At 36.7% G+C, this 71,190-nt stretch overlaps 6 protein-coding genes and 2 long non-coding RNA genes across 10 annotated transcripts in view; 4 read left to right on the top strand and 4 right to left on the bottom strand.

Moving 5' to 3' along the window:
• The window catches only part of LOC139188257 (uncharacterized), an 8,415-nt gene extending 7,787 nt beyond the window's left edge, over positions 1-628 (bottom strand). For 2 of the 3 annotated variants that reach the window (XR_011571578.1, XR_011571577.1), the window contains exon 1: positions 21-607. This is a non-coding gene — a long non-coding RNA (uncharacterized lncRNA). Of the gene's footprint in view, positions 1-20 lie in introns of all 3 variants that reach the window. The other variant, XR_011571576.1, reaches the window with a different exon arrangement.
• Positions 629-19,097: 18,469 nt separating this feature from the next.
• LOC103411543 (23 kDa jasmonate-induced protein-like) lies at positions 19,098-23,091 on the top strand. Its single transcript, XM_070805496.1, has 2 exons — positions 19,098-19,603; positions 22,469-23,091. The coding sequence occupies exons 1-2, from the start codon at positions 19,154-19,156 to the stop codon at positions 22,676-22,678; spliced, it is 660 nt and encodes a 219-aa protein (XP_070661597.1). The 5' UTR covers positions 19,098-19,153; the 3' UTR covers positions 22,679-23,091.
• Positions 23,092-30,485: 7,394 nt separating this feature from the next.
• On the top strand, positions 30,486-35,633 carry LOC103454411 (kelch repeat-containing protein At3g27220). Its single transcript, XM_008394006.4, has 7 exons — positions 30,486-30,876; positions 31,570-31,755; positions 32,853-33,082; positions 33,409-33,579; positions 34,161-34,266; positions 34,592-34,798; positions 35,197-35,633. Exons 1-7 carry the CDS (start codon positions 30,658-30,660, stop codon positions 35,365-35,367), a joined length of 1,290 nt encoding a protein of 429 aa, XP_008392228.3. The 5' UTR covers positions 30,486-30,657; the 3' UTR covers positions 35,368-35,633.
• An 878-nt stretch (positions 35,634-36,511) lies between these two features.
• Positions 36,512-39,870, bottom strand: LOC103415020 (F-box/kelch-repeat protein At1g51550-like). The gene is made up of 2 exons (XM_008353378.4): positions 39,142-39,870; positions 36,512-37,632 (listed from the first exon to the last, which is right to left on the bottom strand). The coding sequence occupies exons 1-2, from the start codon at positions 39,566-39,568 to the stop codon at positions 36,662-36,664; spliced, it is 1,398 nt and encodes a 465-aa protein (XP_008351600.3). The 5' UTR covers positions 39,569-39,870; the 3' UTR covers positions 36,512-36,661.
• Positions 39,871-41,762: 1,892 nt separating this feature from the next.
• Positions 41,763-46,521, bottom strand: LOC103415012 (uncharacterized). Its single transcript, XM_008353370.4, has 9 exons — positions 46,098-46,521; positions 44,531-44,740; positions 44,284-44,386; positions 43,927-44,006; positions 43,767-43,844; positions 43,366-43,457; positions 42,723-42,834; positions 42,309-42,434; positions 41,763-42,221 (listed from the first exon to the last, which is right to left on the bottom strand). The coding sequence occupies exons 1-9, from the start codon at positions 46,338-46,340 to the stop codon at positions 42,111-42,113; spliced, it is 1,155 nt and encodes a 384-aa protein (XP_008351592.1). The 5' UTR covers positions 46,341-46,521; the 3' UTR covers positions 41,763-42,110.
• A 1,760-nt stretch (positions 46,522-48,281) lies between these two features.
• LOC103415013 (beta-glucuronosyltransferase GlcAT14C-like) lies at positions 48,282-50,632 on the top strand. The gene is made up of 4 exons (XM_008353371.4): positions 48,282-49,157; positions 49,441-49,516; positions 49,651-49,760; positions 49,940-50,632. Exons 1-4 carry the CDS (start codon positions 48,617-48,619, stop codon positions 50,488-50,490), a joined length of 1,278 nt encoding a protein of 425 aa, XP_008351593.3. The 5' UTR covers positions 48,282-48,616; the 3' UTR covers positions 50,491-50,632.
• Positions 50,633-55,430: 4,798 nt separating this feature from the next.
• Positions 55,431-56,030, top strand: LOC139188176 (uncharacterized). The gene is made up of 2 exons (XR_011571440.1): positions 55,431-55,522; positions 55,704-56,030. It is a non-coding gene; the product is annotated as an uncharacterized lncRNA (long non-coding RNA).
• Positions 56,031-57,533: 1,503 nt separating this feature from the next.
• LOC114826982 (B-box zinc finger protein 32) lies at positions 57,534-59,024 on the bottom strand. Its single transcript, XM_029108204.2, has one exon. The coding sequence runs from the start codon at positions 58,567-58,569 to the stop codon at positions 57,754-57,756; it is 816 nt and encodes a 271-aa protein (XP_028964037.2). The 5' UTR covers positions 58,570-59,024; the 3' UTR covers positions 57,534-57,753.
• Between the last annotated feature and the right edge of the window lie 12,166 nt (positions 59,025-71,190).

The following is a 71,190-nucleotide window of genomic DNA, read 5'->3' as shown; positions in this document are numbered from 1 at the left end:
AAGAAAAATGAGATATTTACCTTGGTGTGCACTGGGACATTGATTCGACGGATTAGAGCTTCGATTTGCAGAGACATGGAGATTTGGGAAAAAATGATAGAAATCCAGCTGTAGAGGCACGGCTGGGTATTTGTTTTGGGTTCGACAAATCCAGGACCATTGGAATATTTTGAAAGGCTAGAGAGCTAGGTAGAGATGGTTTTGGTTTTTGGTTACAGAGAAATGAGAGACATGAGAACTGCGGCTCCATATTCTTTGAGACAAGCGGCGGAGAGTTTCCAAGCTTAAAACGAGAAATGGGAAATGAAATAGGTTTTTTATGGTGCACTTGCAGCCAAAGCCCGTTGGGTTGATCTATCTTTCCTTAGATTGGGCTCACTCATGGCCCACTACATTACCTCAGATTGTTAAGCACCATGTCGAACCTAGGGTGCTGGATTTCTGAGGTTCGAAGGCTGCGAGATGATGAAGGAGGACATTGCAGAAGAGTGGTAGATGCACTTGGATGGTCCTGGTTCAGAGATTAAGTTTGGAGGTATAATGCGGCTCTGTGGTATGGTTTTGGATTTTGAGAGAGACATGGCTCGCTTTGAGAGAGAAATGAGAAATGGGAGCACGGCACTAGGGTATTCTAAATAGCTAAATGAGCATCCGAGTAAGACAAGCTGGCTGGGACGTTTTGGATTTGAGCTTGTTAATCACATGGGTTGTTTCATCTTTTGCTGGAATAAGCCACATCATGGCCCCCAGTCATTCAGCCTCACATTTAGGCCACATTTGCTCCTAGTCCAGACGTGCAACAACTTCATTTTCCAGCACAAGTAATATCTTTCTTTTTCTTTGGTTTTGTTAATCATTTTCACTTTTATAATTATTATATTTTACTTTAAGTTTATTTCATTTTTGTTCCTTTTCGTTTATTTTATTTTTTACACCTTGAGGACAATATGTGATTTAAGTTTGGGGGTGGGAAATAGAATTTTAGATTTTTAATTTTTGAGTCAATAAAAAAAATTTCATTATTTTTAAGTTAATATCCATAGATTATTTTAAATGTTAGAACAATTAGACATGGTGAAGGTTAATCCCATAGTAGCGTCTTTTCTATTTATCGTTGCTTAGACACTAATTCATGAGTTATACTTTGTAAATTTGCACATTCACACCAACATGGTTTGTAGGGAGTGAGATTGAAACACTTACTCTTAGTCTAAAGTGTAGTTTAATTTTTTTTCTTAGTTAAGTAAAGTTTAGTATGTGTTACAAATAAAGTAATAATTGTTCCACCCGAGGCTTTACCTAGTAACTGGGCCAGTCATGCCTGATTAACAATGATTCTCACATCAAACAGTATAGTCTTGGCATGGGGCAGAGGTGGTTAGTTGGTTTCGTAGCCTTTTCAGCTCGAGTTAGTAAGTCCTTATGGGTGTTCTACACCTAGTGCCCTAAAGCCTTTGTTGTTTGGGAGTCATTAACCTAAAGCTTGTTACATGGGTTGGATCGAAAGCTTAAGGGAATTGACATTGCACGACCACTATTGTTACTGAAAAAATGTGTGAAAAAGAAAAAAAAAAGAAAAAAAAATATGATAGTTATGTTTCAAGTTAGTTTGTGTGAAGTGTTGAATAAAAAGGACGAGAAGTAGAGGTTTTAGTCGAGTCTCCTTAACAATGTTGGTTCACTTTACGCCAAAGGAAGTTCATGAATTCTTTTCTAATTGATTCTAAATGACTTTAGACTTTGTGGTGGGATTAGTTGGAACTTTTGAAAAGATGTTCTGATTTTTAATGTTTTCTATGGATTGCAACTTGGAGATGAAAATTTTGTCTTGGTTGAGTTTTAATAAAGTTTTTAAGTTTGCTAGTTTTTATCTTTGTTTTTTGAGTTTTGTTTTTCTTGAGGACAAGCAAAAAGCTAAGTTTGGGGTATTTGATGAGTCCATATTATACCATATATTTTACCATATTCTTAGTATTAATTTATTGGTTATTTTGGTAGATTTTTTATACTTTGTTATATATTTCCAATGTAGGACATTCGACTTGCTCTGGAGCAAAAAGTTACCAAACGGATGAATTTTGGAGTGATTCCAATTGGAGGATGTTCGTGAGTTTTTCAAGATGATTGTATCAAAATTCCAGATTTTCCTACCAAGTCGTTTGACTGTGGCGATGAAAAGAAGGCCTAGCGTGCAACTTTCCTAGATTGACGTTTCTGGACACTTTGGGCATTTTGGAGGTCAAGATGGCATATTTTAAAGAAGATTCATTTTGAGGATTTGTACGGGACGTCTTCGGCTTTCAAAAGAGACCATTTAGGACCAAATCGGAGTTGATTTGGTTGGTCAAAAGTGTGATTTTCTGAGAAGTCCGAATTTTAGTTTAAATAGAAAACCTTTTATTTTCTGTTTTATTATTTTATTATGTTTCCTAGTTTTATTCTAAGACATTTTCTAGGAAGGATTTTATTTTGTAGTAGTATAAATAAGGCTTTTTAGCCATTAGGTTTAAGGGGAGAGAACACATGCATTTTGGCTTTAGAGAGCTTTTGACGATCCAAGTTTATTTTCAAGGTGTTTTCTATTCATATTTTTAATAATATTTTGTTTTATGATTGTTCATAACTAGTTTCGTTTGCTAGGGCAAGGCCACAAGCCTTAGCAAGAATATGTAGTTTCTTTTCAATTTGCTGATGATATTATGCATGCATGTTTTGAATTATTAATCATTGTGCTTTAAATTATCTATTTGTCTTAGTGATTCGCGACCATTAGGATATTTAGAAAAGTAATTTGATGCAATTTTGGCTGAGGGTTGTCCCTGGAATTGGCGCTGACTTCTTGTGGTTAATATGTGTAGCTACTTAGGATGGACGACACGTCTTAAGAGTTATATGGTTTTTCAAAAGGTTTTCACAAAACTTAATGAGTTTGGCATGTTCACATTCAATCTGGATGTCATGGACGGGTTGCACATTAGATATACGTTCTATGTTGGAGGTTCCAAGTAGGACATACTTTAGGAAAACCTAACCTTCAAAATATGCATATGTAATTCATAAATAATTGGAAGAACTACGTAGGATTGTTAATGTGATGGCGGAACCCTAGTGCTCAAATTTATTTTCAAAACTATTTTCTTTTGTTTTATTTACATTTCTAATTTATTTAATTATTTTTAATTAAATTCGTTTTTAATATTTTAGGTCATAAAATCACCTTGTTCCAAACTTTGTTTTCAAATAATTAATTAAGATTTGGTTTTAACATAAATTATTCATTCAATTCCTATGGAAAACGACCTTATTTGAGCTGCTATACTACAACAACCTTGTACTCTTGTAAGCATTTTTAAGTGTTTTTATCCCTACTTTTACAGGTGGTAAAATCCATATCACACACTACCGAGTATTTTATGCACTTACTTTTTAGATTTCGCCTAATAATATTTCAACACATGTTTTATTGTTTTAAAAACAAAAAACATGTGTCATCTTTTAATTAGGCCAAATCAACAAATGAGAATATGTAGTCCTGACTAGGGACTTTCTAAGTACTATGTTTATTTGTGCATTTGTAATACTTAACTTTCTGGTATGTGTGGGGCCCTTCAATTAACATGGGATGTATAATAAAATGGTGTCAACCAAGTACTATCCCATGTTAATTCTATTACAATAATAGGCCTGTAGTTTGAATTTGAATCTTATTGATGCACAAAACCGGATGGTCTTGGTACAACGTAAATCCGACCGTGAATCTGCATGTAATGTAAATAACACAAGATGTATCGTGGTTCACCCCAAGGTTTGGGCTACGTCCACACTGATTGTATTATATTTCTCTGAGAAGTGAGGGAGAGAAAGAGCTCTATAAGTGAGAGCTTTGAGAGGGGTGAGGAGAAACTTAGGAATTGGCCTCTGAGGATGAGATCTGAGGGTGAGAATGAGCCTCCTCTAGAATGAGGGGAGGAGTCCCCTTTTATAGAATAAGGGGCTCCTCCTCTTTTACAAAGTATGGGCTTTAGTGTGAGGCCCAAATACAAGGCCCAAGGCCCAAATATACGAGGCCCTAAATATGGTATAAACAGTAGTCCCCCAAGTCTTCAGTCAAGAGAGTCTTTTGGCTGGAGACTTGAAATTCAGTCCATGTGTGGGCCGAAGTAACTGATGCTCGATATGAGGCGGTGCCCAATCTGAAATGATGCTCAACTAGAAGTAGCACATGTTGTGAGGCCGCTTTGCTTGTAGCTTATGTTGCCTTGGTTGGCTTGGCTTGTGGCGTTTGAAGGTGAGGGAGTCCCTTTTATAGAATAAGGGCTCTCTCCTCAATACATAAGTGATGGGTTAGAGTTGATGCTCGCAGTGAGACGGTTGCTCAGTAGGCGGCGATGCTCTCTAATGGTGGTGAGGGAGTCCCTTTTATAGAATAAGGGATCGCTCCTCAATACATAAATCATGGGTGATCTTCAATGAAAGTGAGGGAGTCCCTTTTATAAAATAAGGGTTCGCTCCTTAATACATAAGTAATGGGTTAAGTCCCCCAAGTATTTTTCATGAGGCCCAGTTGAGGCCCAATATCCCAATATATGGTGTATAGTGTAGTCCCCCAAGTCTTCGGTCAATAGAGTCTGTTGGCTGGAGACTTCAAATTGAATCCATGTATGGGCCGAAGTGGCGGTTGTTCAGATGTGGTATTTGTATACCCTGCACTGAAGCTTTGTAGGTGAAGCTTTGTAGGTGAAGCTTTGCAAGTGAAGCTTTGAAGCTAGAGCTTTGTAAATGAAGCTTTTAAAGCTAGAGCTTTTGTAAATGAAGCTTTTGAATCTAGAGCTCTGTAAATGAAGTCTTTGAAGCTAGAGCTCTCGTAAATGAAGCTTTTGAAGCTAGAGCTCTGTAAATGAAGCTTTTAAAGCTAGAGCTTTGTAAATGAATCTTTTGAAGCTGTTTGACATGAGTGATGCTCATGAATGTTTATGTTGATTGACATGAGTGATGCTCATGGATGTTGTCATGAATGATGCTCATGAATGTTAACATGAGTGATGCTCATGAATGTTGACATGAATGATGGTCATGAATGTTTATGTATGATTGTCATGAGTGATGCTCATGAATGTTTATGTATGAATGACATGAGTAGTGCTCATGTATAATTTGGAGTACTGGGCGTACTTTTGATCGTCTGGTTGGAGCTATTTTGGGCTTATGGGTTTTCGCCCTCTACACAACATTCCAGCCCATTTACTTTGGGCTTGTCGTTGTTCTTTTTTTTTTTTTTTTTTTTTTTTTTTTACCCTCTGATGGGGTTTATACATATTACCCTCGGATGGGGTTTATACAGATGTGTCCGAAAGATAAGGAAAATAAATTACATCATTCTGGTGGGGTGTTTATTCCATGCTTTTGCAGTGTTTTTCTGCTGCACTCTCTGTCTCTTCATCTGACAGACATAAGAAATCATAATAATAGGAAGATTTTTTGCTTTTCTCTTTTCCTTTTCTACTTTTCCTTTTGCTTTTGTTTCTGTTTCACACTGCTTTTCTCTTTGCCTTCTTCTTTTCTGCTTTTGATATGTCGCTTGACGACATGATTAAGGGCACAACTATTTGGACAACCTCTTCGACCCCACCCACCTGCTTTTCTTGGACAGCCTGGTCGTGCCCATCCACTATCACCCCTCTTTTTTCTATTTCTGATGTTTAAACATAAGCTGGTGTACTCCAGCTGTAAAAAATCCCATCAAAGTACTTTTCTTTTCTGCTTTTGCTTTCGGCATGTTCCACCAAAAGCAAAAGAATCCCCAATTGTGCCCATGCTTCCTTGCTTGTCTAGCAGCTTGTTCATCTCGTTCCGCGTGAGCTCCGAGTTTACTACAAGCTCCTCTGACCAAAACCCAACAAAGCATGTTTTGAATTGGTGTAAGCGTGCAGAGGTATACCTTGCATTGGTCTTCGCATCGGCCTCGGCCACCGAGTTCGACTGAGTCGACTCGGAAGATTCGGCGGGAAGATCATCCATTCCTGATCAGCCTGTACTCGGGCTCGTACTTCTTTGCATTCTCAACAGAATCATAAATCAAACCAAAATCAGTGGATTTTCCTCTTCCAAACTGGGTGCGGAACTTGAAAACAAAGATGGCATTTGGATCCCTCACTTCATACAACCCTGCCAGTTTCTCCTTCAACTCCGCCTTGGAAACATTCGTCTCCGATGAAGGTCGGCTCTCAGCAGCCCTTGGCGACGTCAGAGTCGGTGGATAGCCCACTGAGAACAGCGCCTATCTTCTCTTCCACCTTCGGTGGATCTACGAGCTTGTCGGAAACAGCCTCCGCATTGGCCTATGATTTCCGACCTTGATCGGGGATGAGGGAGAGAAGGCAGAGCAGAAGCAGAACGGAAGGGATCGTCAACTTCCTCATCGTTGCGACTCCAAAACACTTCGAAGAAGAACAATTGCGCGACACGGGTCGGGTTTGTGGTGGATGGGGAGGCCTTCAAGTTTCTTGCTTTCGCCATGGAAATTACAGAGTGGTGCTTCTCTGTAATTGGGAAAGGCTCTCTTTTCTGTCAATTTTGGGTTTTGAGAGAGATAGGTTTTTCTAGGTATTTAGAGAGATATGGTACCTTTGGAGTTGAGTTTGAAGAGAGAGAGAGGTTGGGACTTTGGAGTTGGGGGATGTGAAGCTGCAAAAAGCCGAGAGAGTACAACCCGTGTTGGGTTTTTGCAGATTTTGTGATTTTGCAGATTCACGGCAGAGGTGAAAAAATGAAAAACAACCGACACAACTTTTCGTATCGTTTCCCACAGACGGCGCCAAATATTGATGCACAAAACCGGATGGTCTTGGTACAACGTAAATCCGACCGTGAATCTGCATGTAATGTAAATAACACAAGATGTATCGTGGTTCACCCCAAGGTTTGGGCTACGTCCACACTGATTGTATTATATTTCTCTGAGAAGTGAGGGAGAGAAAGAGCTCTATAAGTGAGAGCTTTGAGAGGGGTGAGGAGAAACTTAGGAATTGGCCTCTGAGGATGAGATCTGAGGGTGAGAATGAGCCTCCTCTAGAATGAGGGGAGGAGTCCCCTTTTATAGAATAAGGGGCTCCTCCTCTTTTACAAAGTATGGGCTTTAGTGTGAGGCCCAAATACAAGGCCTAAGGCCCAAATATACGAGGCCCTAAATATGGTATAAACAAATCTTATGCATGATACTAAGCTTAATATTGTAATATTTCAGAATAACAAAATGGATTCCGAGTCTCTATATTTACAATTTGTGTAATTACGTGTATTTAGACAAATTTTAATCATTTGATTAATCTAATGCAATTTAATTCATCCACATCAAATTTAGTTTGAGATCGCCTTTGCACCATATCACTTTGCCTCGCTGTCATTCTATGCCGAGAAGGAATGGTCCAGGGAAGACATTGCCAAGAAGGCGAAAAACTTCTTGAACTATAGCACCCTCATCGCCAACTTCGCTGGGAAAGACAACGAACCTGTTTGGCGGGGTGAACAATAGGCCTTCCTGTTTTACTAGTACAGTAAATTCATCTTCTGTTCTCGGACGAACAAATATTTGATCGAGAACATGTCTGTTGGCGAAGCTCTTGTCAGCGGCCAGCTCTTGTCAGCGGCCAGCTCTTGTCAGCGGCCAGCTATTGGCCCTAAGGCCCTGTATCCTGGCTAACCTCTACCGATGTTTGCATGACATTGTGACCGGTGGAATAGATCTTAACCAAAACGATCCTCTCTGGGTATGCCAATTGTGGCCTTAGGCGTAATTCACACCCCACTGAGGCCTGATTGTATACCCTTGAGAGACACCGAGGCTATGGGCCTCCAACTGGCCCCCGTGCCGTTCCATCGACATCTAGTACTTCTTTGGTTTTAAGAGCTTGACCGAACTGAGATGAAGCAACAGAGGCTAAAATCTGGCTGATTTGGGGGTCGTTCTTGCTTATCCGCGACATGCCATTCGGCTGTGAATCTCGCTTAGCGGGTTTCGAAGTTTACCATCCAAACTTCTTTGCTCGCCAGCTAAGCTTTTACCCAGGCTTTTCTTGGTTGCTTTGAAGACTTCGTTCTCTCAGCTTGACAGGACAAGGGAAGATGGCGTCTCAGAGCAGGACTGTGATGCCGCCAAAAATAAACATGTTGAACAGTGTACCCAGTTTCAATTTCGGCCATACACTGTCGTGACATCCCATTCATGGTCTCCTTCTCGAGTATTTTTAGGACTTTGAGTAATGCTTAGCTTATCCCATTTTCCAATAGGTAGTTCACCATGAGAGCATTTGTCCAAATTGAACCTTTTCGCAACCCTATCAAAGTACTACTCTCACGTGTGATAATCTCACATAGAGCACATGTGATACTCTCACGTTAGGCATCACAAGCAAGACAAGCTGCTTTGATACTTGAGATTCTAACATAAAACCAATTGACAATTTACAGACTTAACTTTTTATGTATGTTGTTTCGGCAATATGTTTGTCCCCTCTATTTTTAATTATTATTATTATTATTATTATTATTATTATTATTATTAAGATTTATCATCATCGATTTTGGCGATGCTGGTACGAGTAAATAAGTTGTGTTCGCAACAAAGTAAGATGTGGGCAGATGCAGATCCAATTATGGACCTGAGACCACTGGAAGTCGAAAGAAACGCTTGTGAGGATCTCCGAGGACCACCCAACGGTTTGTGTAGATGGTTGAAGAGGGAAAACCACGATGAATGTGTAGATGTTGTGCAACAGAAGGTTTGCCAAGAAGAAATATCTAATTTCAGACGAAAAGGATAACAGAGAAGACCACAAAGGCTTTGCTATTCTTGGACCGTGGTTCCAATGAAGAAGAAACACTTTCTTTATCAATTTCCCACGTGACCAACTCCCTATTTTTCTTTTTCTTTTTTTTTAATTATTATCTAATCGGGTTGTGCCACCTAGCATTTTAATTAATAAAGGAATAGTGTATTATTCAACCAATACATTTTATATTATATGTTTGACACTGTTATTTCTTTTTAAAATTCACTATAAATTCATACGACCTCTGAAAAATATTTTGTAAAAATCAACGAAGTCGTAATCACTTGAACTTTCACCTCATACCATCAAATTCACTAAAATACTAAAGCATAAATTATGATATTTGTGTATGTTAAAATAATAATTCTAATTAGAATAATAAAACTCAAACTCTCAATACAAGTATAGTGTTTTAAGTGTAAATATGCAAGTATTTATTTGATATATAATAAATTTATTCAAATCCGTCTAGGTTCCGTCTAGGCACATGGGTGATAGCCACAACCCACCGCCTGACTAGTGCCTAACATACCTTGATTAGGACCACTTAATGTTAGAATTCCGGATTGGGCAGGTGGCTGTGTTTTTTTTTTCTTTTAACATGGTGTATAGTTTTTCCAGGTTTTGTTTCCCTTTAATTGTTTTCATTCTATGGTTTGAAAGCTTTTGTAATGGTGGTGGCTTTGATGAAGCATGGAATTTACATATTTAATCCTATTAAATTAATGAGTGTGAAATATGAAGAAAGAAAAAATTGAGTTGTTTGTAGATCATTTTTACCCAATGTTTGCATTTGTTTACAAGGAGTTTTAATGAAAATGACTTCTCTAAACTTTTTATTAACTAAAAATCGTCTACCAACTTTATTTAATAAAGAGGGCTTAAATTTTAATAAAAAAGACTTAAACTTTAATAAAAATGACAAAATTTAACATAATAATAAAAAATAAAAACAAAAACAAAAACAAAAACAAAAGTTGACTTACTAGTCCAGCGCATCATATCACACAAACACACTTACCTTTCCTCCCTCTCTTCATCGTTCTTATCTCCTCTCTCCTTCTCCCTCCTTTCACATATTCCATCAAATTTCTCTCTCTTCTCACCTCACCCATCCACATCAACTTTTTTTCTTTTCTCTCCTCTCTCATTTCACCTCTCCTCACTCTCTCCTATCACACTACTCTCACTCCATAAACAATATTGTTTGTTTGTTTATTTGACCATTGTCTCATAATTTTTTTAGAACAAACTAAGTAATAATATTACAAGACCAAAAATTAAAGAAAATTTTCATTTCTCAGTTTTATAAACAATGCTTATTTTAATTTCGAAATAGTGATTTTATCTTTGGTTTGGACAAATTTTTAAGTTTGTATTATGTCATATGAACATTGATTATTTTTAGGGAACTTTAACGAAAAGCTCCCGGTACTGTTCACTTTAACGAAAAACCACATTTTTACACTAAAAAGTCAATCCTGGTACTATTCATTTTACCCTTTATTTTGTCCTTATCATTAAAACTCAAAGTTTTCAAGCCCTTTTCATTAGTTTTCCTTTATTTTTATAACTAAACATTGTTTATGTCTAGAATTGAACATTGATTATATTTAGAACTTAACACTAACTATTTCTAAAACTGCACCATGTTACTACTATTATTTTTTAAATTAAACACTGACCATTTCTATAAATGAACACTGGTTATTTTTTAAACGGATTACTAGTACTCTCACTATTTCTTAAACTGAACACTGACTATTTCTTAAACCAAACACTAATTATTTATTAAACTAAACTCTAATACTATCACTAGCTATTTCTTAAACTGAACACTGACTACTTCTTAAACCAAACACTAATTATTTATTAAACTAAACACTAATACTATCATTATTTCTTAAACTGAACACTGACTACTTTTTAAACTGAACATTATTTATTAAACTATACACTAACTATTTATTAAACTAAATACTAGTACTATCACTATTTCTTAAATCGAATACTGACTATTTCTTAAACCAAACACTAATTATTTATTAAACTAAACACCAGTACTATCATTATTTCTTAAACTAAACATTGACTACTTCTTAAACTGAATACTATTTCTTAAACTAAACAATGACTATATCTTATACCGAACACTAGTACTATCACAGTCTCCTAAATTGGACATTGACTATTTCGTAAACTAAAACTGATTATTTCTTAAATTGAACACTAGTATTATTATTGTTTCGTAAACTAAACAATGACTAATTCTTATACGAATACTAGTACTATCACTATTTCGTAAATTAAACACTGATTATTTCTTAAACCGAACACTAGTAGTATTACTATTTCCTAAACTAAACACTAACTATTTCTTAAATTGAATACTAGTATTACCACTATTTCATTGCATGATATTTAATGGCGTTGACAATCTTTGTGTACACTACCAGTTAATTAAAATTTACATGACAGATATTACCTGTCTATCTATAAAATTAAAAATTTACATGACAGGTATTACTAATTTGGAAATTGCTACTTCTGTTTTTTTTTCTTTGGTAGTAAAATTGCTACTTTTTTTTCCTTACATAAACAGTACTCTCTCCCTCTCTCTGAAAGGAAAAAAAGCAATTGAAGCTTCTCTCTCTTTCTAACGTTTTCCTTCCCAATGAAACTCCTTCTCTTTCTCTCTCTCTCTGGGCCTTGACACTCCTATCCCCTCCTATTTGTGCGGTCACGTTAAACCATGTCAACATTTTATATTACTATTATTTTTTGTCTTATTGTTCAGATGTGATGATGTATCTTTCTACCCAGCATCGAGGGTCATGTGTGTGTTCAAATGTGATGATGTATCTTTCTACCCAGCCTCGAGGGTCATATGTTCAGATGTGATGATGTATCGTTCTACCTTGGTGTTCAGATGTGATGATGTATTTTTCTAACTAGCCTCGAGGGTCATGTGTGTGTTCAGATGTGATGATCTATCTTTCTAACCAACCTCGAGGGTCATGTGTTCAGAAGTGATGATGTATCTTTATACCCAGCCTCGAAGGTCATGTGTGTGTTCAGATGTGATGATGTATCTTTCTATCCAGCCTCAAGGGTCATGAGTTCAGATGTGATGATGTATCGTTTTACCCAACCTCGAAGGTCATGTGTGTGTTCAAATGTGATGATGTATCTTTCTACCCAGCCTCGAGGGTCATGTGTGTGTTCAGATGTGATGATGTATCTTTCTACCAAGCCTCGAGGGTCATGTGTTCAGATGTGATGATGCATCAAAGAATGATGTCATCCCAGTTTAGCAATAAAGTAAATTATGTGCTTGCCCTTTTTGGTATTGCTCCTTCGGTAGTATATTCCTTCCCTTTGTTGTTGTTGTTCTCTTGTTGTTGTTGTTCCCTTGCTGTAGTTGTTGTTCTTATTATTGTTATTGTTATTCTTATTATTATTATTCATCATCTTTATTTTTATCATCATCATCATCATCATTATCATTGTTGGCGAAGATTGTAGGAGTGAAGTAGTGCCGCTCTTGAGATTTTTAAGGCCCCGGGTGGTGCCAAAAAATGTGTTGGAACTTTATATAAGAAATACGAAGAAAAAAACACTTCAAACTCAATAATTTAGAAATACGGAAAAACTAATTTATTTTGTATCGAGAGAAGGGAACCAAAAAACTCTAGGTCTACAAGTAGATTAATGATGAGTTTCGTTTTCCTTCTATCTAAACTTTTAAAGTACTTTCATATAAATAGTGAGGTTTTTTCGTTATTTATTAACCTTGTCAGTATGAGACTGAAAAAATAATGATATTTCCGAGTCTTTAATTGATATGTATAAGCAATGAATGAGCATTTAAATTAAACATACTGGTGACACGTCATATGATTTGTAAATTTGATCTTAAAATTTGGTCTACACATTACTTTTTCTTGAAGGTTAGATGTTTGTGTTCATTGCGCAAGACTTGGAAAAATTTATGTTTTCAATGTTAAATGTGGTTATGATAGTTATTTTCTCAATGTTAAATGTAGTTGTGATAATTATGGTCTCAATGTTCAAATGTGCCTCAAATTTTTTAGGTAAGCGAATTTATGCGGGAATCCACAGGGCTTGGTGGGTGGGTTGGGGTTGGGGTTGGGGGAGGGGGAGGGGGAAACTGGTTGCCTGATGTTCTGCCTAATTAAAATAACTAAAATTATAATTTTGATGTTCTGCCTAATTAAAATAACTAAAATTATAATTTTGAAGATGTTGCATTTGAAAATTACTTCTGATTCCGCTGCGAAGTTATATTTTTCGTTGCGCAAATTTTTGCATCTCGAATTTTGCCCGAGTACATAAGGGTTTTAGGTGACGATTTGTATTTCATCGAGAAAACACTTTTTAGTAGTAGTGACTTGATTAAAAAAACAATTGTAATATACGGAGTAGCTCAACTACTTATTAGCACATGCAAGGTCCTTCATTTCTCCGATGTGGGACTAATAATCTCAACACGTCTCCTCACGTGTGGTGAATTTTCAAGTCTAGCACGTGTACATCACAAATCAAGTGACGTAGAGCACATGACAACTTGCTTTGTTACCATGAAGAAACTTGAGGTTCCACCATAAAACCAATTAGTAATATAAGGAATAGCCCAATTACTTATAAACATATGCAAAGTCCCCCTTATCTAAAATTGATACTCTCTACTATGATAAAGACGTGGTTATAGTATCCTAGGAAACAAGTGTTATCGGGAAAACACTTTTCTATAGTAGTCGTTCTATCGTAAAACTAATTGGCAATATGGGGGGTAGAATCCTTCATTTTCTCAATGTGGGTTTGATACTCTAATACGCCCCCTCACGTATAACGAATTTTCAAGTCTAGCATGTGGACAAAACTCTATTATTTTCATTTGGTGATAAGTTTTATAAAATTTGCCCATCGTCTTAATACACATGGTGCGCGGTTTGTGATTTTTTACGTAGTTTTATAATCTTTAAACATCATTTCATCACATTTTGGGAAATGATGTACCAATTTGTCTCTTCATTGTCTTAAATTGTATAATTAACCATTTATGTTGTTCATGAAAGTACAGCGGTGAACTGACATTATGTAAATTATCAATCCAAGTAAGTCCTCAATTTCATATATTTTAAATTTTTTATTTTTTTACTTTTGTTCACATTAATCAATATTATATTGCAGTTTGAAATCTATGATGTACATTTATTTACTTTCAAACCTAAATTCTACATCTATTCGATCAAATTTAAAAACCCATACAAGCTTAGACATATATTTATTTAGCTCTCTGTATTAAGAATTTATTGGTGTTCTTCTATTCATTTAAAAAAAATTAAATTTAATATCTTCATGTACTATGTTTGGATACTTTGAAAGTATGAACACAACAATAAATATTTAAGTCTATGACATCAGGCAATTTGGCATGGTTACTTGTTGTTCTCTTCACGCTTAGACATATATTTATTGGGATGTGATATCCACACACCCATTTTTACTTCTCTCACACCCTTTTAATTTTCGGCCGTCGGATCGGATGAATTGAAGAAGATCAAAGGACATAAATTAACAAGGGGTGTAAGAGAAGTAAAAAGAGGTGTGTGGATAGCACATCCCTATTTATTTAGCTCTCTGTATTAAGAATTTATTGGTGTTCTTCTATTCATTTAAAAAAAATTAAATTTAATATCTTCATGTACTATGTTTGGATACTTTGAAAGTATGAACACAACAATAAATATTTAAGTCTATGACATCAGGCATTTTTTTTTTTTGGAAAAGTGACATCAGGCAATTTGGCATGGTTACTTGTTGTTCTCTTCACGCTTAGACATATATTTATTTAGCTCTCTGTATTAAGAATTTATTGGTGTTCTTCTATTCATTTAAAAAAAAATAATTTAATATCTTCATGTACTATGTTTGGATACTTTGAAAGTATGAACACAACAATAAATATTTAAGTCTATGACATCAGGCAATTTTTTTTGGAAAAGTGACATCAGGCAATTTGGCATGGTTACTTGTTGTTCTCTTCAAGGTGAGACAAAGTTTATCAGGTTGTTCAAAAAAAAAAAAAAAAAAGTTTATCTTTGTAAATATATGTATCTTAACCATAAATGATACTACAGATTTTCTTTTTTTTTCCTCTATTTTTTTATTTTTTTATTTTTTACAAATGTTTCTCAACAATTGAGCCCTTTTTGTCACTATTCATATTTCAGGTGTTGAGCTTCCACAAATTTTAGGGCGTTCAAACTTTATACTCTTGAATGAAATGGTAATTAAATTTCTTAAAATTATAGTTTATTCTATAAAAGATAGACTTATTTTCTCAGCATGATAATCTATGTATGTTTACACATTATCCAACTTGCTTCTACAAAATCAAAATACCTATATCCACCTACAAAATTCTGTTGAAGAAGAGAGATTTTTAAACTGCAGTTTTTCTTTAATTATTGACAAATGTATGTACAAGTTAACGAAAAAGCATACATACTTTTTTGATGAATTTGATTCGAATTGGTAAATTTTGGTAACAAAAAAACCTATGATAAATTAAAACACTGTCATTAAATAAGATTATCTGCTCAATGTACCTATATAAGCCCCAAAATTGGGACATGAGCCCCAAAATTGGGACATGAGCGTTTCCTGAAACCAAATAAGTGCACATATCAAACCCCCAAAATGAAAAAAAAGAAAATTTAAAGAAAAAATCCATCTGCAAATCGAAAACCACCGAAAAAAATTAAATCAGATACACTGGAAAAAACGCAAAAATCAATGGAACAACACTGGCGTGGAAGAGAAAAAAAGCAGAAGGTGAGAATGGAGAGAGAGAAGCGAACGGAAAGAAAAAGCTAAGAAGAGGTTGGAAACGGAACAATAGAAGAGCAGAAATGGGTATGGGAAGCGGAACAACGAAACAAAAAGCAGGCTGTGTATAGAGCGAGAAAAGCAAACCTCACGATGACCAACACGTGGTAAGAGAGGCCCAACTTTTCCAGCCTCCTTCTGTTAAATTCACTGTGTATCACATTTTTTAATGTTTTTTTGGTATTCCCGCCGGCTATACATGGGATTCAAAAATTAAGAAGATATAAATTTTTATTGTTTCTTGTGCCACAAACCATGTGGCCCGGTCTTAATCACATTTTTAAAATATTTTTTTGCTCTTCCCATCAGCTGTGCATGGGTTTAAAAAATTAGGAAGGTATAGATTTTTATTGTTTGTTGTGCCACAAACCACATGGTCCGATTTTAATCACATTTTTTTAATATTTTTTGTCTGCCCTCCAGCTAGGTTTAAAGAATTAAAAAAAGACTAAAAGAAAGACTCCACAGATGGAGGAACGGGTGAATAGAAAGGCAAATTCGGGATTTTATTGTACAACAAAGACAAAAAGTAACTGCTGAAGACTAACTTGAGGGGCATTTTAGTCCGCACACTGCCCTAGAACAGTAACCATCGGTTTGGGTTTTAGTGGGTTTAAAAAATTAGGAAGGTATAGATTTTTATTGTTTGTTGTGCCACAAACCACATGGTCCGATTTTAATCACATTTTTTTAATATTTTTTGTCTGCCCACCAGCTAGGTTTAAAGAATTAAAAAAAGACTAAAAGAAAGACTCCACAGATGGAGGAACGGGTGAATAGAAAGGGTAAATTCGGGATTTTACTGTACAACAAAGACAAAAAGTAACTGCTGAAGACTAACTTGAGGGGCATTTTCGTCCGCACACTGCCCTAAAACAGTAACCATCGGTTTGGGTTTTAGTATATATAAATATGTATCCCTCGAAAACAATGACAACCCATTAAAAACCCAAAGGGCAATTCGGGCAGTCAAAAAACACCCACCAACCATGGACGATGATCAACATGTGGCAGATGCAATTCCCACCTTCTCCCTGCACCAACCCTCGAAAACAATGAGAACCCATTAAAACCCCGAAGGGCAATTCGGCCAGTCGAAAAACACCCATCAATCATGGGCAAAGCCGACATTTCAATGTAGAAAAGAGGCAGAACAACGCCAAAACACAAACCAAGCAAGGGGCATTTCCGTCCCGGCACTATTAATGAACAGTGTCATTCCCAACCCAGTTTTAGTATATATAATTTATTTAGCTCTCTGTATTAAGAATTTATTGGTGTTCTTCTATTCATTTAAAAAAAAATTAATTTAATATCTTCATGTACTATGTTTGGATACTTTGAAAGTATGAACACAACAATAAATATTTAAGTCTATGACATCAGGCAATTTTTTTTTGGAAAAGTGACATCAGGCAATTTGGCATGGTTACTTGTTGTTCTCTTCAAGGTGAGACAAAGTTTATCAGGTTGTTCAAAAAAAAAAAAAAAGTTTATCTTTGTAAATATATGTATCTTAACCATAAATGATACTACAGATTTTCTTTTTTTTCCTCTATTTTTTTATTTTTTTATTTTTTACAAATGTTTCTCAACAATTGAGCCCTTTTTGTCACTATTCATATTTCAGGTGTTGAGCTTCCACAAAATTTAGGGCGTTCAAACTTTATACTCTTGAATGAAATGGTAATTAAATTTCTTAAAATTATAGTTTATTCTATAGAAGATAGACTTATTTTCTCAGCATGATAATCTATGTATGTTTACACATTATCCAACTTGCTTCTACAAAATCAAAATACCTATATCCACCTACAAAATTCTGTTGAAGAAGAGAGATTTTTAAACTGCAGTTTTTCTTTAATTATTCACAAATGTACGTACAAGTTAACGAAAAAGCATACATACTTTTTTGATGAATTTGATTCGAATTGGTAAATTTTGGTAACAAAAAAACCTATGATAAATTAAAACACTGTCATTAAATAAGATTATCTGCTCAATGTACCTATATATAGTTCTATTTGAACTCACTTTTTTTTTAATTTAAATTTTATTTCTTCGCATAGTCTAGAAAAATTATGCTTTCCTAATCATTTCACACAATTTTGTTTGGTTTTAAAAGTTTTGCTATAATTTTCTCTGATGAAAGGACATTCTGTGACAAAAACCAGGATCAATTTGTTTGCAGCTTGAAGATTTCTTCTTTCACCAAGTTTATCTCCAACTCCAGGTATTTTCTTCCATTGACAACTTAAAATCAACTGCACCTGTATACTTTGGTTATCATTAGGTAAAATAGGCTTACTATATGCATTTTTCATCATACTCTGACAACAATCACAACAAAATTAGCAATCCATACAGTCATAAATAGATTTCTATGTGTATATAAATACTACTCCATACCTGCAGCATCGCTACTAGTTCTCAACTATATGAGAATTGTTTCTCCACCTCGGCCGATCAAGACAGGATACTAGTGGGCCAAATGTAGTTCTCCAGCCAGCCTCGAGGGTAATGTGTTGAGACGGGATGATGCATCAAAGGATGATGTCATCCGAGTTTTATCATGTTGAGTTAATGAACGTGAAATAGAAAAAAATAAATACTCGAGTTATTTGTCTATCATCTTTTACCAATGCTAACATTTGTTTGTCCATCTGAACATCCTGGGAAAAGTTCAATCCGTCTTATTGGTGGACAAAATACTTCCAAGTGACTAGTATTCAAGTGGGTACTTCACATGTCATAAAATAAGTGTAGTGACAAAGAAAAAATAAAGGAAAAATAATGAAAATGACTTGAAAACTTTGAGTTTTAACGATAAAGACAGAATAAAGGGTAAAGTGAATAGTACCAGAATTGACTTTTTAGTGTAAAAATGTAGTTTTTCGTTAAAGTTCCCGAACAATAAACCATTCCCTCCACTTGGTTTGCCTATTCTATTCGAGTGAGACACTTTTTCTATGAGGCAATTGAGTAAGCAACACGGTTTGGTACACCAAATTTTATAATAAAAGTAGTTGGATACTTCCAAAAAAATTATATATAACCACTTTTATTATGACATTTGGTGTATTGGACCGTGTTCCCGATATATTGAAAAAAAAATTCCACTAAGTGTAATAATGAAAGTGGTTAGACACATAAACAATTAAACTTTTCTCAAATTATGTTATGACACTTAGTGTACTGGTCTCTTCCCTATTATATTGAAAATTTCTCCATCATGAGAGCGTGACCTTTATTTCTTTTTCTTTTCTCAAGGGACATTTCAGACTTTTCCTTTTGGTCAACATCCTTGTTCATGAGATTATATAAATATGCATTACCTCTTATAAAAATGCACCAGAGAAAAATCGAGAGAGAGAGAGAGAGAGAGAGAATTAATCAAGTTCAGTGTAGAGATGGCCGATAACGTTTTTGGCGACGCCATCAACAATGAAACTTTGAGTAGGATGCCGGAGTATCAAAGAACAAGATTAAACAGGGCACGCATGGCATTGAGTATGAAAGATGTCGGTGAGAAGAGCCTCAACGCTCGAACATATGTGGAGAAACTGAAGGAGCAGTCTGGCGACGGAGTCGCCACACTCTGCCTTGTTTACAATGCAACTGGGGACACCATAAGATATGCTTATAAGAAAGATTGGTTTGGGGAGATCTGGAAGACGTGCCAATACCCACCACAGATTGCAAATGGTCAGTGGGGTGCGTTTCTGCACGTCAAAATTGCCGGAGATCCTTCTGGGTCCAATGCTGCTGTTGTGTATCGAGGCCTAAATAATGTTAGCGACGACTGCGACTGGATGTTGTCTTGGAGCAACCCATGGAACACGATTCGCTATGACAACACGGTGAGTATTAATGCCTCTTTTTTGATATATTAACGATAATATATTATTTAAATATAAATATGACTTTAACCTCTCAAATTTAATTTCTTTCATATAAAACCCTACATAACTTTTTTACTCGAATAAAATCCAATGACTAGACTCCACGCAAGCAAATTCATTAATTATGTTTAACTTTACGCATTTTAAATTTTTTGAATGCCTAAAATACCCTTTTGCATGCTTAATGTGCACAATTAAACATATGCAGATTTTCAGGAGGATTAATGATTTTACAAAAATAAAAAAATAAAAAAGGCACTAATATTCTAAATGCATTGCATGTTATATGAGAATTCAGGATTTCCACGTTTTGTAATTAATTTGGTTGATTCATGTTTCTCTCACTCCATAAAATTTGCTTCTAATTTGACAGGGGAATTAATTTGGAAAGTTTTCTTAATCTTAACAACATTTTTCAATTTAAATATATTTTTTTAGTGAAATAGTCTATCTTTTAAGATATTTATCAATAAAATAATGTACCTATAATTTTTTTTTGGCCAACTATAAATTTTTACCATAATTTATCTATCGTATCAAATTTGTGGAGTCATAATGTACCTACTATTTAATTTTGTTTTTGTATCTACAATTTTGTTTTTGTATGAATATAATTTACCTACTATTTATGTTTTACTATTATATATATGTTTCTTTGTTCGCAAAGTAATTTATCTAAAGTTATATAGTTAAGAGATACGGTAATGAATTATATTAGTTTATTATTAGACTGATAAAAGAAATTGCTAAAAACGTTAGCCATAATGGTTGGCTAATAATGGTTGTATGAGAACAGTTATAGAAAGTTGTGGCATAAATTGTAAATAACTTATATTAATAGGTTACTTATTTTCTTATGTGGCAAGTTATTTAAATTTTGAGTTTTTACTGGATGTTTATTTATAGGGTAAAAGACTGTTTATTACCCTCATGTTTCATGGTTTTCAACATTTAGTACATCAAGTTTTTTTCGTCTCAGATTCATACCTAAAGTGTAAATTTTAGGACAATCTCATACATCCGTTAGTCAAACTGTTAAGTCTCACGTTAACTGTGACGTGGCGTCCATGTGGACACTGACTGGGCGCCATGTGTCATCCATGTTTTTTTTTTCCTTCTTCTTTCTTCTTCCTTCTTCTTCTTCTTCTTCCTCCGACTGCAACTTTTTTTTTTCTTCCTCCTTCTCCTTCTTCCTTCTTCCCCTTCTTCCTTCTCTTTCTCCTTCTTCTTCTTCTTCCTCCGAATCTGGGGAAGTTTTTGTTTTTTTTTTCTTCTTCTTCCTTCTCCTTCCTCCTTCTCCCTTCCTCTTCTTCTTCTTCTTCTTCTTCCTCCGAATCTGCCCAGATTCAGTTTTTTCTTTTTTTCTTTTTTTCGTTTTTTCTTTTTTCTTTTTTCTTTTTTCTTCTTCTTCCTCCTTCTTCTTCCTTCTTCTTCTTTTTCTTCCTCCGACTACAACTTTTTTTTTTCTTCCTCCTCATTCTTCCTTCCTCCTTCTTCCTTCCCCTTCTTCCCCTTCTTCCATCTTCTTCCTTCTCCTTCTCATTCTTCTTCTCTTTCCTCCGAATCTGGGGAAGTTTTTTTTTTTTTTTTTTCTTCTTCTTCCTCCTTCTTCCTCCTTCTTCCTCCTTCTTCCTTCTCCTTCCTCCTTCCTCCTTCCTCTTCTTCTTCTTCTTCTTCTTCTTCCTCCGAATCTGCCCAGATTCAGTTTTTTTTTTTCTTCTTTCTTCTTCTTCCTCCTTCCTCCTTCTTCTTCCTTCTTCTTCTTCTTCTTCCTCCGACTACAACTTTTTTTTTTCTTCCTCCTTCTCCTTCTTCCTTCCTCCTTCTTCCTTCCCCTTCCTCCGAATCTGGGGAAGATGAAGGTTTTTTTTTTTTTTTTTTTTTGAGGAAGATGAAGAAGAAGAAGGAGAAGAATGGGAAGGAAGAAGGAGGAAGGAAGAAGGAGAAGAAGAGGAAGAAAAAAAAAAGGGCTACTTTGATATGGGTCCAATTTTATAAGTCTCTTTTGATATAGGTCCAAAATTGGAGCTAAATCAAAAGTAAGTACACAATTTTAGGCTCCAAAATTGGAGCTAAATCAAAAGTAAGTACAAAATTGGACCCATATCAAAAGAGACTTGTAAAATTGGACCTATTTCAAGTTTCTCAAAAAAAAAAAGTTGCAGTCAGAGGAAGAAGAGGAAGAAGAGGAAGAAGAGGTAGAAGAGGAAGAATGAGGAAGAATGAGGAAGAAGAAGAAAGAAGAAGAAAGAAGAAAAAAAAAAACTGAATCCGGGCAGATTTCGAAGGAAGAAGGAGGAAGAAGAAGAAAGAAAAAAAAAAACTTCTTCAGATTCGGAGGAAGAAGAAGACGAAGGAAGAAGGGGAAGGAAGAAGGAGGAAGGAAGAAGGAGAAGGAGGAAAAAAAAAAGTTGCAGTCGGAGGAAGAAGAAGAAGAAGGAAGAAGGAAGAAGTAAGAAAAAAAAATGTGGATGACACGTGGCGCCTAGTCAGTGTCCACATGGGCGTTACGTCACAATTAACGGGAGACTTAACAGTTTGACTACCGGATGTATGAGACTGTCCCAAAATTTACATTTTAGGTATGAATCTGAGACAAAAAAAAAACTTGATGTACTAAATGTTGAAAACCACGAAACATGAGGGTAGTAAACAGTCTTTTACCCTTATTTATAGGTGGGTTTTTATATGAGGTATGTATGAGTTGTATGGACTTATATCTAAACAACCTTAACAATAATATATATTATGTACAATAACGATTAAGGGAAGCTAAACACATTTGATATCTCTTAAATACTTGCAATATGTACGTAATTGCAGGTCTATACAGAGGTTCGCAAAGCTGGCGGCTTTGATACTGCTTGGGACGAAATCTATAAAGAATTTAGGACAGTTCGTGCGAACCTAAAGCACAAATCGAATGGATGCGTGTCAATCATGGAAACTGGCAAGGACACTTCCCCAATTGTTAAGGCAATACTCACTTTAGAACATGCCGAAGAAGCAAAACCCACTTCAGGACATGCCTAAGTTTGTTAGATAATGTTTGGGTACTCACTACTGAGTATTTTACATACTCACTTTTCAGATTTGGCCTAATAACAATTCAGCACATGTTTTATTGTTTTAAAAACAAGAAACATATGTCGTCTTTTAATTGGGCCAAATCAAAAAATGAGTATATGTAATTCTCACTAGTGAGTACCTACCTAAGTATTATCTCAGTTTGTTTGTGCATTTGTAATGCTTTATTTTCTCGTATGTGTGGGGCCTTTCAATTAACTTGGGATGCATAATAAAATGGTGTCAGCCAAATACTATATCCCATGTTAATGCTATTACAATAATAGGCATGTAGTTTGAATTTGAATCTTATGCATGATACTAAGCTTAATATTGTAATATTTCAAAATAACGGAATGGATTCCGAGTCTCTATATTTACCATTTGTGCATTTACGTACATTTAAACAAAATTTAATCATTTGGTTAATCTAACATAATTTAATCCATCCAAATCAGATTTAGTTTGAGATTGCCTTCACACCATATCACTATGTGCCTCGCTGCCGTTCTCCCCACCCTTCTCTCTTGCCGTCTTCTCCCCTCTTCTGTGAAGTCACGAAAAAAAAAAGAACTTCACATGGATGTTGTGTGGTTTCTTATGATTGTTTTTTTTTTTGGGCACCGTGTGGATTCGTTTGATGGATGCCTGAATGGATGACTAATATCAGTTAATCCTACTAATTGTGTCTTTCTCTGGAATCCAATAGAAGAACAAGACTGATTAAAAAAATTGAAGAACAAAGGCACCTATTTTCTTAATTTATTATATCTGTGTACGAAGAACGCCCTTTTTCTCCATATATTTCTCATGCCAAGGCAAATTGAATATTAATTTTGGGAAAATTGAAAGTCTCAATACAATTGTGAAAAGCAATTGAAGTTTTCGATCAATTCGGCATTGTGCGGTGGAAAGAAGTTGGGAAGACAGCGAGAAAGTATACTCCTAGACATATAGATCACTGCAAAGGCGCAAACGTGTATTATGTTATAGGTAATTGCCTATTTAGTCTATGAATTATCACTTCAGTGAAAATTAAGTTCCTAAACCATTTTTTAGAAGAATCAGCCCTTGAATTATAAAATCTGCCAATTATATCCCTAATATTAGATTCGAAGTTACTATATTCAATTTTCCATCAATTTAAGTCACGTTACTTGCATGTGATACATATTGGAGGGTATATCGGTAATTTTTCATTAAAAAATAGTGTATGGAGTTAACTTTAGAGGGTAAATTAGAGTTAGATTCACAACCTATGTGAAATGTTAAGGGTTTACAGGTGAGAAACTAAAGGTCGGTATTACATTTTAAAGCGTGTCAAGTGATTTAAGTTGACGAAAAATTGGATAAAATAGCTTTCAATATAATAGTAGGGATGAAATTAGCAATTTTTAATGAATTTAGGAACTTATTTTACCGAAAAATAATTCAGATACCTAATTTTCACTGAGATGATAGTTCAGGGGCTAAATCGGCACTTTACCCTATGTTATAATATGACGTGACTCATACAGTTCATTTTATTAAAGGGAAATTGGCAGAAATGAGCCATTTTCTTAAGGGAAATTTTATTTGGACTTATGTTTCATCTTCTACACCCAACTTACTCTCTACACTCATATTATTTTTTATTAAAAAATTAATATCTCTTTAAACCCAAATTTATTACCTAAACTACCCTCACAAATCCAATTCAAAATGTAAGATCTTCACACCCATTTATAAAATAAAATCTCTAATTGAATAGTTTTGTTTTCAAAGAGATTCATGATGACCAGAAAGAAATGTGAGTTGTTCGGGTTCCTAGCGGTCAGAGTTTTGTAATGCTAATTCTTTCTATCCTTAATACCTTTTGTAAAATTAAACAAAAATCCTCTTGTTGTGCAGAGTGCAACGTGGTAGAAACATTGAAAGATCATTATGCCATTAAAGCGCTTGTGAATATGGTGGATCATTTGGGTTCTTTTTTCTTTTCTTTTCTTTTTTTTTTTTTTGGTCAAGAGGAATTCCATTAACAAAGCAGCATAGAGAAGAAAATACAAAGAGACTCCTAACAAAAGGATAAGATAAGTACAGTCCTGAATCGCCAACAATGCAGCCGCATGAGCTGCTTTGTTTGCAGACCTAGGAATCTAATTCCAATGAAGAGAAGTGAACAAGCAAGCATGTCTCCCCACTTCTTCCACTATTCGAATGATTTTCCACAAACCTTTCAAAGTTTCTTTTCTAAATTATTTCCATAACATTTTCGAAAAGAGTAATACTAGAGAGCCTTAATTTGTAAACTAAATGACATGGAGGAAGTTAGTGATTAGATTATTACTTAATCGTTGATAAATAACCGCGGTTATTTATCCATAACCGTTTATGCTCAAACTTGCATTACCGTTTACCCGTTGGGTAATTGCCTAAACGGTTATACCCATATCCATAACTGTTTTTAAACGGTTAACCATACTCATACATGCGTACACATTTAACCATAATTGTTTACTCATTTACCCTTTTTAAACCCGTTAATCATTTCTCTTTTACCCTTTACCCCTTTTTCACCCTTCTACATGTTTTTTTAACAACTTGAAAATTAAAAAAGAAAAGTTTGTCATAATTTTCTTTTTATGACAATTAAACACCGTCATAGGTACATTCATCATACATTTCCGTATTTTAATTTTTGAAGTCCTTGTACCATTCCAATAATTGAAATAATAGTTTACTAACAATATTTTTAATTGTTATCAATGAAGGTAATATAAAATTTGCTAAGTATTGTTGGGTTACGAAAACTGTTAAGAAGACAGTATTCTTGGATTATTTAAACCAGAATGCAAAGTATTAACATTATATATATATATATATAATGGACCATGAAATTTAAAATGGTTAAGGAAAACTATATTATAGTAGCTACAAAAATCATGCACTATAGTCAATAGCAGTGATCTAAGTTTTGTCCGATAGGGAACATGGTTTGTGTTAATTTTACATATATAAAATAAATAGATAAACGGTTACCCGTTTATAATCGCAATTAATACCGATAACCACCCATTTAAATCTCACGGGTAAAGGGTTATACCCATAATCGTTTATTTATCTAAACAGTTACCTATAACCGTAACTGTGAAATTTAAATGGGGGGGGTAACCGTGATTACACATAACCAATGGGTATTTGCCCATCCCTACTTGAACCTTGAGGTTTCAGAGGTGTCGAGAGTTACCAAGTCCTGGACGCAGAGGAGATTAGGGTGGGGAAGGAGGTGTCGGGAGACATAGGGCTGGGTTAGTGGTGGGATTGAAGGGGATGCAAAATCGCAGAGCATCGGGGATGGCAGGTCAGCAGAAGGGGCGGTGGGATCGATAACGGAGAAGGAGAAATTGGTAGTGATGGAGAAGAAATCTTGTTTTTGTGTGAACAAGTTAAAAATACGCATTATATACACTGTATGTACATTACATGTACACGATATGCACATGATATGCTCACAAATCTGAGCTCAACCCAAAAATTCAGAGCTCAAAGCTCTCATTTGAAATCAGAAAATGACGTAATGAGATATAAGTTTTTACAATTTAAATATGGATATTTTTGTCATTTCACTTTTGTGCATGGAGTTTGCGTGGCCAATTTGTTTTATTTTGCTACCAAGATTACGAAAATGGCCAATTTATATCAATTTCCCTAATAATTTGTTTCAAATTTGTGTTTGGTAAGAATCAAATCTAGGACATTTTAGTTACAAGTGAAGAAGAATAGTACTAAACTGTAATAATGAGTGACTTTAAATATGTAGTTAGATTCTAAGGGCATGTTTACTTAACAAAAATGGAATAAGTAAGGAATGCGAGAACTTAGAAATAAGAAAAGTAAGAAAAGGGAATTAGATCCGCTAGGGGAAATTTGAAAAAAAAAAAAAAACTAAAATTTGAACCTCATATAGAATTATAGCCACTATTTTAAGTGTATGATAATTATAACCAAAACTTAATATGAAAATACTAATATATCCTTACAACGAGGTTTTCTAGAAAAAACCAAGATTCTTTGGGCGCTCAAATCTCTCTCCCATGGTTGGTCGTTACAGTACTAACCCTTTTGCAGAAGAAGACATAGTCAATCCCTTCTCTGTGAGTTTTCTCTCTCGATGATTTTTGTTGTTGTTTCTTTTGAAATCAATTGAATTCAAATAGGGTTTTCTTATTTGGTGAATCTAGTTGCCTAGATCTTAGAGATTTTATGACACACCCCGACCTAGATCGAGGCATTCTGGCCGTCACGTGAGGGTGATATAGCCATGTGCATAGTGCGGAAGCAATATTAATATAAGGAATGCGAATAAACAAAAAAACCAAACCAACTAAAGCACTAGATAAGATAAGGTGCAAGACGAAATTAAGTGTGAGTTCACAATCAGAGCATAAGTAGCCTAAGTGCAGTCCAGCAGGACGAATACTAATTATACAACACCCAAAGGTGATCCTACAATGGTGATAATCTGTCAGAATCTCCGTCAAATCCTCGTCAGCCACCAACAAGCACTCTTACCTAAAACCTGGAGGGGCGCAAAACAGAAAGTGTGAGTGGGCAAAAACAAAACTTTTCAAAACCATTTCATTTATCAAAAGTTCTAACCTCTCGCTGTAAAACCTGTATAATTTCCCAGAAAATAGAATATATACATATCTATATCAAAACCATGCTCAGAATAGCGATAATCATAAGTATGCCATGCCAAATATCTCAAAATAACTGAATAAGTAACTTAGGTGAATTAACTCATGAGAAATAACATATCAACCGGATCCACCTAAAGTGGCCTCTACGGTTGACCCTATAGCTCAACAAATATGCCTGCATACTAGTCGAAACCACCTATAGTGGTCTGTATGACAGGACTGGGTGTAAATAAATACGCTCAAGTGCTACGATCACATGAAGACTGTGCGAATAATCGCGGGTCACCTACGAGTCGGAACCACTTATAGTGGTCTATACGACATGATTGTGTACCTAACTTGGATCCAAGGTGAGCGTATGGTGCGGGAGGTGAACATCACGTGAAGGACTGTGCCCTAACCACGGGCGGGAACACTAATACCGGGGTGCAGGTTTATGAGCTCTCAACACATCTCACATAATCATCAATTCACAATAACAGTCTACAACTCACCTGGTACTTACCTGAGCGTCCACAACGTCAAATCACATATGTACATACCAAACAAATTCATAGTCTAAGTATAAATAAATAGGCATGGCATTTCAAACATAATTTCATTTAAACACATTTTATGGGAAAAATACCAAGTATATAAGTATATACTGAAAACCAAAAGTCCACACTGATATGTGGAAGGGTCATAGCCCCCGAGTCTCGCTTGATTATGCTCGTCCTCAGGATAGGTCTCACCTATATGCGAAACAACTATATAAACGTTATTTTAAAGCACATAACCAAAACTAGGTAATAACTTCTCATACATTGCTCAATTGGGGTATTTGAATATACCAACGCGATCTACTCAACCCCACGAACATCCTCATCTTTTTAGAAAAAATTTCCGATCACCCACGCGCCGCCAAGCACAGGCACGTGTCTGGCACACCAAACGAAATAGTTAACGCCGTTAAGGAATATTCCGTAAAAAATCAGCATATACCGTTATATTTACCTGACATCGTTAAGAATATTTCGTCAAATTGACGGAATATGATCATTCTCCCTCCTTGGTTCGCCAGAGTTCAGCGCCGGCGCCGCTACGATCGTCGGAAACTGGAAAATCTTCAAATCTTCATATCTCAGTCAAAACTCAACCAAAATTCATGAAATTTGTCTCAAAATGAAGCTCTAAAAGAGAAGAACACATTCTTACCTTTCAAAGGTCCTAAAAACCACGATAAGTGGTTGGAAATTCCTTCACTATTCCAGCTAAACCTGCAACTTCCCAAACCCATATAATCTGATGTTCAAAACTTTCCAAAATTGCTCCCAGAGCTTCATAGAGTAGTTCTAAGACTTCTTCGAGCCTCAAAACGTTGTGAAAAATACACGATCACCACTGAGCAACAAATCCCTCGTCGGAGGTTATGGGTTCTTGGGTTTTTCGAAGTCTTCACGTCCAACCAAAGGTACGATTGTGATCCTGAGCTTGCAAGGAACCCAAAAATCACGTCCACAACCTCGATCCGTGCATGAAATGGTTGGTTTAGGGCTTGTCTGTACAATTGTATGGAAATGGAAAGAAGTCCAAGAGGGAAGGAGAGAGAAAGAGTTAATGGGAGAGTGTGAGAATGTGTGTGGTCCAGCTTGGGCTACCAAACAAAAAAACAAATAGATAAGCCTTAAGTTTTAATTGGGTCAAAAAACTTAGGAAAAACATGTCATGGTCCAAATTCTTAGCTCATTTACACACACACAACAACTAAACGCTCAAGGACAAAATAGTAATTTCCACGCTATCGATAAAATATGTCGGGACGAGCTGTCACATTTTAAGATCTGAGTTTCGCTGTCAAATTGAAGAAGACTAGGGTTTTCTGTTTCTTTCAGTCTGTTTATGTTTTTGGGCCTAATCTTTTGGTTAGGCTCAGACTGTTTTGTCTGGAAGGCCCACCTTTTTGTTGTATATTATGTTTGGGGCATTGGCTTTGTAAGTTCTAGCTTGTAACTTTCGTTTTATGTTGGCAGTAAAATATGTCTTTCACTCTCAAGAAAAAGACAACATATCGGAATCCCACTTCAAAAAATTTCATGGGTTTTTACTATGTATTTTCAAATTTTAATTATATCTGTTTGCCCAAGCAATTATGATTGCATCCTTGCATATGGAAAGGGATCTCCGGATCCCTTCCTCTTAATCCACTAAGTCTGGGGATCCGGGCCATTGAAATTTGATCCAACGTCAACAAATAGGGGCTTACTTTAAAAATTATAATAACTGTAGCCGTTGGATCAAATTTCAATGGCCCGGATCCCCGGACTTGGTGGATTAGGATCCCTTTCCCTTGCATATAATTAAAAGGGGTATATTAGTACTTTTATATTAATTTTTTATTATAATTATCATAAATTTAAAAAGGTGGCTATGCATTTAGTACTATGGTCTAGGAGTATTTTACTTGTAAGTGAGTAGATTCGATTCTAGCCAAAGAAAATTTTGAATCACATTATTGCTAACTCATTGTGAGGCTTAACCTACGTGTAGATAATATCATTTGTTAAAATAAATAAATAAAGGTGACCGTAATTCTATTTGAAGTCTGAATTTTGGTTTTTATTTTCCAAATTTCTTATCCACTAGTCCCCCTTTGAAATATATTGCTATTTATAAACTTATTTTGGTGACTTTTCCATTGGTACTTAATTAAAAAATGTGGTATTTTTTCTATTTTTTCTTCTTCTTATAAATGGTATTTAAACTAAAAAATTCATTCTTTTTACTACAAGCGATAGTACTACTTACTACATGAACGAGACTACGTGAACGAAGAGAATTTTGACCTAAAACGCAGTAGATTAAAAAGAAAAACTCTAAACAAATGCAACAATCCACCAGCTGTCAATCAACATAATTTACAAAATTTGATGGATTTGGACAACATAAATTAAATTGATGTGAGGTAATGAATTTCAGGTACGATATTAATCGATTTTCAAATTAAGAGATCAATACGATGAATTTGATCAATTTTAAGAATTATTTTCGATAAAAAAATTAAAAATAAAAAAAAACCTTCACTTTAACATCCTATAAAAATAAGTAAATTTTCTCTGACCCTGGAGAAAACCAATAATTGTAAAAGTACCTCCAGCCTCACTGCAATAATCACTGTGTCGGTACGCGTAGTAGCTCTAACCCTCCTCCGTTGGCGGTGACTCTCTCTCTCTCTCTCTCTCTCTCTCTCTCTCTCCCTAAAACTGCGAATCCATATGATATGAGATGGTTAGGCCCTCCGCGAAGCACACATCGGCTCGGCTGCTGTTGATATGCGTCGCTCTGCTGGGGATTGCTCTGATTGCCGATTTCCTGTGGGCTTCCTCTCCTCGCTTTATCCGTTCTTATAACGACATTGCCGACAATTGGGCTCCTCCTGTCGATATCTCAAAACCCACTATCATCCCCTCCCCCAAGAAAACTAGCCATGAAACCCCCACCAAGGTATTGGGTTTGCTTTCTAGTTGTTGAATTCTTGTTTTTTTTTTTTTTTTTTTTTATGTGAATTCTCGTCTGGGTTTTGTTTGGATTGTGGGAAAATGCGGTAAAGCTGATTGCTTTTCTTTGTTTGGTTGTTTTGTTGATGCTTCTTCGTGCTGCTATAGGGTTTTCCTTGTGAATTTGATCTTAGTTTTGTATGATTTGGGAGGAAGTGTGCCTTTTTAGTTTGTTTGGTTGCTCATTTGAATCTCATTGACATTGTTGCTACTTAGTTTGCATGAATGTTTTCGTCTGGGAGTTGTTTAGATGGCGAGTAAGTGTTCTTTTCTTACTTGATGTGAAAATTGTTTGATTATTGAAGTCGTTATTGGTAATTGTAAATTAAGATTAGTGTTTCTGTGGATTTCCATGAGCCCACTCACTCTCATTGTTGCGGATTTTTGTCTGCTTGATGTGAATTCTTACCGGTATTGTTCGGTTTTTGAGAAATGGAATGCTTTTCGGGTTCCACTTGAAAATGTAGGAACAACACAAGCTATGAGAATATATCGTGAATTTCCACTCCTTTGAAAACAATACACTGTCCCTTTTACTCTGTTGTAGTATCCCTTCCTGTTATGTGAATTTAATTACCATTAAAGTTAGTAGATCCTTGTTTCAGCTGTGAATATTGACCATTGCTTATGTTACCTACAGGGAAGCATCAATTACAAAAACGATACTGCTCCTGGAAGAGTTTTATCAGCAACCTTTGCTGATTTGCCTGGACCAGAATTAAAATGGGAAAGTATGGCTGAGGCACCCGTACCTCGTTTGGATGGAGCTGCTATACAGATAAAGAATCTTCTCTTCGTGTTTGCTGGATACGGTACCATTGATTATGTGAGAACATTGTTTTGCTCATTTACTAAATTCTTTTTTATTGTTCATCCTATCTCTACTACGTGGTTCATGCTATGACCTTTTTTTTAGATTCAAATAGTCTCAGTTACATATTTTTTACATCCAGCTTTTCATACTTGAGAAGATATATTTTAGCTTAACTTTGCCCCACTGACTATTGTAGAGATTGCTCTTAAGTTTCCTTGAGATCTTGTTGTAGTCCCTTAATGAAATAACCTTTTTATGCTTTTCTGGTTATAACGTTTAAAATTAATAAAGAATACTTATGGCTATTTATGGGTTATGTGACTTTTAGCAGTGAAGATTGATTAGTATAATGTAGAAGTACTTAATGTGAATACTTCACACTGTATTAAGTGAGGGTAAATAAAAACTTAAAAGATAGAAAATAAAACTATGCAATCATGTAGAAACTGGCCATGTTTTGCATCAATATGCTTAACGAGGAGAAAGATTTTATTAGACCTAAAGAAATTTGATAGATATCTCAGGATTTAGGAAAATATTGTCGCCTTGCAAGTGGATTAGGGATTTCTAGGAGTGGTGATTAAGCAAAATTAAAAAACTGCTTAGGAGAATCGTTGTTCTTTGAATTCTTGGAATCCAGTAGTGAAAAAGTGAGATCAGATGGGGGTGAAAAAGGTTTTTTTTTTTTTTTTTTTTTTTTTTGTCTCGGGTACTTTGACTTAATTGGTATTGAGTAGAACTGTGGTGTCTTTTACGGGAACCTAGATCAAAGCATTGTAGTTTAATTCATCGTGATTGTGTTGCCTTTCTGAAATAGTTGCAAGTTCATTATGTAATTCTCTGCTTTTTTTTCCCTATTATAGAGGGACACGTTATCCCTTTATCCATTTCAAATTAGATTTTATTGTTTATTACCAACAAAAAAAGCAAGGAAAATCACAAACTGCTTGCTGAGTGGTGACATCAAAGAATTAGCCTCATCTCAACTACCGGGGATTACCATTACCAACTGCTGCTGTTGGGGTAGATTAGCTATTTATTCACTTGTTCACCGGAAGGTCCAAAACTCGAAAAAGGCTGTAACGTTTTCTGGTTATTGTTTTGTTTAGGTACATTCGCATGTTGATATGTACAATTTCAGTGATAACAAATGGGGAGAAAGATTTGATATGCCAAAAGAAATGGCACATTCACATCTAGGAATGGTAACTGACGGAAGGTACATATACATTGTCACAGGACAGTATGGGCCACAGTGCAGAGGGCCCACAGCTCATACGTTTGTGCTTGATACTGAGACAAATCAATGGCAGGACATGCCTCCTCTACCAGTTCCTAGGTTTGTTTTTGTGTTTTCTGTTGTTAAACACCACCTTATTCTTGTAAAACTATTACAGCTGAATGTTAGTTAGTAATCAGAACTGGTAGCTCCAAGTTAATCTTTACCCGGTTTTAGATTTTTATTCTATTGGTTTGTAGTGCTGCAAAAACCCACACTCATACTTATATTAGTGTGCTCGCCTCAGTGCCCATATATGATTTCTACTAGCTGATGAAAACTGCTGTACTGTTGTTGTCAACTAGGTCTTTGTAGTTTAAGATTTGCATTACTAGGTCTTTGTAGTTCATGCTTAGATTGTTTGGTTTTAACTTGGAATTTTTCAGGTATGCACCAGCAACTCAACTTTGGAAAGGTAGACTACATGTAATGGGTGGTAGTGGGGAGAACCGATATACACCTGAAGTGGACCATTGGAGTCTTGCTGTAAAAGATGGGAAAGTATTAGAAAAGGAATGGAGGACTGAAATTCCTATTCCCCGGGGAGGACCTCATAGGTCTGTTTACTGTCTTGAAAATACATAATATTAAATCATAATTTTTGAACTTATATACCAACAACCATAACTGAAAGTTCTGGGCAATCTGTTAGTACAAGTATTCTCTTGGTCATTTAATAGGTCCTCTTTTACACTTGTGAATCGATTCCAGATTTTGTCTTATACTTAGCAATGACAATGATCATCTAGGGCAATAACATGAAGACAATCACACACAATCCCTGCTTAGAATGTTTAATGAGCTAACTTTCAAACTGGTCAGAAATCCTAGAGTCAGTAGATAGTGGCAGAAAGGGCTTGTTGTTACTGGATACCAAATTACCAATGTATCAAAATTTGTCTCTCCTGGAGTGGTAAATGGTAAATGCAAGTGAAATATGAAAACTGGTGGAGTAATTCCTTTCAATAATATTTGTGCTGCCTTGGGTGGTCCTTTCTGACATATTTTTTAAATTTAAGACCTCTTCGCCCAACCCTCCCACTACAATGTGACCTTTTAGTTGCCAATCTTGCTTTATCTATGGCATACCCCATCAACTAAAATTCACCAGTGTTCTGTCAATTGTATTTTCTTGTAGGGCTTGTGTAGTTGTTGATGATCGTCTTTATCTTATCGGTGGTCAAGAGGGTGATTTCATGGCCAAACCCAGATCACCTATTTTCAAGTGCTCTCGTAGGAATGAGGTAAGATGTTAACATATTTATTATTCTTTTTTTATTAGTGAGTTCTGGTGCACCAGATATTCCTTTTGTATGCGTTATCATTTGATCAGATGAAAAAGGATCTACGATGGATCTTTTAGGCTTTTTAATACACACACGCTAACACATATTTTACTCGCCTAGTTAGAGTCAGGCACTATTTACAAAGGAACCACTCAATTAATTACAAGAAGCTTCAGAGCCATACCCAAACACAGAATGAGTTTGACAAAAACTCCCAACCAAAGGAGAAATCTGGACTTGTCCTCTTATATAAGTTTCATTTTGTTATTTCTGATTGTTTCAGGTTGTATATAGTGATGTTTACATGATGGATGACGAAATGAAGTGGAAAGAGTTGCCTCCTATGCCTAAACCAGATTCCCATATTGAATTCGCTTGGACTGTTGTTAATAACTCTATTGTTATCGTTGGAGGCACAACTGAGAAGCACCCTGTAACTAAGAAGATGACTTTGGTTGGTGAAATATTCCAGTTCAACTTGAATACACTGGTATTTCCGTTCTCCTCATTATACTTTTATGACACCAATATATATGCTTAATTGTTTACCCACACAAATGAACAAAAAACCACTCAAACAGCAAGGTAGTCACTGTTGATATGGAGATTATAGTACCACAATGTGTTCAACTACCTCATCTTTTTCTTTTAGTTGCTCAACTTATGCAAATAGGATGGTAGCTTGTATGTGGTAATTGATATAAATGCAGGCTTCATATTTCTACAAACAAGCTATAGCTTCTATAACGGGTCATAAGTTTCTTCTGTTATCGAAATCTCGGCAATATTTCTAATTTGTTGTGATACGTATCACCCCTGTGCTCCTTATGTCCTAAGGGTTTGGGCTCTAATGTTAGTTTCTACTCTTCTGATTTTCGATAATTGCAGAAGTGGTCAGTTATTGGGAAACTTCCATTTCGAGTTAAAACCACACTAGTTGGTTTCTGGAATGGGTGGTTGTATTTTACATCCGGACAGCGAGACAAAGGACCGGATAATCCCCAACCAAAGAAGGTCATCGGAGAGTTGTGGAGGACGAAATTAAAACTGAACTCGTGATTGGTTCCTTACTGCTGATTTTTGGGCACAATTGTTTTCTGCCAGTTTAACCATTCGTAGTCTCCAACCAATTATTCATTTATTAAACTTGTGGAATTGAAATGGTCTTCCCTGTTGCAGCAAAGGGAATGTAATAGAAAAGTCACCTACTTATAGGCAATCTTGTGGACAGATAGATACTACTTATGTATTTCTCGTTGTTGTTCCTCGTTATGTAACTTTGTATATTAACTTCAATTTCATGTGCATGATCATTACCAGAACAAGAGAGTTTATCCCATCTTTCTCACGGGTTGCGTAATTACTGACGAGGCGTTTGACACGTGGTAAATACAGTCGGTGACATCCAAGAATCTCTCATTGATGTATTTTCTTATGGGTTTTCCTGTATTGCTCGTTTTTATCGTTTGTGTTTTGGAAAAATAAAAGGGAAGTGACTTACCTTTTTTAACTCTAGTTGTTGATTCCATTTGATTTTTCAATCCGATGACCATAAATAGCGTTATGTGAGAAGCTTAAAAGGGTGTGAAAATCAGTTTCCGAAACGAAAAAGCACTTGAATACATGGGATAAAATTTAATTCAAGTTCTTTCATTAAATTTTTTTTATCATGTCAAAAAATTTACCGTTGAGATACATGTTGCTAAACTCTAATTTCGTATTTGAATTTAAAACGTAAACCATACCAAACTAAATATTTTTAGTACGGCACGCAAGGTTATCAATTCTCACAAGTAATATAATTATGAGCTGGTGACCCAGTAGTAAAGGACGGATTACGAGACTTCCTTAAAACTAAAAGTCGAAGGTCTCGAATTCGAAACATGCTGCTGGTCTAGAAGCCAGACTTGTGGCCAGAAAGAGGCTAAAATGCCTTTATGAGTCTTCCCGGCCCCCAAAAGGATGGATAACCGTAACTTACCATCAGCTGTCCCCTTTCTATTATTAAAATATAAAAAAGAAAAAAGAAACATGTAATACAAGTTGGCGACAATTTTTTATTATTGATAAACCTGTATACACATTATAATTTATAACATAGTAAATTGAAAACATTTAGGTGGCCGGTCGCCCTGAAACATCACTCTACGTAATAAACACTCTTATACGAGAAATTTCGAAGGAGAATGGGAAGGAAACGGTGTTGGATAAAAGCCATTTAGTCAGACCTCAATTCCTTTTTCTTTTTCCTTAAGCAAAAACATAATCTCAATTCTTAAGAGATGTAAAGAGCAAGTAACGAGCTACAATGTACAAGACATGGAGCAATGCACTGGCATCCATGAAAACACTATCACCTCAGCACAAGCTCCACAAGCAGAAGCTCGCTGTCAAACCTCAATCCGGCAGGGTCAGACGGCTGAAGCAACCCATCCATCATTCCGCCAAACACAAACAAGTACTGCCCCGAGTTATCTGTGCAGGCTCGATGGAATGACCGGCATTTGGGCTTGTAACCATTTGCCTTCAACCTCTTCCACCTTTTTGCAGATACCTGCATGGAGTTCAGCGTAGTTGGCTGCTGCATTGTAATGGATGGAGCTGCATTTATGTCTAAAATCCAGAAGTCATTTTTCCGGTGTCTGTACGAATCCTCTCCCCCACAGATCAGCAGATGGCCGCCTAACATGAGTGTGGCTGAGTGACCAACTCGTGGAAGAGAAACTCCTCTTGGAACATTTTGTAGCTCATAGAGTACTTGTACCCATTTCGGATTATCATCACAAATGTCCAAGAACCAGACATCATTAAGCACGTCGTAACCTAATCCTCTCCCACCAAATAAAACCGTTCGTGTTCCTCCAATGCAGGTCAGTGTGTGTCCCGAACGAGCTGGGGGACATGGATGAGTCCCGATTTCGTACCAAGTTCCAAACCGAAAATTTTCTGAGAGTTCCAACACCCATGTGTCACACAATCTCACACCGTGGAGCCCAATTCCTCCATGGATAACCATCTTTCTGCCGTCAATGCAGCACGCAGCATGAGCCCCTCGCTGGGAAGGTGCGTCGGATCCCACAACAAGCAGCTTCCATGAGAGTGTGACACCAAGACTCTCATGGCATGCTACTTGCCCCACCCATGTATCATTGTGACGGCCCCCATTGTCATTTATTCCTCCAAACATAACGAGAAAATCATCAATTACAACACACGAATGCCCGAACCTACCACTTGGAATGCCAGAATTTATCTTCTGCCACTTCAACATTCTCCGAAAATCATTACCAATGTATGCCACCCATGTGTCGTCTAGATGGCGTCCTAAAATAACAAACAACAGAAACAGAATAATCAGATATTAAAATTTGAAGTACATAACAAAGAAACACAAGCATGCCCCTAGGAACAAATTCAGAAGACAATTTATTTAAGATGGTGGTTGTTGTATAGTGTGTACAATTTTCATATATTTAATTTCTAAATATCTGCAATAATTTGAACCCCTAGCAGGGGGACCAACTGGTACACGTCCAAGAATCCATATGCATCCTGAATTTTCCAGGGGAAGGGACGGCTAACTCTCTTACTTAGTGACCATGAAAATATTCGAAGTAGAATACAGTTTTAGACATGGTGTTCAGCTATAGAAAGGCAGCCTCAAGCATCTTCAGTTGTTTATATTGTTTCTTAAACAATTTTATTGCCGTCTACAAGTTAGAAACAGGCAATCTACAAAAGAGAGGCACTTGAATAGGGTTTTAGAAACCTATTAGATTGAACTTTCAGAATATCAGAAACGAACACACAAGTAATTTTTTTCAGATTGTTCACTTAATATTCTGCAGTCCTGCAAACATGTTGGTTTCCTGGCAGGAGGCAGATACAAGGACCAAACCAAGCATCAGCTTTGGAGTGGTCTACTTGAGCCTTGAATGCTTTCATCATCCATAAACTAAGAGAAATGCGTATATCGGAATCATGAGAACCTTGGCATTAACACTAGTACTACTTTAACCTCTCTGATTAAGAAAAATGTGTGCTTCCAAGATACATCCTGTACTCTGTTCAAACCAATATCTGCTAACTACAAAAATTTGAAAAATTTGGTTTATCTAAATAAGAAACCGGGAGGGGGAGAGGATTTAGAAGTTGAGCAGGTTGCCAAATATTCGTAAGGCCGTGTTTCTAATGTAGACACCTTCGGTATCTGGTCAGTTTCGGGTTGGTCAGACTTCTAAAAGCCTTATTCCTGCATACATATCATAACAGGAAATCAGTTATAAATCCAAAATCTTCAGCACTACCATGGTGATCCTAAACAATAAACAATTAGGCATCTCGTCGAGTAATGCTCACATATCTCAGCTCATTTTGCAAGATCAGCAAGCCTCCAAAACCTAATAGAGACAGTAGAATTGACATGGAACAAGTACCAGGGGGCATGAAAACCAGCAGACTCCATGCCCAATTAGGCACATAAACTAGCTATGAGCATATAGACAACAATGCATGAGCAGTGGCTTCCATCCAGCCAATAGATCATAAAGTTCAATAAAACATACAGTATAATTAATTAAAACCAACAAAATTAACAACAAATCATCAAACTCAAGAACACAAGGTATTCATGCAAGTGCTAGATTGGCCTAGTGGATAGGGTCTTCCTCTTCAACCTACTACATATCGTGTTCAAACCCCTCTCTATCGCGTTCAAACCCTCCCCTCCTTAGTCTAGCTAGAGCAGTAGTACCACTTGTAATAAAAAGAAATATATCACAAACAAAACAAAATTTGAGAAGGGATTATTTTAAGCAAGATTAACTGACTAACCTCCCTCACATCCACCACCAAACAACACCAAGCAACCAGACACAAAATTTAGGGAATGAGAGGCCCTGGGACATGGAAATCCCAATCCCCCATCTGGGTCAGAAAGTTTACGGCAATAAACAGAATCAACCCTAGAGACTTGCTTGTAGAGCCTCATCCATGGCAGCTGCTGTAGGCCAAAGTTTGAAGCTTTGAGGGCCTCTACTGATTTGGGTCCCCAGTCCCTCCAGCATATGGACTCCCACAGACTGTCAGATGCTGCCAAAGCTCTGAACTTTTTGCAGGTCATGGCAAAACAAAGAATTGAATCCGCAGGGAGGCGCAGCAGGATTGTAAAGAGGTGGTCTTGGGCTAAGTTGGAAATTGGTGAGCCACTGGAGGAGTAACCGAAGCTGCTGCTTCTGCTGCTAGTGCTGGTTTCTGCCATTGATGAAAGCTTGGGTTTTTGGGGTTTTATGGCTGTGATTGTTGGGGAAGTGGGAATTATAGAGGGATACAAAAATGGGGTTTTATGATTTGCTCAGATTATTGTTCATGGCAATTGGCAAAAGGAAAGGTAAACGTTTTCTGTTTTCTTTCTTTTCTTCTCCTTTTCATTGTTGGTTTCAGAAGACGGTAAAACTTTGTTTGGGAAAAGAGAGAGGAGGATTGGATTGTAGTGCCCCTCTTGTTTTTTGTCTTGTTTTATGAAAATTATGAGCTTTTCAATTTCAAATTTCACTCCAACAAAGCATAGTTCATCTTTTATCTAGAGTTGTTATTGTGAGTTAACTTTGAGTTTAACCAGAAATTGAAGTTATGGGTTAATGGGACAAAAATCCAAGCCCCTTCTTTCTGCAGATGGTGAGCCAAGGGATTGAAACTCAAAATGTAAGCACCTACAGCAAGAAACTTGAAGTTAAAAGTAGTTAAAAAGAACATTTATTCTTGCACTTAAAGTCATGTAATCGATTCCGCGCTCTCCAATATAAACAATGTAAGCACGAACTAATTAAAAATATCATGATGCAGTACACCTATCTGTGTTATGCCAATATGAGTAACCGACTAGTTATCAGTTGAGTAGTATTTTTCTTTTCAACATTAGAAGAAGTGATGCGTTTGAATCAGAGTGTTATATGTTTTCACATGTCTAAATATATGAAGGGAGTTGATTTTCATACATCGTTTTTAGGTTTTCACACACGCCTTTTTATTTCTTGTCATGAGATTTAATAAAGAAACGAAAAAACAGAAAAAGTGTTTGTTTATTAATTCTTTCTTGATTTGCTTCATTACTGTTAATGTTTATATCTATTTACAACGGTAAAATTGGCAAATTCCAAAGTTTCATGCATGTGGAGGATATGCTCTCGTACACAAGATTAAAACGTGTGTAGGTGCACCCGTATTAGACACCACATCTTTTGTAAAACAGCTCTCACAAAAACATAAAAATTATGTATTTTAATTCCAATCGATCTCACGCTAGGGCCCACCTGGTGCAACAGGTATCCTAATTTGGCAATCTTATCCTTATTTAGTTTTCTGACATCCAGCGGTGTGACATAGAATGTGGGACTGTCTGTTCTTTTTGTAGACAAATCAAGGATGCAATGCAAGAGAGGACCATTGAAAGTCGGCGGAGCTATAAATTGAGACCTAGTTTGGGAGTAAGGTGCTTAAAAAAAAAATACTCATGAAAAAAAGCTGTAAGGGTTTTAGGTGTTTGGTAAACTGAAAAAAAAGGGCTTATTTTGGAAGCTGCTGTGAGAATAAGCTGAAATCAAAGGAAAAAGCTGAAGCTGCTATTTGCAGCTTTGGAAAACTGGTTTTTTTTCAAAGCACACGGAGCTACAGTGCTCCTTTAATGAAAAGACACACTATCAGACTGCTTTTTTTTCCAAAAGCACTTTTACAAAAAAGTTTACCAAACACTCTGCTGCTTTATTTCACAGCTGCTTATTCTCACAGCACAGCCGCTTATTCTCACAGCAGCTTTTTTTTCAAAGCACAGCAATACCAAAACAGCCCTGAGTCTGCCAGGCACAAGCCGCGAGCTCATGGAATTTTGATGCTACCTGAGAATGTTTGTCCCGACGTTGAGATTATGCAATGACGTGGAGAAATCCAATCCCCTGACAAACATGTGGCAAGATGTGGGCCGTTGGATCTGAAATTTGGATTCTCTCAAGAGGCATCGAATAGACTAATGAAGGCTCCAACAAGATGAAGTTGGTAAACCCACGGCACATTATCCATTTCAAAGAGAGATTATCCACATTATTGACAAGATGGGATGAGAAAAGTCTAACGTCTTCCTCCCATATGTGGGTCTAACGAATTGTTGTATTTATACGAAATAATAACCGTCTCGTAACAATGCGTCGTCGACGTAAAATACCGTCAATGTGACATCTTTGGTACAAAAAAATTATCTTCCCTCTGCATTCGAGTTCAACAAAAAGGGACTGTATCGAACCAGAATCCAAAGGGTCCCCTTCTATGAGTCTTGCACGAATAGATGACAGTGCCACGTGTAACCCTACCGAAGGCCAGACACAACATTCTCATACAACTAATCTTCTCAATACCCTACTGAGTTACAAGCCGCGCTACTCTACTCGTCAGATTCATAAAAATTAGGGTATCAAGACAAGTTTTATATTGAAGCACAAAAATATTACTGAAAATAAAAATAGCAAAAAAACGTAAGATGAGAGTAATTAAGAGGAGGCAGAGTTATGTGAGTCTAAGAAGAAGGGTGTCAGTAGCACAAGGGCCACCAAGCACGAGCAAGCAACACCTTGTGTGCAACTCCAAACTAAATAATGGAGCTATTACAATTCCTATAGGTTAACAACAGTATATGTAGCTTGACAAACGGGGTGCGGTTATTTTTTTTCCCCAGTTCGAAACAACTGCGACTTGTTTTACGGGTCCATTCTCTTGTAAGGAAATGCATCACGAGCAAATCACTGTCATCACTTCTATAACTTAAATACTCGGCCTTTGTTTATCAGCTTTCGGAGAGCAACCTTCGCTTCCTCAAGTGTCTCGACAGAATGGCCTTCGTCAAATGATATCCTCTGTATGTTGAACTGCAAATGGAGAGGAAGATGATTTTTTAAATCATAAGAATCCGAGGAATGTTAGAGATTTAGAAGGTTGTTACCTTAGAAACCTACCTGTGCACCTTGGCGGACCCGAATATCAGTTCCTTTGCTGTCTATGGATATGAGAGCAGCATCATCCACCTCAGACTCGGCAGATAAAAGCTCTTTTAGGGGCTTTGAAAACATTGCATTCAGTTCCTATATGAATGGAAAATTAAAACTGAGTAGGCCTAACTGGCAAAGAGGAGTGATATGCAAATTTGCAAAATTTACTTGGGGGAAACGACATCAACTTAAAGGCCCCATACAAGCAGATAAATACTAGCATGCTAAAAGTCGACCAATATCTATTGAGAGCGTATTCAAAACACGAAAGAAATATCCCTTACAGCCTTATGCATGTGTGTGTGATTAAGATTATTGAAAATTCAAGTCTTTGCCCCTTTATATAATTTCCTCTCTAATAAAATAATTAAGAGTATTTACCTTCAGGTTCTGTTCCCCTCCATTAACTGCAATCCTATCAGGCTGCAGGGCCTCGTATTCTTTGACGTCAACCCAAGCAACAGTGCCAAAGCCACCAATGAAATATATGTCACTGCAAGAAATAAAAAGAATATAAGTTCCAGCATGCCAAGAAATGCATAGTACCACTTATGATCGTCTCAGAAAACATGGAAATATTTGGACAGAGTTATTCTTCTACATGGTCAACGCATCACCTAATTCATCCTTGTGAATAAATTCCCACTCCAATGCGCATTACTATTGTGCCCTAAAAGTTCCATTCTGTAAGAACAAGCAAAAGAGAAAGGCCGCATCCAGCACCATGGATTCTACCTAATGGTTCAGTCACAACTTTACCACCTAATAAAAAATACAACTAGCCTTCCCCAGTTGTAAATGGACAAAGCTTTTACGAGGACCTTGACACAGGTTTACTTTCAGGAGTTCATAAAAGGTTCCTGTCTCAAAATGGTTTTGACAATTTATGGTTCACAAGAGCACTAGCAGTCAAAATCCAATTACAGACACAATGCAAAGAAAACAGCATGAAACACAAGAACCTTTCTAGTCAAGGAATCAACATAAATAACACTAATTACTCAAGCCAAAACAAACAAACAACCTTATGTTCTGCATCCTGAAGTAGTAGAAGTTTCCCCATTGTTGAGAAGGCCCCTGTTGATGCTTTGCTATGTATTGCTTATGAGCCCATTCCTACAAACACAGCCAAATGCAATGAACCTACTGCTAATTGTCTAGTAATACATTGCTCTCTATCACACATATTTAAGCACACATGCAGCAGCAACAGCTGCGAGTTAAAAGTATGCTGACAACTCAAATTTTTCATGACTGGCAAGAAGAGTGCACCAAATGGGATGCCCCAGACACTGTAGTCTTCAAGCTCAGCACATTCTAAGGTGAGAGCTTCTTGTTGCAGATAACCACTGGCTAGAGGAAAAACACAAAATTGTGGCCAGGCAACCAAATATGTCCTTGCCAGGGTATGAGTTAGAAAATCACCTGTTGATGCTCTGGAAGTGGGTAGACATCACCAAAAATGGTTACCCTTGCATTTGACAAGCCGCTCCATCCAGGAATCTACAAGAGCTAACTTTTAACAAAATCCAAATGGAGAAAAATAGACTAAATAAAGTCAAATAGAAGCAATCAAATCACTAACCTGCACAACAAGTGTGCATCTTGGATCAGCTAACAAATTCCTTGTGTGGATGGCCAACGGCGAAAACGAAAATATAGGATCTGCATATCATTGATAAATAATAGCTTTATCGGCAGAGGTCCAAAATACAGACCAAAAGAAACAAATTTGTTTATGGTTCAAATTGTCAACCAACATAAATAAGGACACAATAGACTCTATTAAACGGCCTCTGTACAATTGTTCAGGTTGTACAAACAAAAAGAACATAGCAAGAGGACTTTAAGACCACCTAGACTTTAACTTTACATGCAAATTCTTTTTTATTGAGGAATGACAAAGAACTGGTTAACTAAATGTAAAAGTTCAATAACTTACGCCCTGATGAATCAGGTGCAAAATCAACTAGAGAACCGAATGGATATCCTTGTCGCCGGTGGTGCATGCGAGACATTACGGTGCACAAATGAGCAAATCTGGCCTTGAATTAGGAAGCAAGACATACTTAGAAGCTTAAAAATAAACAATCAACTAGCAAAATAAATCTTCTCCAAGTGAAGATATTGTGAATCTTAAGAAGTTAAACATAAATTAATAAATAAATAAAAAGAGAAAATGTTTTTACCTGCTCCATAAGATTGCGTACAGCTAAGGCGGGACGGGGTAAACCATGAACTGAAGTTGCACTCTGCACCCCGCCAGAAATTGGAGTTCTAAAGAGTCCAGCTCTTGTTCCACCTCCTGCTCCACTTGCAGAAGAGGATGTAAGAGACATATCTACCATTAATGCTTCATCCACATTCTTCTCGCTACCTTCAAAGTGATTTAAATCACCCTTCAGAACAAGAAAAACAGAAAAAAGAATATGGTCAGAAGGTCGTACCCAGTGCACAAGGCTCCCGCTTTACGCAGGGTCTGGGAGAGGTGAATGTCGGCTAACCAATTATAAAATTAGACAACTACAAAACAGATATGTGCAGAAAGGACGCGACTAACACTGCAAAACAAATGTGAGAGACCTAATTGTCCATTCTTAAGTTTTTTCATGCATTCTAATTCCACACTTAAGCTATACTACACGTCAAAAACTACCTTGTGCTAAAGAGGCCATTCCTAAGCAACATTAGAGCTTGGTTAGCTGTTGAAAATCACTTAACCACAAAACAAAGGGTGCAAGTTGGCAAGGGAGGCAATGCTCTATGGTGTCCTGAACTCACCTACTTTCCAAATGCAGTTCTAATAGCAGGCTTTGGAGGCAAGCAATCCAAGGTTTTAAGTTAGAGTTTCAGTCCCATTCACGGACAGGCATTGTGAATTGGCTAAATTCGCTTTGTGACTGTCTACTAGATTCTCTGCTTTTTTTTTGACCAATCTGCCGTATCAACTATGGTTAGAAGGAATTAGACAACATTCACATTCTGCTCCAACACCGAGGGGCGTATTTCTAGAAGAGCCCTTGTAGATATAATTGCTGAGCAATGTTTTGTGGAATATCAAGAATAAATCAAAATTTAGCTACCTATGATACCAATGATACTTGACAGAGTCCTTGCTTGATAAAGATTGTTGATTTTTCAGCAAAATCAATATGTGAGTTCCAATACATATGTGAATTGGCAATATGGGGAGTACACCAATCACTTATAAGCACATCCAAGGGCCCAACTTTTCCCGATGTGAAATTTCCTCTCAACATGCCCCTCACTTGTGGTAAAATTTTCAAGCCTAGCACGTGGACAACACAAATCGAGTGACGTGTGGCCGTTGGACTTCACACATGGGACAATACCATGTAGAAATATGAGACCTTGAATTAATAATTTACAATCGGTTTGACATAACCTGGACGGAATCCTAAAATAAAATAACTACAATTAACACATTACAACTACAATTAACACATTACACTCCTAAAATTACAGAGAGGATTCCAGGTTAATTAATTCTATTCTAACAAATTCTTCGCTTTTTCTTCGATCACAAAAGTTTACAAGTCTTACAGATCAAAAACTAAACCAATATGAACAGCACTCCAATTTCCACTTCCCACAACTACTTAACAACAAAATACGAGTTAATCAAAAGTTTAAATTAATAAATAAACACACAAACACAGTCACACACAATTGCTAGGAACTTTGCAAAATTAACATAAAAACAAAATATGTAGAGAAAGATGCAAAAGCAGATACCTGAGAGAGAGAGTGTGTGTCTTCAGAAAGCAAGCCGAACCCATTATTCAGATTCCTCAGCTCTTCACTTTCGCCGGAGCCAGAGGCCTCCCCGGAGAGAGCTCGAACCCGAATCCCCGAAAAACGACAACTTTGACCGACTTTCAGAAATCCACTTCGATTATTCGGCGTTTTGATTGAAGTGGGGTTGTTTAGAACTGGGTGCGCCTCCGGGACGAAGGCAGAGCTTGTGAGGGCTTCCATGGGAATTACACAGAGACCGGAAGAGGGTGGATTTTACGGAGGCGAAAAGTGAACGAGAGATTTTGGGGTTTAGAGATGGTGATTGTATTGGGTTTTGTGCCCCAAAATCTGTGTTTTATGTGCTTTTTTAGAAGTGGCATGCAATGGAGGAAAGTGACCTAAAATCAAATAAAGCTCAACCATCAATAATTTTATAAGAATCTTAATAAAAAGTTATATAATTAGTAATTTAATGATAATAGGATTATGTGTTGGTGTTGGATTTGAATTGTACCAATTGTTTAGCATTTGTGAAAGGTATTTTATCCTCTCTTTTTTTTTAACAAACAGTTTTCTAGCAATAATATAGTTCAAATTCGTTTTAGTGAAAATCAAACATAATCTCTAACTTAACACTAGACAGTATTTATCCAACCACAACTAATTGCCTATAATCTAAGAAATTAATTTTGTAAAATTCATTTAATATCTTCCTACAATAAACAACAGGTCAAGAAACTCATTTAATAGATAAGTTTTAATTAAAGGGGATTTTATTTTTATTTTGATGCGATCAAAAAAAAAATTAATCCCTTCCAACACAATTACACAATTAAAATTTTCAGTAATAAAAAACTCAAATGTACCATAAACGTACTAAGTACCTTTGTAGCTCAAATGTCCCATAAACGTACTAAAAAGTGTATTCTACTAAAACCCAAATGTACTCATGTTATACAAAACGAAATATTAGGGTAGGTCTTGAGTTTTCAAATGCTTTGAGCGAAATTTCAAATGATGCCCTTTGTAGATTGATTAATAAACATTATTCTTTTATAAACTAATTAATTTTATTAACGATGATAAAATATCAAGATTATAAAATAATATATATGTACTAAAAAAGGATTATAGCTAAAGAGGGAGGGGACCTATGCAATCTAGAGAGTACGGCTGAATACATAAACGATGCGAAGATTAAAAGACATTAATAGACATTAGTCTTGATTTGTCGATCACTTTTTGCCTGCATTATCCAATTTACGTCTTTTCAGCTGGATTTATCGAGAGGCAAAGCGTTAGTGGGCGATGAAGAATTGGGTCACAACAAACATTGAAACTTGATTGGCCCAAAACTACTGGCCCTATAGTATGAAACTTTTTTAACTCGTATTTTTTCAAAGTTTTTTGTTATTAGCATTCTAAAAAAGTCTATGATACTTTAAATTTGTAAAAAAAAAGGGGGAGTTTTAACGAAAAACCCACGATACTGTTTATTTTAACGAAAAACCACATTTTTACACTAAAAAGTCAAACTTGGTACTATTCATTTTACCCTTTATTTTGTCCTTATCATTAAAACTCAAAGTTTTCAAGCCATTTTCATTAGTTTTCCTAAAAAAAAAAGGCATTTTGTACAAGAAAGCGTGAGGGACGATAATTTTAGAGTGCCGATGACAGCGTCATTCTAGAAAAATAAAAATTAGTCAAACAAAATTTATTTATGAAATCCAAGTGAAGAGGAAGCTAAGAAGGTGAGCATCCCCTATATTTTTTACGGGGTGTGCTATCCATACACCCTATTTTACTTCTCACACACCCTTTGATAATTTCTGTCCATTGATCTTCTTTAATTCATCTGATCCGACGGCCGAAAATTTAAAAGGTGTGTGAGAAGTAAAATAGGATGTGGATATCATACCCCTTTTTTATTCACAGACCCAATGATATGGTTTAGTTTTTCAAAAACTTGCATTTCAAAGCTTTCAACCAACGACAAAACGTTTAGTGTTACAAAAGTGGCACAATAAAAATGGTTACGATTAAAATGATTACAATGAAAGAACACTTTAACCAGTATAAAAAAAGTCGCCTATCAACTCTCTCTCTCTTTCTCTTTTTCTCAAAGTCCCTTTCGAAAGGCCTGCCATAATGGACAATTCGTTTCCTTGTGTTGAACGTATTCCAACTTTGACGATATCTCTCATTGTTTTCTTCAAAATCAATCTCCCCAACCTCTCACTTGTTTCCGCAGCTGCCTTTGTCACTTGTTTTGGTCCAAGATTCCCATGAACCCTTCACCAAACTCAACCTTTTCTTTCAAGTTCATGGATACATTTGTGCTCTTCTCAAGAGCACTAAAGCTTTTATCCAAGTTTTCGGATTCAAATGGTTTCTCTTCTTCATCCGAGCGATAGTCTTATTTAATCTAAATTGCAGAGAGGAAGATTAGAACTTCAGTGTAGAGAGGAACCGTAATCTAGTCAACTTGGCTACGCTCAGGTCTGCGAATTTCAATGGTTCTAAAGCTTCCCCCAATGAGAACACCAAACACTTCTTCGTGGTGTTTTGGTTATCGTCTATGGATCCTAGCACTTTCTGTTACTTTAGTCTTGTTGGGAGCAATTTCAAGATCATCTCACAATGTGTTTTCTGGATATGGCAACAAAAACCAACTCTCAATGAGAGTGCCACTAAAAGGGAATGGCAACCCCCCAGTCTTTGCTTATTGGATATGTGGAACTAAAGGAGAAAGTGAGAAGATTTTGAGGCTTTTGAAGGCAATATATCATCCAAGAAATCATTATTTGCTGCAGCTTGATTCGGGTTCATCGGATTATGATAGAGGGCAGCTAGCTCTCTCTGTTCAATCCGAAAGAGTTTTTCGATCTTTCGGAAATGTTTATGTTGTTGGGAAAAGTTATACTCTCAACCAGATGGGGTCTTCTGCTCTCGCTGCCACACTTAATGCTGCAGCATTGCTTCTAAAGCTCAGTGCAGATTGGGACTGGTTCATCACTTTAAGTGCTTCTGACTATCCACTCATGAATCAGGATGGTGAGTGATTTCACATCAAAAGCACTTAAATCATTGGCAAACTCACTTAATGCTGAAAATCACTAAAATCTGGCTATTTAAATATCTATAATGACAGGAATTTTTGTTTTTTTTTTCGGGTTTCAATATCCTAAAGGTCATTCTGATAACGATTTCGTTTTTAGTTTCGATAGAATACATGTATACTTAGCAACTTTATGACTTTAGTTTGTATAACCATCTTGATTAATTGATTAATTTGATTTACTGACTAGGAATTTGTTTAACTTTTTGTGTTCATCAGATCTGCTCCATGCTTTCACTTTATTGCCAAGGAATACCAATTTTATACATTTTACAAACAAGACTGGCTGGAAAGAGTAAGAAAAATACCCTTTTTATCCATTTTTAATTTCTCTTGTATATTTTTCAGCAAAGAAATTAGGCACCTTGAGTTTTTCACTCACCATTTACCATGGCCTGAGTTTTCTAAATGGAAGTTGGTTTTCTGCAGGCATATGGATCGAATCGTTGACGATCCTAGCTTATACCTTCAACATGTTGCTCCTCTTTTGTATATTGTAGAGAACAGAACCATGCCAGATGCTTTCAAAATCTTTGGAGGTAAGTTGTTCGTAAAGAATTTCAACTGATTTTATATTCAACGAGAAACTTTTGAGTGCGATAGTCACACTAACACGTAGTGTTACTGACAAACTTCTCGTGTTCAACATGTTATGCGATTAGAATAGCTGCAGGTTGGCAAAATTTTAAGTTTTATTATAATTTTGTGAAATATATAGGTTCACCCTGGACGATTTTAACCCGAGATTTCCTGAACTACTGTGTCAAAGGATGGGATAACTTTCCCAGGAAGTTACTGATGTACCTCAGCAATGTGCCCTACCCTCTTGAATCCTACTTCCACACAATCATCTGCAGCTTACCTGAGTTCCGAAACTCTTTAGTGAACAATGACCTAAGGTACATTATTTGGGACACAAACGCGCTCGGAGAAGCGCAAGTCCTAAACATATCACACTACGATCAAATGCTGGCAAGTGGAGCAGCCTTTGCAAGACCGTTTCGAGCAGATGATGATCTGGTGCTAAACAAGATCGATGAGAGTGTCTTGAATCGGACCTCAGGAGGGTTGGTTCCGGGCGAATGGTGCCCCGGGATAGGGAGAAGTAAGAGCCTGGAGAACTCAGCAGCTGGTCAGGAAGAGTTGTGTCCAAGTTGGGGCAACATTAACCATGTCACGCCGGGTCCTCGCGGCGTTAGTCTCCGAGAATTTTTGCCTAAGCTTGCTGTAGAAGGAAGATTTACAATCAGTCACTGCCAGGAACAGTGATATTCTTCCAAGCTTGCATTAGGAACTTTTCCAGAATTTTGTTAACAAATAATACTTCAAACTACGTTTGAGCAGAGGGCTTGGATTTCTGCTTGAACTAAGCATGTATGGTTAGTGAAACAGGAAGATTAGTTCTGCATTATCTCCCCCAATGCGTTTGATGACAAATTTTGTTTGGATCTTCCAAATTCGAAACTTTTTCAGCTTGAATTTGAACAGGCTATGAAACTCGCAAGCTGGTAACCATTTCTTTTTTAGATACAACGATATTAGAGACGGAGGTTGAGTTAGAGCAATTCCACCCCAGTGGAATTTGCCCAGGACCCAGCACAAAAACAAGGCCAGCACCTGTCAACCAAGTTCACCCCTCAATTTGACTGGTACCCAGCCCGAGCTGGGCTCTGGACCAGCCCAAAAGAGACTGAGCAAGAAGCTGGGCTGTTGGCCTGGCGCGTGCGCTTCACGGAGGCGTGGCGCGAGTGCCCGACAGGCTTTCAGAACGCGGGCCCGCGTGACAGGCGCACTCAGTCCTCCCCCCCCGAGTTGGCGACGTGGCTACCTTTGTGCCGTTGGATTTCCAACGGCTAGTTTTCTAGACCGTTGGATTTCCAACGGTAAAAAAAATTTAAATTTTACTTTTAAAATAAACCGTCGGATCAACGATCAACAGTCCAAGTTTTTTTCACAAAAAAGTTAAAAAAAAAAAGGCCCAACGGTCAGAAATATGACCGTTGGCCACGTGGCAACTCCCTGTCTCTTGGATTTGAATATTTTTCAAATCCAACTGTCCAGATTAATTAACTATATTAAAATTCATTAAAAATTATTAAAAAAATACAGAAAAATTATTAAAAAATACATAAAATTTAAAAAAAATTACATAAAATTTTGAAAAATGTTAAATTTTTTCCTATAAATACCTAACCCTCATCTTCCACCTTTACACCACATTTCAATATTTTCTACACTTTCTATACTATCTACATTTCAATATTTTCTACACTTTAAGAGAAAAAAATGTCTTCGTGGAAGCTCATTGAAGATATTACGTTGTGTGAATGTTGGGTTCACACTACTCATGACCCGATTACGGGTAATGAGATGGATAAGCGAGAAATGTGGAGTAAAATTACGAAAGCGTTTTGCGATGTACATGGAGAAAACGCCAGAACTAGTCAAGGTCTTCAAGGTCGTTGGAAAAAACTCAGCGCATCCTTTACTTGTTCGAAAAACGCCATCTCTCATGCTTCCGGTAACCTCCATAGTGGGACAAGTTTAGCGGATCAGGTGACAATATTTTTATTTATTTATATGCATTCCACCCACATCAATATTTTGATTTATTTAATTTCGTATGTAATTTTTATGTTATTTCTTATGTAATTTTTATATGCATTCCACCCGCATCAAAATTTTAATTTATTTAATTTCTTATGTAATTTTTATATGCATTCCACCCACATCAAAATTGTAATTTTTATTCAATATTTTGAATTTATTTATTTGTGTTACACCCGCATTTTTTAACACTATGTTATCCCACATTTTTATGGACACTACAAGCTCAAGCATTCTACAATTCAAAGAACGGGAACAAATCATTCATTAGATGGGAATGTTGGCAAATTGTCAAAGATTGCCCTAAATACAAAATTGTGACAACTGGTCCAGAAGTTGTCATACACGGTATGGGTCTACATAGTTCTCCAAAACCAGACATGGCTGAATAAGAAGCCGACACATTTCAAGACACGGAAGGGATGCCTGAACAAGTGCCTGATACCCAACCGACTCGTCAGTCCCTCAGGCCCGTAGGTAAAAAGGCGTCAAAGAAAAAAGGTAGTTCTTCCAAGAATGACTACACTAAATATATGGAGGAACTTGCTCGCTAAGGTGAACTGAACATGGCACGAGAAAAGATTAGAGATGAGGAAAAAGTTACTGCTATGGCAGCAATATTAGCAGCTACTGAGGCCCGTGATGCGGCGGCTGAGAGACAAAGAGAAGTAGTTAATCGAGAGAACGAGCTGGTTAGAGAAGCACTTCATCGAAAAAATGAATTGCTTCGAGAAGAAAGGATGACTCAAGCAGATCGTGACACTATGAGCAAGTCTCTAGTAGGACTGTCTCCGAATTGTAAATACTTTTGGAATCGGAAAAAAGAGATGTCATGCGAAGGAGGCGTGCAAGAGATGCGGAAACAAGTCAAAGGGGTTCTAGCTACTTTTGTGACAACCAAGATCCTAGCACCACATATCCTAACTCGAGAGACTTTGTATAATTTTTATGTATTTTTTATGTTTGTTCTTTCTTTTTTCTTTTGAACTTTATTTAATTTCTTATGTAATTTCTTATGTTTTTTTTTTCTTTTTTTAGGTTTGAACTTTATTTAATTTCTTATGTAATTTTTACGTTATTTCTTATTTATTTTTAAAACTTTATTTATTTTTATTTAATTTATTATGCAATTTTAATGTAATTCTTTATTTATTTTTAAAACTTTATTTCTTTTGTACTTTATTTAAACACATGAAATAAGATTACATAAACTCACCAAATAAATAGAATTACATAAACTCACCAAATAAACTTAAAAACAAAACACACTACATAGAATTACATAAACTTAAAAAAAAATACAATTTATTCTTCAACCACAAGCCTCATTCTAATTATCTTTGCCTTCATGCAATCCCCACTGGTGCTCAATCAAGTCATTCTGGCGGGTTACGTGCCAGTATGGCTCTTGCACATTAGTGTACCGCTGAATGATCAATTCATTGTAACGTCCATCGCGTTCCAACGGCTCGTGTTGCACTGGATCTTCGGTCCCATCATGAGCACAATATATACGTGTTCTTGAGTTGTTCATCGGATCCGGCTCATATTCATCGGCGACATCATAATCATACTCATCTTCAACAATCATGTTATGGAGAATAATACACATCATCATGATGGATCGAAGAGCCTCGACATCAAACTTGATCTGCAGATGCTCCATATGCAAGCATTCGCAAGGATGCCGTAATTTTTTGCTCGGGAATAAGACCTAAAACATGAAAAGCATCCTCTTTTTGCACAAAGTATGAATCATGGTTGCAAATATCACTCATGATTTTGTTGAACAAATTTCGTTGCATTCTAAAACGCCGTCTAAAATATGATCAGGGAATATGTTATTGGGAATAAAATAATCTTCCAATAGATTTTTACCTCGTTTTTCCCTTGTTCTATCGAGGTTTGCAACACGTCTTGGTTTGGCTATCTGACCCACGGCTTCCATGACACGGCGGGAATGTGAGGCCTTCTGCCTTCTATGGTGATCATCCTCATCCTCCTCCATGAAGAAAGCCTCATCTCCACCTCCACCTCCACCTTCCTCGAGATTGGCCAATTCTGCCTGTTGTGCCAACAACCTTTGTTGTTGCTCCTGCAACTGTTTATACACCATTCTTGAAGAAGACATTGTAATAAGAACTCAAGATTTGAAAACGATGAACAAGGATTCTGAGCTAAAAAGAAGGATTGAGCTTGGTGTGAGGATGGATGTAGGGATGTAGGGTTTATATGGACAAAAAAAGAAAGGATGAGGTTCTGGACAATGCCACGTGGCACTACGTGATTGGTTGAAAATCTTATCGAAATCTTGGCTAAATTATTGTAAACCGGAAGTGACACGTGGCGTGTCGGGATTGGTCGAAAATATTATCAGAAATCTATCCACAAAATAGTACGTTCAGATAATGATACGTGGCATGACGTGATTGGTTGAAAATTTTATCGAAATCTTGGCTAAATTATTGTAAAACGGAAGTGACACGTGGCGTGTCGGGATTGGTTGAAAATCTTAGCGGAAATCTATTCACAAAATAGTACGTTCAGATAATGACATGTGGCGTGACGAGATTGGTTAAAAATCCTATCCGAAATTAAAACTATTTTATTTTTTTATTCTTTTAGATAAAATTTAAAAATATTTTAAATGGGCTGGGTGCCAGCGCATTTTGTAGGGATGGAGATCGTTTGTGACAGCACATTTTTTCACTAGGTGCCAGCGCATTTTTTTAGGGGTGGAGATGCCTTGGCCTATTACTGTTCATTGGAGTCTGTTACTGTTCATTTGAGTGGATAAATGCGCTGGGTGCTGGCGCAAAGTCCTTAGGGGTGGAATTGCTCTTATGTCCCACAACAAGAGAACAATAATTTGGTATTGAACTCTCATTCACGAGAGTCAAATCTTATCTCACTTACAAGTGAAAAGAATAGCATTAGATTGTATTACTATGATATCTATAATTTCCATCTCTTCTATTATTCGAAATCATTTAACCATGTGCAAATGTACATGGCTAGACAGGGTGCCCGCCCCTTCGCACCGAAGTTCAAATTTCTCTCCTCCTAAACCCTAGGTTATAATAATTAGATGATCTTCTTGCCCAAAAAAATTCATTTTACTATGTACTAAAATGCTCACGATACATACATATATAATTATGGGAGCGGATTTAACACCATATTTTACCTAATTTTTTATACATATTTTTGTGGAACTCATCCTGTAATATATTTTAACCATCCAATGCATTTCTTCTCTCTCTCTCTCTCTCTCTTCTTGCCAAGAAAAAGCCCTACAAATCTCATAGGCCATGGATGCAGAAAATAATTGATCTCCAGCCAGCCAAAGATGGGATTCAGGGTCAGCATCTTTACACTGACCTAATTAGTCTAGACAGATAACTATTAATTATATACGAGGCTTGTACAAAGATGGAAATGTGTCCAATCCGTGGCAGTGACAATCATTAATTACCACTAATTAAGAAACCATGCTTGAAAATAATCCTCCCACTAATCTCTCTTTTCATTGGTTTCTTGCAACAACTTCTGACAGCAGCCACATATATGCCTAACTTATTGAATGTTTCTTTCTCCTCCACCAAACCCTTCTCAGTGCCTCAGAAATCAAAATCGACACGCTTAGTCCTCAATTTGTCGAGGCCCATGTAACTGCACTCTACCCTCCATGCTTGTAAGTATTCTGAATTTTCAATGAATGAATATTGTACTTGATTTTAGAAAAGATATCTGCTTTATTTTATGGACCCCGTCTTTGTATAGAATGACTCATATGGAACCAGCTTTATCGTCACCGTGTTGGTTTTTTCTGTTTCTTTCAAAAATGAGATCAGTTTGTGACTTTACCTCGACAGTCTACCTTTTCAGGGGTCGGGAGGCTCACAGAGGCACTTTAGCTTCTCTATGGCCATCATTGCAGAGTTCATCAGCATTATGAATCAAATCGAGAACATGCCGTGTGGAATACGAGTCTGAAATTCGTTCTTAACCATTAGGTCATCCTGTGATAGTTTTGTCACCATGTTGTTTAGGTAAAATGATACAATGTTATATGTAAAAAAAATTCTACGTGACATTGCATTGTTGAACCGACAGGTGGTCCTGCAATTGTTCCACTCTTTGTACTGAATGTACCGACTTATTTATGGATTCCATTGTATGGCATCCAACTTGCCTATTTAGTATTCCTCTTCCTTCTGGTTGCTTCTACGTGGTGAGACCTGGCAAATTTACTACCACACTATCTAAAAAGGACTCTCTCAATAGTTTGAAGTTTACTTGGTCAGATGAGCAAGTTAAGTTGATGAGTGATAGCTTTGAACACAAGTGTCGAGTGTAATTTAAGAAAATGTCAACAAATTTGAACCCACCACACACATGCATCTTATAATTATGTGCTAACTGGTAACACATCGTAATATCTTGTACCACATATGATAACATGGTTGTGCGAGAAACCTTTTTCTTTTATAGCAAAAATACCAATTGAGAAGACAAAAGTTTGGTTGCATATCATCTATCGGGAGACTAATTTTGAGGCGGATGCGTGTAATTCTTTTTCTTACTAATGTTGTTTGGTTGCAGATCCTTCCTAATGATGTATCAACGTGGTTATACGAGACATTGTAGTTTGAACTGCTCAAGAGGGTTTTCTTTGCAACCTTGTACTTTCGTATTAAACTCAAGTTGATGAGAGAGATAATTAAGGGTTAATTAATAGGGTGTGCTATCCACACACCTCTTTTTACTTCTCACTCCTTGTTAATTTATGTCCGTTGATCTTCTTCAATTCATCCGATCCGACGGCTGAAAACTAAAAAAATGTGGGAGAAATAAAAAAGAGTGTGGATATCACACCCCTAATTAATAATATAAAAAACTTATGTCCATGTAATTTGAGATCTAACAAAATAAAAGGACTTAATTTTACTAGACTAAATCATCATTTGCGGAATCCCATCATTTTAGTAACATGGATCTTTCTTTGAATAGTGTGGCGCTAATTTGAAAAAAGTTGATGAGAGAGATAATTAAGGGTTAATTAATACAATGTGCTATCCACACACCTCTTTTTACTTCTCACTCCTTATTAATTTATGTCCGTTGATCTTCTTCAATTCATCCGATCCGACGGCTGAAAACTAAAAAAATGTGGAAGAAATAAAAAAGAATGTGGATATCACACCCCTAATTAATAATATAAAAAACTTATGTCCATGTAATTTGAGATCTAACAAAATAAAAGGACTTAATTTTACTAGACTAAATCATCATTTGCGGAATCCCATCATTTTAGTAACATGGATCTTTCTTTGAATAGTGTGGCGCTAATTTTCAAATGAGATCCTTCAATCACATTCGTTCATCGTATATTGTAAGGGTAATTTTCATTAAATACTGTTTATATTTAATTTTAAATAAAAAAATTTACAATAATTTTTTACAGCACGATATACGATAAACAAATGTAATTGAAAAATCTCCAAAATCCTAATTATTCCTAATTTTCTGCTCTCACATATCAAAATGTGGACAAGAGGCCCCTTCGAGAGTCAAACTCTTGTGGTGTATAGAATATAAGCTAAAATCCTCTAAAATAAGAGATAAGACTTTGAGCCCTAGAGATATTAGGGCATTAATAGCCATAAAATGGTCAAGAATTAAAACACTAAGAAGAACCAAAATTAATGATGAAAATGTGGCCAAGATCGATCCATTTTCAAGAATTTCTGGTTGTGATCTAAAGAAAACCAATCGAAATTACAAAGTTAATTTAATCATTTTCCCCTCAGCTGGAGCCTAATTAAATGTTCTACGGACTAATTAATCACTATCATAATTGACACCTGAGTTCACACGCGTACGCATCCGCACGTGCGAAAGGACTCCACACACTCTCAAGTCTCAACACTCCGCCCAGCCTTCCTCCAGATCGTCCCGCCGTGCGCGCCTAACTCTCAGCTCACTCCCGAGCTTAGCTTCGACGGCCAGGATCAGCTTAACCGGCACTCCGGAGAGCTCCTCCACCCGTCTCAGATTCTGACACGTAAAAACCGACCTGTCCCCACAGAACCTCAACCCGAACCAAAACGACGCCGCGAGGCACACTCTCGGAGGCACACTCGCCAACCGCTCCAGGCAAAATCCAAACGCATTTGACGCGGTCGAAACCACCGATTCCGCCAAATTACCATTCACCCCAAGCCTCTTACACCAATTTACGAAACTGCCCTCCGCTTTCGCATCCACGCTCCTCGAAGTTCGCGCTCGCGCCCTCCTTACGCTATTATTCCTCCTGGCGCCGGAGAATTTGGGCAGGATATTCCTCTTCATGCCTGAGAATTTGTACGGAACATTCGAACCGGAAACATCCGTCACGGAGCTCTCGGATTTCCGATTCTCATACCCGGTCTTTGTGGTCCCCATTTCTGTGCTGGATATGCAGGCGGAACAATCCGACGACGAAGACGACTTGGCGTCGCCGTCGCAGTCACCGGAAAAAAATTCAGGCGAGCAGGAGGAGCAGAGAGAGTGGAGATCGCGGGTTCCTGCAACAGATTTGCAGTTGGAGCAGAGAGGCTGGCGGAGGTGGCGGGCGACGAGGAAGTTGGCCTGGTGGACGCGGGCGTCGCAGCGGGAGCAGAGGAAGGCGGAGTCGGAGGGGCAGTAGAAAGAGGCTTCCTGGTCGCAGAGCTCGCAAGCCCTGTAAACTTTCTTCATTTCTCGATTTCCTGCGGAGCGTAGAGGAGGAATCGAAGTCTCGAGACGATTTGGGAGTTTGGGAAGAGTTGGTGCGGTGAGAAGATATGTGGGTGTGGCGAGGGGGATTATATGGAGAGAAAGGAGGTGTGGAGTGGAGGAATGAAATGGTGTGGGGAGTGACAGAGAGGCTAGAGAGAGAGAGAGATTTTTTAATTTTTTTTTTTTAATTTTATGGCTGAAAATGCAGGGAGTGTTTGAGTGGAGGAAGAAAAGTTATGGAGGAGAAGGAATGATGAGAGGAGGGAGAGGGAGAGGAAGAGAAAGAGAAAGAGAAATTAGAGTGCTTCAGTTCATGTGTCTGTATTTTGGCTTCCAAGACGTTTCCTTTTAACACACAACTCTGTCTCTGTCCACATAATAATCCTCGTTTCCCTCGAAATTTGCCCACTTATGCTCTTATCTCATGTATTCCAACCCTTGGGTTTTGCAACCTTCACTCCTCTTACTTTTCATTATTGCATTTCTATCCCCTTCTAATAACTTCTTTTTTTTTCCTTCACAAAACCTCGTATTAAGTGAGTCGCTTCTGATTATCCAATGGTGAAGTTAAAAAAACTTGTGAGGTTTAAAAGATAAGGCTCATTCAGAAACTTTCTTTTTATCGATTACAAAAACAATACGCCATAAAATATTATAATTATAACATGTTTGACTCATTGTTTTTCAGTTTCAAATTCTTTAAGTAACACGATTATCATTTTCAAACTTCTCACCAAACTCGCATGGTCTTCAAATTCAAGAATATTGCTCGTTGTTCGAACTCCGAATTTCATTGTGTAGAGAGATGCCCTAAAAAACTAATTGCAGTAGAATGGAATCAAAACTTGATTTCAGTTGCAGTATTTTATGTATATGATCACTATGAGTTTGTAATATTTCTCCATTTATAAGGACGTTATTTTCTCATTAAAACATATTAAGAAAAACTAAACATTGTGGCACTATCGCAATTGATGTTTTACCGCATTACAAAACACGATAACTTTTATGTATTACGGTGCGAGTTTGATTCTTTCTCTTACCTCCTAAGAATTAACTATGTAATTCACTAACATTAACTCTCTACTAAAAAATATTGTGGCATTCTTGAGGGTATTATCAAAAATATTATTTGGTGTTGAGGATGAATTCAGTAAAAAGATTAAAAATAAAAAAAAGGGGGGGGGCAAAATAGTGAATAACAGTTCTTTGGCCTTTGTAATATTAAATAATAAATTTGAGATTCCCCTGAAGAAATATCTGGCTGCTACTAACTGTGGTGCGAAGTGGGGCCCCCAACAGCAACTAATTCTCCACCAGAAGTTCGAGCGGCATTTTGAAGAATCACCACGTGTCACTATTTGACCACGTCACCATCATTGAAAATCACAACCTCCAAACACCTTGCAAAATTTTGGAACTTCTTTTGCATGATAAACTTTTGACAATTTCACTTAAAAAAGGAATTTTTACGTTGAAATAAATAATCTTTTTTTTTCTTTTATTCTTTTTTTAATAGAAATTAAATTTTTGAAAATAAAATGCCCAAACCCTGAGAAGTCGAAGGGGGAAGACGTTTCTAGCCATACAAGGTAAGATTCTCTCCTGGATATTAGCTGCCTCAATTGAGTGCTCAATTTAATAATTTTAATGGAGCGGATGATGTTTTAAAAGATTCTGATGAAAAATAAGTTTGTGAAGTGTTCGTAATCGACAGAGTTACAAGTCTCACAACACAGTATATTTAAAGCTTGCACCTTGACGATGGCATGTTAGTAGAAATAGTGGCATTGAAAAAAAAAAAGTCAAAATTAAGAAAATAAATTATTTCTAATAAATTGAACTGCATGAGCTATAATTTCCCCTTTTTTATGTATATGAGGTAAATTTTGCTAATTACTTTTGCTTGAATTTCTAGTCATGAGAAGCATCATTACAATGAAACGTGTTCAATCAAATTAAAAAATAAGAAAAATTAGTATCCGATCCTTAGTTCTTACTGTTCATTGATTAAAACCTTATTAGTTCTCAAATTTTGATTCAAGTCCCTATTATTAATGTGATAATGAATTTACATGTTTATTATATAATTTTTTTAATATAAAAATTAGTAATTAATTTAGGGTTTAATACTCACACCTCTATTAAACTTCTAATTAATTTTCAATTCAAACATTTCGAAAATAATAAAAAATTAAATTAAATTAAGTTTGTACCTATTAGTTTTTTTTTATATATAAAAAGATTCTCAATTTTTTAATCTTAAATGTACCCATTCATATAATTTTTCAATTTTTTTAATCTTAAATGTACCCATTCTCAAATATATCAATTTATTATATGTAAAATGTACCTTTTTTTTTAATATAAAATCCATTCAATTTTTTTAATCCATGTTTAAACTTATATGGGTACATTCTTTTTCATTGATTTGAGAATGTATCCATGTTTTGGCACAATAACTTTTTTTGTTAATTTTGGTTAATGTACCCATACATAAATGTACACACACACACACACACACAATATAATAGAGAGTATAATTTATATTTTATTATTTTTAATCCCATAAATTATGGGTTTTATTTAAAATCTCATTAATATAAACAATTACAAATTTCAATTTTTAATTTTTAATTTAAAAAATATAGTAACTTACATTATTACATTAATGTTAGGGATCTCAATCAAAAACTAAAAACTAACAAGGTTTCAATCAAATATTGATAGTTAGGGACCGCATCCAAAGTGTCCCTAAAAATAACTCTTTCTACCTATCATTTGACATGTAATGGAATTTTTTTTTAACGAACGATATCTAAGTGGAAATAGCAATCTTAGTCTTACAATGGACTAACAATAATATGGTTCAAATTCATATTTAACGCAAGTCGAACCTAAAACCTTTCATTTACAAGCTATATTTGAAATATCCTGGATATGCTCTATATTTCCACGGAAATATTCCAAAATTCGGAAATCAGTCAATTTTCTCAATATTTTCAGGAAATATTCAGTGTTTGTAGACAATTTGCAAAAAGTTTGCAAGAAATATCCATGAGCCTATGCATTCTTTATTTTTTTAATCTCTTTTTCTATGGTATTAGCTTACGTTAATAAAACTTGCGCTGTTTTCATGACGAAAATTTCAATTAAGTTATGTATAATTTATTCTTTATAGTGAAAATGCTTTATTTTATCACTTGTCATTATAAGAAAGTTTTTCTTCTCACATATCACATACTTATTGTTTACACAGTATCTAATCATTAATTCTTGATTCATACGTGTGTTGTGGCTTCATATGACATTCCCTAAAAAATATTTTTAAATTTTCATGTTTTTGACCAAATTTTTATCATTTTCATCGAAGGCAATCGATATTGATATACGATATATCTATTGATATTTTTACAAATTTGATTATCAATATTTTCACCGATACTGATATTTTAAATACTGCTTTCGAGTGAAAAAAAATTTAAGATATTCTTTGATACAAGTAAGTATTTTTTGTCGCACGTTTTTTAAAAATCAAAAGAAAATGATTATAAAATGTAAAAAAAAAAATTAATAGTTAAGCAAGTTTATGAAGATATTTTTATAGTGGATAAAATCAGAAGCGTCCATTATTCTGTTTATCGTTTGAACGACAAGACGGTGGTGGGGTCACGGCGGAGCTGCTTCTGGGCCTTCATAACTCTCGTCGTGATGCGTGACCCCCTCACCATACTAATTCGACGGGTGGCAAAATCTTAGCGGACAGTTCCTTTTCAACTCCAATTTCAACCACACAAATCAAACCATTGCACCTGACAGCAAAAGAAATTTAAAAAATGGGTTTAAAAAGTTCAATCAGGCAGCGGCCCAGCGGATGAGCGCCACGTTTGCGGCAAAAGCTGACGGCTGACGCAGAACCACGCGGTGGGGGAGAAATTTGTTTATTATGACCGGAACATAAGTGGTATACCACGTGTTTTTATAGAAATAATGATAAGTTTTATTTTTTAAATTATTAACATTTTAATATACATATTTCATCATTTATATAATAATACGTGATATATTATTTTATGTACCGATTATACTGAAAAATCTTTCGCTGGGTAGGGAGCGGTGGTGGTCCGCAAGTTTGGCGTGATTTGGAATGCGAATGATTCCTCGGTGGGACCGACATGTGGAGCTATCCTTTTCTCCTTTTGTTGTAACTCAAATTTTAATCAATCGAGAGGTTATTGTTTGCACAAAATTAATGGTACAAAAAGCAATTGCATGAGAGGTTGCTTTTACAGAAGGGCATCGATCTCGTTTTAGAAATGTGACATTAGGTTGAGATGTTTTTTTTGAGGAGTTTTGGGCAACGAGAACCACACAAATTTTATGTGTTGGTTGTTTGCGAATTACATAGGGGCGGTCTATATGTTTCTTAGAATCTTTGTTGCGTTAGTACATGCTTATTGGTTTTTATCGTTGATGAAAATTGAGTTATAACGAATTAACCCTTAGGAATTGTTGACACTTGCGTCAATAATCTAACAATATCATATTTTTATATTCATAATATGTGACTTTAGTGCCGTGTTGACATTGCTATATTGACATCACATTGTAATGAGACTTAAGGAAATACATCTTCATTTGTTTTTATGAGAAACTAGAAGTATTTGTGGGACTTGTGTTTGCATTGAATTTTAACGATCTGAATTGACTACTTTTTAAGTTTCACTTCGAAGATACAATTGCAAAATATTATCAAAGCCGAAAATGATTGTGACATCTAGTTGTGACCAAATAATTTGACGAATATGTTGTTCTTAGAAACTTTGAAATTTCATTAAATGGATAAAGGTTTTGGATTGAATTTATTTTTACGAAAGATATCTATTAATGGAGAGTCAATTTTATTGTAAAAGAATGCAAAATAGACACCAAAATTAGTCTCCATTTGTTGTTTCTTATTTTAATTATGTTTCGCATGTGATCCACTATCTTAGTGGATACGGTGTAGGGTTTCCATCTATGTGTCCCGAATTCGAAAATCTCATTTCTTTAAATTATTATAATAGTTTCGAACCCACACCTCCTCTTAATGATAATAAATTTTTTTATAAAAAAGTCTCCATTTGTTGTATAAAATTGAAAATCCCTCTCCTTAAGCAACATCACATACAATTAATTCAAATTTCATCTCACTCTCTCTCTCTTTTATGTAAATCCATCAACATGCCTCAGTTCCCTAATTAAGCAACCTATACCCATCGTGTGATCAAAGAAATAGAAGATACAGAGAAACTATATGGAAATCAATAAAATATCAATAAATCAATCGGTATGCGATTGATCCTAACACTTCTCGCTTATTATATAGTAAGCTTATGATTAGTTCTGACGTGCAGTTTTACGTTTCTTGAATTATATAACTTTCACGAGCATAAAACATGATTGAATGCAAATTAAGAAAGAAAGTACTACGAGGTTGTGACTTGTGAGACAAACATGAACATGTGGTTGGGTTTAGGGTTCTAACTAGGAGCTTAAAACACGTTTTTTTTTAATTTGATCACCCCATGCCAACGATAATCATCGATCCCTAACTTGTCCATGTGTTAACAGAAACCTAACCGAAAAACAGTACTACGTTTTACACATGACGTTTGTCCATGCCCAACATACAGTTGTATTCAAACACATTTTACATGTGTTTAATCAACTAGTGCTATTAGATTTTATTTTTTTTATTTTTTTTTTACTATAAGTTCGGATGAGAAATTTAAATTCGATTTTATTATTTTTTTATAACAATATCGCCAACCTAAAAATTAGTTTGTGTCAATAGTCTATTGGATTGAGAGTTTATAAACATAAGACAACATTTTTAATTTTAACAGGGCCGTTTGGTGGGCTGGATGAGATTGAGTTTTAGAAAATGCCCCATTGAGGCAAAGATTTTGACCTTTGTTGACCATCGGTTAGAGAGACGTGGAACTTTTTTTTTTAGCATATTTTTGTAGTACTCGTCACTACGAACGTATAGGCAAAAGCCATTTGTGAGTCCGGATTATAATGGTATAGTTACAGACGTTTGAAATTGGTTATTTAAAGTTTAGTTATAAATTAATTCGAACTCTCACCATGTGGGAGTGGTAACCAATCAGTTTTAAGGGAAGAAAGGAGTGACCAATAAGAGAAAGGGCAAGGGACCAATTAGAAGAATAGGAGGGTAGCCAATTAGGAAGGTGGATCTCCCTCTTCCCGTCAACCACACCCACCACAAACCCAGTTTCGACCCGGCCAAATTCCAGCCAATCTCCATAATTTTTCAGTTGAAATTCACACATATATCACCTGAAACTTCTTCCTCAACCTCTCTTCTTCCATCTCCACCAAAGATCAAGGGTTTTTAAAGCCTAAACCGCGAGGAACTCCATTGGAGCACCGGAGGTGCTCGATGGTGATTCCTGCAATCCGGTCAGTTCCACCACCTAAAACTACCCCCAATCAACTCCCTTCTTTGGACCCAGGAACATGACCCAACAAGTGGTAGAGACATTGGAACACCGAGGTAGGAGAATCAAAGTTCACCCCTTTTAGGGTTCTGGCGAGTTTGAGTGAAATTGAAGTCTTTCCCGGCTAAATTGGACTTGGCCACAAGTATAAAACTTGCTCTACTGTTTGAGATCTTTATTTTTATAAAATTTGAGAATTTTTGGAGATAGTTGAATTTTTCGGTGAATCGGGACGGGCGGGCGACCGCAGTGTGCAACGGCGCGTGGTGGCGGCGCGTAAGCCGAGTCATCCCTTGACCTTTCTAAGCTAAGTTTGACACCCCAATTCCATAGGTGAAGTCCGATTAATGAAATCTCATCGTTTGAACATAGTTTTGATAAAGACTGCTAATTGAACATTATGTGAATTGACGATCCAACAGTTGGATCATCACCAAACTTTAATAAAATATAGTATGTAATATTTGAGGATATTAGAAACTTACGGATTGGAAATTTGACATATGGATCTTCCCGAATTAGATTTGTAAGTTCGTAAAATAAAACGTTGACCCCCACTTGAATTGGCAATTGGCGAAGATCCAATTGTTGGATCGTAATGAAACTTTAGTATGATGTTTTAGAAGCACAATGTGGATCTTTGGAAGTTACAGAATGGAAATCTGAGATGCGGATCTTCCGGATTGAGTTACATAGGGTTGTGGACCCTACAATTGATCTTTGACCGACGGTTGACTTTTGGTTAATGGGTCTCAAATCATTCTAGAACGTCCTTGGGATGTGTTTTATGTAAGTTACGTGTTCTATTGATAAAATTTTTGAGACGTGACTGAATAATTGTTCTAGGTGAGGATTGTTTGTGATGTCTCGATATTCGTGCTAGGGAGCCGTAGCAGACCTTATGTGAGTGGGTCTTTTCCTTTTTATCGTATATATATACGATTGATAATTCCACAAACGCTTTTAAATTAATTTATTCATTTTATGCCATGTCATATATATATATTTATATAATCTAAAATACTATGATATGGTTGAGTTTTAGGTTGCATTATGACATATCCATATGCATATTACCTACATATAATTGTTGTGAATGCTTTGAAGTGCTAAGGTGAGCGCGGGACACACAGGTAAGTTCAGGTGAGTTTATGGTGTTATTTGAAATGATTGAGTGATGACATGACTATATTTGTGTTTTAGGCAACTCCGACATTGTTGTACAGGTTGCAATATGCAACTCCAACATTGTCGTACAGGTTGCAATAATAGGCTACTCCGACATTGTCATACAGGTTGCAATAGGCAACTCCGACATTGGTGTACAGATTGCAATAGGCAACTCCGACACCGTTGTACAGGTTGCCTATGAGTCGTACAAGTTGCATTAGGCAACTTCGACTCATGTGTTATCATAGATTTATTTATGAGTCGTACAGGTTGCGTTAGGCAACTCCGACTCGTGGGTTATCATAGATTGATGAGCACTTGATTTTATTATGTTGTTGCCGATGTGTAGTGATTTTGGATTATTCTTGGATTTAATGTTGATTTACATTTGACTTCATACTTATATGTAGTATGATTTTCTAGAAACTATACAGGTAGTACATCGAGGGGTTATATCGTTTAAAAGGTCTTTATTAAATCTGTTTGTACCATACTTGACCAATCCCGAAACTACTGAACACCGGTCAACGTTATACCGTCAAGGACCCAGAAGAGTTTCCTTCCAACCAAGAGGCCAATCACAGCGCGACACGTGTCGACATCAGAAGCCAATCATAGCGCGACACGTGTCAACATCAGAAGCCAATCACAACACGACATGTGTCAATGTCAGAATAAGACTAGAAACTCTCTTCTATAAATAGAGATCATTCTCTTACAATATTTTCGAATGTCATTTGTACTAAATCATTCACTAGTACTCACTAAAGGAGAGCTTGAACCTATGTACTTGTGTAAACTCTTCACAATTAATGAGAACTCCTCTACTCCGTGGACGTAGCCAATCTGGATGAACCACGTACATCTTGTGTTTGCTTCCCTGTCCCTATCCATTTACTTACTTATCCATACTAGTGGCCGGAACAATCTAACGAAGGTCACAAACTTAACATTTTCTGTTGTACCAAAGTCTTCGCTGATTTTGTGCATCAACATTTGGCGCCGTCTGTGGGAACGACACTTATTCCTACTCTCTTCAGCTTTGCCAAGCTGGTTTCCACCATTCGTACACTCTCTTTTGATTAGGCATCCCTCTCCAACATGGGGAGCGAAGGAAGCCACAGCACACAGAATGACATTCCTCTTGCACCTAGTGCGAAGCAACGAAAGAATGAAGGAAAGAGGGTTGCTCTTCAAGCTAAAGTCGATAAGCTATAAGCTCAGAACAACAAGATAGCAATGAAGAATGAGGTCCTCTAGGAGTAGTATGAGAAGCTCTTTAAGATGCTCTAAGAAACTAGGCGTACTTAAACACGCGAGCTCGTTGCCCCTGTGAACATCAACCATCATCTGGGTGCCTCCCAGCACGGAAGGTCACCTCCCTTCGACATGAGTATCCCTGATGAGGAGTGAGCTAATCATCAAAACATTGATCAACATAAGACTTCACTCAACTCAGAAGGGTTGGAAGGATCGAAAGCTGTTTATCGTGATTGCCGAGACTTCCTAAACCAACGTCGAGAGAATCCCCTCCACATATGCTCGAAGATCAATGACCCAAGGGTTTCTGAAAGACTCGGTCCCTTCCCACGACCCAGGCCAGCTGTCAATCTAAGGAAGGAACGACATGTCCCAGAGGAACATGAAGGTACTGGAGACTCTGAGGTATTCCGACAGACTCGCCCTAGAAGTCAGTACGGCGAGTCCAAGAAAAAACCACACGTCATTGCTCAAACTTTCCTACTTCTAAGAGGCGATGGAGACTTACGAAAGAAAATTACAATGGTACATGACTCCACTCAGGACCCCCTTGTCCTACAGCTCTTTGAGGAAGTAAACAAGTTGAAGGACGAACGTCAGGCCGAGATACCTGACTGGAACCAACCCAGGCCTGGCCCTCTTACAAGAAGGATCATCGACACCCTCTTCAAGCGAAGACAAAACAAAAGCTTGGTTTACAACTCTATATCGGAAGGGATGACCCAATTTAACACCTTAACCTCTTTGAGTCCACCATGGCATATCGGATGCACACCGACGAAGAACGATGTCTTCTCTTCCCCTTCACTCTCTCTGACAGAGCTCTAAACTGGTATTGCCGTCTTCCACCTGAGACAGTAGACTTATTTGAGGAATTGCGGAAACTGTTTGTCTCTCAACATATCTTCCAGACCGATCACTTGCATTTTGCAGATGACTTGGCACTATTCGCCAGAAGCAGGACGAGTCACTACGAGAGTATGCCGGTCGTTTCAGTCATGAGTATTCTCGCTGCGCTGAGGCAGATGACAAGACCGCCCTCAAGGCCTTCATGGCAGGTCTATGTGATTGTTTCTTTAAGTACATGATCAATGCTAACACTTGAAAGACTTACTCTGAGGTGATGGCACAAGCTTACAACCACGCCTCCACCGAAGCAAGGACATACCAAGGGAACCCCCATATGGTTAATCCCTATCAACAAATGGGAAGTGGAAGTCAAGTTCTACCAAGTAAGGAGATATTGGCCATTCAGACACCCATTACATCATCTCCTGCCTCATTTAGTTACTCGCTAAGTCACCAAACGTATATGTCTCTTGGTAAGAGGAAGGATTTTTACTCTCAGCAAGCCCATTACAACAAGAGGGATAAAAGTTCGTATCAAGACAACCAGGGGTGAACGTACCGTCGACTATTATGACTATAGGGCCAAGCCTCAATCTTTCAAAGTGGAAGACTAGGTACTGAATGAAATGCTATTATAAGAAGGCATACACATTACAAATGTTTTGACTCTCAACCACTTGAGATCTTTTGTCACACAAGTCTTTCGGTAAATATTTAAAGAAGAGGGAATTTAGACAACTTCTTCTGAGTGTTTTTGCGTTCCTAACACTGGAACACTTGGTCTACACTGACCTACCCTTATACTCCAACTTAGAGCTTCAACATGTGTACTTGGACACAAAGTATGTGATACTAAGTGTTACAACCAACATGGTTCACATATCAAAAGCATGGATCCTTTCATGCATAGCAAAACATTCATAAGCATCACTCATATCAATCAACATAAACATTATACATTCCAACACATTCATACATAAACATCATACATTCCAACACATTCATACATAAACATCATACATTCCAACACATCCATACATAAGCCAATTGTGCTTCGAAAGGGTTCAACATACTTTGTGTCTTTGACACTTGCTACAATGTGCCTCGACACCTTGCCCTTATTCTCACCAACCAGGTGATGAAATGTGAAGAAAGAAATCATCTTCATGGCACCAACCAGGTGATGAAACGTACAACCCATACTCTCATTCATGCCACCAACCAGGTGATAAAATGTACAACCCATACTCTAATATCATTTGGCAACTTGCCACTTATGCCACCAACCAGGAGAAGAAGGAACTCATCTTCATGCCACCAACCAGGTGATGAAATGTACAACCCGTACTTTCCTTCATGCCACCAACCAGGTGATGAAATGTACAACCCGTACGCTAATATCATTTGGCAACTTGCCACTCATACCATCAACCAGGTGAAGAATGAACTTATCTTTGTGCCACCAACCAGGTGATGAAATGTACAACCCGTACTCTCCTTCATGCCACCAATCAGGTGATGAAATGTACAACCCGTACTTTAATATCATTTGGCAACTTACCACTCATACTACCAACCAGGTGAAGAAGGAACTCATCTTCATGTCATCAACCAATGTAAAACCCGTACTTTCATTCATGCCACCAACTAGGTGATGAAATGTACAACCAGTACTCTAATATCATTTGGCAACTTGCCACTCATGCCACCAACTAGGTGAAGAATGAACTCATCTTCATGCCACTAACCAGGTGATGAAATGTACAACCCGTACTCTTCTTCATGCCACCAACCAGGTGATGAAATGTACAACCCGTACTCTAATATCATTTGGTAACTTGTCATTCATGCCACCAACCAGGTGAAGAAGGAACTCATCCTCGTGCCACCAACCAGGTGATGAAATGTGATGAAAGGTGATGAAGGAACTCACTTTCGTACCACCAACCAAGTGATGAAAGCAACTCACCATTCATTCCACCTACCAGAAGACGAGTGGTACAACTTGTACATGTGAACTCCTAGCATTCACAAGTAATCAAAAACCCTTAAGCTTGACAACTCAACTAAGGGATCACTTATGCCAAACAAGAGTTATAGTCACCAACAAAGTCTTATTGCAGGCCAACAACAACTTCGGTGCATGACATACGAAGATCAAGCTATTCAGCCTTCTTGCATCTGCTTCAGACATTTCCCCTCTATAACAATGCAAACACTACAACTCGTAGAAAGCTTCACACTCTTGATCAAGACAGTGTGAAGCACAACCAATTTATGGTGCCAACAAGAGCTTCATCAAAAGAGTTCAACCACAATTCTCAAAAGCTTCAAACAATCTTGATCAAGACAGTGTGAAGCAAAACCAATTTATGGTGCTAATAAGAGCTTCATTAATGGAGGGCAACCACAATTCTCAAAAGCTTCACACACTCTTGATCAAGACAGTGTGAAGCAAAACCAATTTATGGTGCCAACAAAAGCTTCATCAAAAGAGTTCAACCACAATCCTCAAAAGCTTCACACTCTTGATCAAGACAGTGTGAAACAAAACCAATTTATGGTGCCAACAAGAGCTTCATCAATGGAGGGCAACCACAATTCTCAAAAGCTTCACACACTCTTGATCAAGACAGTGTGAAGCAAAACCAATTTATGGTGCCAACAAAAGCTTCATCAAAGGAGTTCAACCATAATTCTCAAAAGCTTCACACACTCTTGATCAAGATGGTGTGAAGCAAAACCAATTTATGATGGCAACAAAAGCTTCATCAATGGAGGGCAACTACAATTCTCAAACCTTCGAGGCAAATTC

The sequence above is a fragment of the Malus domestica genome, chromosome 09 (genome assembly GCF_042453785.1).
Source record: "Malus domestica chromosome 09, GDT2T_hap1".
NCBI classification, from domain to species: Eukaryota; Viridiplantae; Streptophyta; class Magnoliopsida; order Rosales; family Rosaceae; genus Malus; species Malus domestica.
Note: the sequence above shows the minus strand (reverse complement) of the source record. Positions and strands in the feature narration are given on the sequence as shown.

Bases quoted from the DNA above. Each gene is read 5' to 3' on its own strand.
- LOC103411543 (XM_070805496.1), top strand. From the start codon at position 19,154: ATGGCCGATAACGTTTTTGGCGACGCCATCAACAATGAAACTTTGAGT. The intron at 19,604-22,468 runs GTGAGTATTAAT...ACGTAATTGCAG, and splicing joins CGATTCGCTATGACAACACG to GTCTATACAGAGGTTCGCAA.
- LOC103454411 (XM_008394006.4), top strand. From the start codon at position 30,658: ATGGTTAGGCCCTCCGCGAAGCACACATCGGCTCGGCTGCTGTTGATA. The intron at 31,756-32,852 runs GTGAGAACATTG...TGTTTTGTTTAG, and splicing joins GATACGGTACCATTGATTAT to GTACATTCGCATGTTGATAT. The intron at 33,580-34,160 runs GTCTGTTTACTG...ATTTTCTTGTAG, and splicing joins CCCCGGGGAGGACCTCATAG to GGCTTGTGTAGTTGTTGATG.
- LOC103415020 (XM_008353378.4), bottom strand. From the start codon at position 39,568: ATGGCAGAAACCAGCACTAGCAGCAGAAGCAGCAGCTTCGGTTACTCC. The intron at 37,633-39,141 runs GTTAGTCAGTTA...TTGTTATTTTAG, and splicing joins TGGTGGTGGATGTGAGGGAG to GACGCCATCTAGACGACACA.
- LOC103415012 (XM_008353370.4), bottom strand. From the start codon at position 46,340: ATGGAAGCCCTCACAAGCTCTGCCTTCGTCCCGGAGGCGCACCCAGTT. The intron at 44,387-44,530 runs GTAAAAACATTT...TCCTAATTCAAG, and splicing joins TACGCAATCTTATGGAGCAG to GCCAGATTTGCTCATTTGTG. The intron at 42,222-42,308 runs GTAGGTTTCTAA...CTCCATTTGCAG, and splicing joins GGGTCCGCCAAGGTGCACAG to TTCAACATACAGAGGATATC.
- LOC103415013 (XM_008353371.4), top strand. From the start codon at position 48,617: ATGGTTCTAAAGCTTCCCCCAATGAGAACACCAAACACTTCTTCGTGG. The intron at 49,158-49,440 runs GTGAGTGATTTC...TGTGTTCATCAG, and splicing joins TCCACTCATGAATCAGGATG to ATCTGCTCCATGCTTTCACT. The intron at 49,761-49,939 runs GTAAGTTGTTCG...TGAAATATATAG, and splicing joins TGCTTTCAAAATCTTTGGAG to GTTCACCCTGGACGATTTTA.
- LOC114826982 (XM_029108204.2), bottom strand. From the start codon at position 58,569: ATGAAGAAAGTTTACAGGGCTTGCGAGCTCTGCGACCAGGAAGCCTCT.